At 38.0% G+C, this 72089-nt stretch overlaps 3 protein-coding genes across 4 annotated transcripts; 2 read left to right on the forward strand and 1 right to left on the reverse strand.

The window, feature by feature from the left end:
* Nucleotides 1-2582: 2582 nt before the first annotated feature.
* Nucleotides 2583-3404, reverse strand: LOC116264224 (uncharacterized). The gene has a single exon (XM_031644326.2). The coding sequence runs from the start codon at nucleotides 3320-3322 to the stop codon at nucleotides 2723-2725; it is 600 nt and encodes a 199-aa protein (XP_031500186.1). The 5' UTR covers nucleotides 3323-3404; the 3' UTR covers nucleotides 2583-2722.
* A 19250-nt stretch (nucleotides 3405-22654) lies between these two features.
* Nucleotides 22655-33034, forward strand: LOC116262318 (cystathionine beta-lyase, chloroplastic). Of its 2 annotated transcripts, none has more exons than XM_031641570.2 (13): nucleotides 22655-23009; nucleotides 23190-23361; nucleotides 23517-23629; nucleotides 24234-24304; nucleotides 24382-24473; nucleotides 24553-24640; nucleotides 24724-24835; nucleotides 27980-28076; nucleotides 28190-28271; nucleotides 30813-30930; nucleotides 32011-32118; nucleotides 32202-32304; nucleotides 32713-33034. In XM_031641570.2, exons 1-13 carry the CDS (start codon nucleotides 22956-22958, stop codon nucleotides 32886-32888), a joined length of 1386 nt encoding a protein of 461 aa, XP_031497430.1. In that variant the 5' UTR covers nucleotides 22655-22955; the 3' UTR covers nucleotides 32889-33034. The 2 variants fall into 2 exon arrangements, with proteins under 2 accessions (XP_031497430.1, XP_031497438.1); XM_031641578.2 differs by having other exon boundaries at nucleotides 22657-22812.
* Nucleotides 33035-44978: 11944 nt separating this feature from the next.
* LOC116250754 (AAA-ATPase At4g25835-like) lies at nucleotides 44979-46881 on the forward strand. Its single transcript, XM_031624674.2, has one exon. It carries the CDS (start codon nucleotides 45076-45078, stop codon nucleotides 46654-46656), a length of 1581 nt encoding a protein of 526 aa, XP_031480534.1. The 5' UTR covers nucleotides 44979-45075; the 3' UTR covers nucleotides 46657-46881.
* Nucleotides 46882-72089: the final 25208 nt, after the last annotated feature.

Below are 72089 nucleotides of genomic sequence, written 5' to 3' on the forward strand. Positions count from 1 at the left end.
AATTAAAAGAAATCAGTTAAATGACTTAAAAGAAACCATATAGACGACTCGAGCTCGAAAATGTTATATAGAGCTCAAGCTCGAGTCTTTTGACTTGAGTCAAGCTGGAGCTCAACTTCAGTTCAGTGTAGCTCTAGTTGGCGCAATAGAAATGGTAATGATTCATCGAGGGTCAGTCTCCATTTCGTGTTTTGAGGATGTCAACTCTCTGCACCGTAAAAAATAAGGCAGCCATAACTAGATATCAAAAACAAGCTTCATACCCTATGATGACGGGAAAAGACGAAAGGGACTTTGGCTTTTACTCATCACTCTGGCATTCGTTAGACATACGTCGATATACATCTATTGATATTATTCAAGGTTTAGATCTGGATCTGATGCACTTAATGCCCGACCCAGTTTTTAAACCAGTTCAAGTTGCAAAGGGGGGTAGCGCTGTCTTTTTCTCTAATAAGGTTACTGCTCCTGGCCCGTACAGTTGATCACAAGGCCTTGCCCGGACAAGTGACAATTTTCTATTTTGGCGTCACCCGAGTTGGAAGCTTGGCCTCTCCCTCCCGTGACACAACCTCCAAATCTCGCCACTGGGGCGATCCAATGCTTCAGCGAACCCACCGGGACTTGGTCCCCGAGACCAACCTATATGGGTCAGACGCGCCAAGCTCCAAAATAGATCTGCTTGTCAATAAAATAAAAGCACTATATATATATATATATATATATATATATATATATATATATATATATATATATATATATATATATATATATGAAGAGAGAGAGAGAGAGAGATGGGTCTGATAGAGACATGTGAGTTCGCCCAGCTGGATCTGTCAAGACTAGGCCCACCCGAGATGGGTTCAATCAAACCACCACCATACATATTGACTGAACCCAGGCAGGTCCCTTTCTAATAATCAAATTGGCTACCAACTCTTCCTTGTTGGAATGCACGTTTTTCACCTTCAAGTTATATGCCAAATGCTGCTGCTGATGTATTAAGAAAAACCAGCTGCATTGAGAAATGAGAAGCTTATGTTCTCATCCTTTTTCCTCGCTTTTAGGGTTTAGAGTTGGATTTAGGGGCGCTTTTAGGGTTTAGAGTTGTGTTTGAGGCTGAGTCAGAAATTTTTCACGAGAAAAATACTATTTTTCTTTTTTAAAATTTTTGTATAGATCAAATAAAAGTTTCTAAAATTTGGGGTCTCTGACAAAGAATTATGTCATTTCCCTCAAGCCAAAAACTATATGTAAAAGACGATCAACGACATTTACAAAATAAAATTAAGAGGTTTGTGGAATTGGAGAAGGAGTGGAGTTTAGTCAACTGCAGGTCAAACGTCATTGTGGTCTTTTCAGGGCGGGGCTATGAACTTTCCTACTTTCATTTTTTTTTTTTAAATTTTCGAATGAAACTGCACCTAAGTCGAAAAACTTTAATACCACACTTCTAGAACTTGTGTCGTTGTGGAAGGGGTGACACCCATGTCATTTGAACTAGTAACCTGTCCCTTACCAGCCACTTGTCCTATCCCGTGTGCCGAAGTTCCTCCAGGTAGTGGTGATGACTTAAGATCTAATGCACCTGAGATGGAGAAATGACCAAAAAGTCCCTGGTTTATTAGGAAAACCCTTTTTTTAACTGAGCAAAAAAAGAGACCAATAAAACTACTTTTTGCCAAATGTCTAAAATATTCATTTCTTTTCTATAAATGGCCAAAATACATGGCATCGAAGCATGTGAGACTAAAAGGTCCGAACATTTACTTGCGTAGTCGTCACCGAACATGCACGGCTCCCTAGTCCCCACTAGAGCAGTCTTAGCCTTTATCTATATATATATATATATATATATATATATATATATAATAGGTACGGTAGGTAAAACTAGTGCTACCCGAGTTTCACATTCCGAGAATAATTTCGCTGTTCTTTTTAAAAAAAGGAAATTAATTAAACTTCTCTTTCACTTTCAATTTTTTAATATAATTATGGCGCACAAAAAGTCAATGATTTATCAATAAGTTTTTAGAAAAATTCAAAAGTTCCAAACAAATCAGGCAAAGGACTTGCTTTCTTTCTCTAAATGGTTACAATTGCAAGACCCTTTCCTCATCAACTACAACTACAACATTTTCCTTTTTAACTTTCCAAGATTTTTTTGAGATTTTACTTCCAAACTCTTGATCTTCTTCAACTTAAATGTCCTAAGTCCGGCCGCCTCGCCAAGTCGGCGGAGCGGCGGTCATGATGGCGGCCACCGCATGCGGATCCATCACCAAAATGGACTGCCAATCAGTAAAAACAGAGACAAGTACCAGTAACTGCAGTTGCTGCTGTCAACGCCATCTTTGGTACAATCCCTTCACTCAAACAATGATACATCAGAGCAGTTGGGAAACTGAGTTTGTTGATGAGATTCTGGTGGCATCATTATTCAACAGTGATATACAACACACATCATGCCCACCTACCCCTCATGATAAGTGATGATATTTCATTAGTCTTCCCCCACAATGGCGAAAACTGAACATATACATATCCAGATTCTCTAATTTCTAGAAAAAGATGAATAATACTTCACTAAAGAGAAGTTATTTACTCGTGAACATTTACATATTCAACACCCAAATGTGCATTTTCCTTGATGCACATGAAAATTACATAGTAGATTCCAACACTTTTATGAAGAACACAATATGACATAATTCAGGGGGCTTCAAGCAGATTTGTTTGTCAACATATCATAAGAACCTCTATAGGGTCTTGGTAGCAAGACCTGAGACTCTAGCACTGCACAGTTGGTCTTGCATGAAGCATAGAGCCTGTCCAAGTTGAGCCTACCAGCCCAAGATTTGCAGGCCTTGGGCCCCTTCCAGCAGTTCTCCGCCACTTGGTCCTTGGAGCACGCCACCAGCGCGGCGAAAAACGGGTCGTGGACCGTTCCGGCCGGCTTCTTCCTCCGAGATGCGAAGACCGAGTCGAAATTGAACCGGTTCGACGAGCCTCTGGGCAATGAGAAGAGTGGGGGAGGGGGAAGGTGCTTGCTGATCACATACACATGCCTGGATCTAGAAGATGTCAAGGTGGTGCAGGTGCCTTGTAGGTGCTTGGGAACACCAGGCTGGTGCTCCCATGAGAAGGGGATGCCAGAGGACTCGAGGGGAGTTGTGGGGGAACCTTTTGAGGAGGAGAAGGAGCTCAAAGATGAAGAAGATGAGGACCTTGACCTGGTTTTCGACGACGGCGGCCGCGTCTTTTCCGCCGCCGGGAGCGGATTTCCGGGCTGCAAGTAGTCCTCCACCCTGCAGGAGTTCATTGAAAAGGAGACTGGAGACAGCAACAGAGGAGCACCAACAAAGGGGAGAGAAGATAAGTGGGGGATGAAGAATTAAATGTAAAGGAGAGCACATGGCTTTATAGACATATTGGAGAAAGGCATGGCAAGTTGGTGCTTGTAATTATGTGAATAAACTATAGAGAACAAGGGGACAGGGTCCCCCCTCCCCTCCTCCACTGCCATAATATATTTAAATATTTATTTTTCATATCCATAGTCAGTTTGAATTCACAATGCTTGTTTTGTGGAAATATTTTATGTATAAAAGAAAATTCTGAAACTGGTTCTTTGGATCTTGACCCGATGGAGGATTCGGATTCGAACAGGTCTTGTATGGACTGATAACTGGTTTGTCCGGGTTGTGGATCTGGTATGAACCGGTACTGGTTCCAGTCTTTTGGATAGAGCAGACCCTGCTCTCCTGTGGCAGCCATGGTAGTGCTGGGTCACATGGATCTGTTCTCTGTTTTTGTTTTTATTGAAGAAGGCATATACCCACTTGTTTGTCTTCACATGGATCTGGATATCTGATCTACCTGTTCCGAGATAAAACAAAAGAAGTCATTAACAAATTCTACCTAGTAATAATTCTTGACACAATACACTTGCCGATCCATGATCCAATTTAGTTTGGGACCATTTTTTATGTTACCGTGGTAGGTTTGCTAGGCATCCTGTTCAGTAGAAAACACCTTTATGCTTCCCAAGTATGTTATAGATAAAAGCATGCTTTCTAGAGCTGGGAAGCCCAAAAAAAAAGGAAAGTTCTAATTAGTATATCAATTTTTGGTAATAGAAGGTTTGAGTAGGTGAAAAATTCCGATAACATGAATCATTATGAAAAGATAGTTGTGCCCTTTTATTTTTCCATATTTAGGTTTATTATATGGGAAATAACACTTACATTGAGAGACTTAATCACTTGCTCGAGACATAAAACCCTATTAATTAGTGTCATACCTTGCACAGAAAGTTGATGCTCATAGAATTCGAACCAACCAAGGCTGCTTGTCTAATGGCGAGGCCTGGCTTCACTAGGGGTGGAGCCAAGGTAGTGCCCGCAAAGGCCCTGATCCCACCTCCAAAACAAAATTAAAAAATTTACATGTAAATTTTAAAAAATTTCACCTGTCCCATATAAAATTTGGAAAAATGATATTTCGGCCCATGTCAAAATTTAGAAATTTTAATTCGGCTTTCCTCATGAAAAATTTTTGGCCTTCACTAGGTCAACTCTTTTGGGGCTAAGTCAAGTCCCCTATTTAATTTTTGAATCATCAAATAATTTAAAGTCCTTTTAAAAGAAGTTTTACTTAGCTGGTGTGTGTAGTGTATCAAACTCGGAATGAACATCATAATACAATCATCATAATGTCCATTTTCTTTCTGTTCCATATAAGGAACAGATGAGGACATACTTTCCCATACCTCAACCGAAAACTACTTGCAACAGATTGGATTTCAATCAGAGGTACCCTTCATCAGATTTGATTTATCAGATATGCATATTTAAATATGAAAGCAGAAATACCTATCCCATGTCTGAAGCCAAATTTTGAAATTCAAAATCTGGATCTGATCCAAGTCTGACTTTTAAATTCACAGCCGGATTTTAATTTCACAACCGAGTCCATACTGCATCATAAAACTGACTTTAGATATAGAATATTTGCTTAAAACCAGATCCGATTTTGAATCGGATCAAATTCTGCTCAGATATCTTTTTGAAGCCAAATGCAATCCCAAACCCGATTGGATGTCGTTTTTAAGTCCAAACTCAATCGAATTGCTTAATTGGATGTTAATTTTTTTTCCCATATCCAACTTTGTTGAAGCAATTTGATCCAATCCATTGACATCCCCGGAAATCTTTCTTCCCATTTTTGTGAACTTCCCTTGCTCAATATGCAAATGATTTGTTTCTGCTTTAGTTGCGGAGCCACACATATTTGGCTGAAGAGCACTCACCATATATTTGAAAGGTATTATACGTATAAATATGCAAAAAAATTAAGGTAAACTAATAAATAAACAAGGGGTCTTTATTAGACCGTATGGGCAATTGCCCACACATGTCTCTGCCCCTGCGTGCTTTTCATATCCTTATGGTTAGGTCAGATCATTTAAGCAAGCAGGTTCATTTTAATGCGGCCGGGCCCGCGGGCTTAAACGGACCATAAAAGCTCCAGTATCGATCCAAACAAGAAAAGCCAATTTTGATAGATCCAAACACTAAGAACAAGCTTGTTGGTCCCTGAAAATGTTTCAGAACCATTTTTTATCAAATACAGCAAAAGTGGGCATAGTTAATTAAGCCTTTTCTTCTCTCAGAAGATGAAAGGGTTTTCTTAATGGCCAAAGGCACAATTTGCAATAAGCTTTTTCTGTGGTTTAACACTTTTCTTCACACCGTTTAGAAAAATGCCAAAATTACTTGTTTCTATTTTCTAATTTTCATTTATGAATTATCTACTTTTTTTTATGTTGTTTTATTAGTTTCTCATTTATTTTATTTTTTCTTAATTCTTAAGAATTTTATTTTTTTTTTCTTTTCCTTTTTTGTTCTGTGTTCTTCACGGTGTTATGCCCAAGAAAACCTCTCCTTTTAAAACATAAACATGAGTATGCTCCTTTATGCCCATCGTTTTCTCCTTTCCATTAATTTGGAAGCGTGGTTAGTAATCTTCGGACTTGGTATCCGTTCGGACAGGCATATATATTCGCTGTTTTGTTTTTATTTGTTGAAAACAAACGAGGCATACATGTTGCAAGAGCTTAGAAGTCATTCCATATATGTAGGTAATTAAATATGATGCTAATGTATATATATTAAAAGTGTATGAAATAAAATGTGCATATCTTATTGTAATAATTATAAAGACAAACATAAAAGCAACTATAAAATTTAGGAATTTTTATCATTTTGGGTTCCCTTTTTGGTGATTCTCAACTAAAGTCTCATTTTCATGCAAGTTGACCTACGAACAAAGAATGGTAGCTGAAATAATATATATATATATATATATAATCTCTTACCCTCTATCACCAAATTACATTCCTATCGTTCAAAGTAAAGTTTTCAATTTCTCAAATCCAGACTAGGCCTTTATTCGACAATTTTTTTTTTTTAAAGTTGTCTATATTGAAGAATTAAAAAGATGGCTCTTTTTTTTAAAGTACTTGAAAAAGTGAAAAAAAAAAAGAAATCTCCTTAAATTTCATCATGGTCAAGTTAATGATAAAAAAAACTTTGTTGGGAATCACTCAATTGATTTGGCTGTGCCTCCTCAAATTGCATGGTGTCAAACTAAGTTTTGGGCAAGTGAGAGGTTATTCTCTATCCAAACAAGAGCCAAAAGCTTTCCTACTTTCCTTTGTCCTCAGGGTCTAGAGATGTATTAGTACTAAGTTGTGAGACAACACCATGCTTCTGTTTGCATGTATATATATATATATATATATATATTTGAGCAAAATCTGTCACATTTTGGTTTTCGGATAAAATTTCTGTGATGCATAAGATTCATCAACCATACGGTGAAGATCATAGTTGCTACATAGAAAAATGAAGAAAAAAATTGAGGAAAAAACAGTAGGTGGGGGATGAGAAGAAGAAAGAAAATGGTCGAAACTAGTGGAAGCAATTCTTTTGTGTGCATATATATAACCCTTAGGTATGGGACAACAATTATGGCTACTTAAATTCTTGTCAGGAATGATTTTATATAAAATATCAAGGCGTCCATGACTACTTAAATTCTTGCCGTGAATTATTTTAAATAAAATACCAAAGTTTTTCCATGAGCTAATAATTTTTTATATATTAAGTGTATTTCAACCCGCAACATTGACATAATATATCATTCCAATCAAATAATTCCTAAAATCACAACATTACACAAAAAGTATGTTAGTTCTTGTTCCAGCCCAAGTGGTCTAACTTTTAATTTGGTTCTATGGGTGTGTGTATATGAGTAGATATATAACAGTTAGAGAACAAAAAAAAAGTAGAGAAAAACCATTTCGAGTTGTTTCATTTTGAAACTGGCTTTTCAAACTTTCCCTTTTCTCTTACTCTGCTACCTACCTTTCTCTCTGTCTGATATGTGTGTCTAATTCTTTATTTGCAATGTTTATTACGTAGTGATTATAAATATGCTAAAATTTGGAGATTTACCTAACCCAAGGTATGGGATAACTAAAAAAGGTGTGCTTTCCTAGAAGATGATTTAGGATGTGACTCTTTAAATTGCCTTTTTTTTTTTCTACGGCCTCTAAGAGAGGCCACGAGCGCCCCCTGGGTTTACATGACATGCTTTGGGACTTTTTATGGTTTAGAAATAAAACATACTGGGACGTAACAATGATCTCTTTAAGATTCAAACACGAGCACTTTGAGGAAAGGACCACCTTACCACCCCTATGTGAGTGGTTGAAATTCCCTTTTGACATGATTAAACTTGGTAGTGTTTTCAGAAATCTGAACAGTGTCATTAAATGATTACTTCCATACGTTTTGGGGTGAAATTTTTCGGTATAACTGAACCCATCAACTTATAACTAAAACTTCCTTCCTTCTCCTTGACTCCAGCTTCCAGTCTACTTTATAGGGCCTGTTTGAAGAGACTGTCTACTGCCAACTTGGTATCATGCTCCACCAAATATGGCCCAAGAGCATGGCGCTTACGGGAATCGAACTAAGGACACAAGGTCTTCGTGCCCACCAGTTCGATCAGCTTCACCATTCCCCTTGGGGCGAATGAGAGTTATAATTTGATAGACAATTGGTTTTGATGTGATACGCTTGCTTCGTCAAAATCAACACATTCATATTCATATTCTTATCTTTTTTTTTTCTTTTTCCTTTTTTGCACACACATATTTGATTACCAAAATCAGTCATATTGTAATAAAAAGATTGGGCCTCTTGGGATGATTCTAGGTACAGGATCAGAGAAATTTTGGTTTCTAACCAGACCATATCTCACCACAAGGCAAGTATCCAGAAATTGCTGGATCTTGGTATATGTAGCTGAAGAACCAAGTAACAAACATACTGAAAAGCTAGCTGGTCGGACTATGGTTTTTGTAAAGAAGCAGATCTCTAGTTCGATTTTTGTGGGTATTATACTTCTACATCTTCTATATCTTAAGTGATAGATGTTGTACCTAAATTAAAGGGTACACTGTTGCTATCGTTGATGTCAATACTGTCAAGGATCCCAAAAGAAAGCGGGAATGGAGGCCCTTCAGTAGTTTTTCCCGTCCATGAGTTATTAATCTATAGCTCACCGACACAAAGTAGTGGCTTGAAATAGAGCAAAGGTTGTATACCCATTGAGAGGAGTGTAGAAAAAGTCTGGCTTTGGTCATGCCCACTTCATCATCTGCTATTCAATTTGGGCGAGATGATAACGCTGTTGATACTTTTAGTATGAAATGGAGAGACTTTGCAGTGGATGGCACCTTGAGGTTGACTGGTAGAGAGGAAAAGGCAACAAGGGAAAGGGCAATGCTTCTTTTCCAAGCAAATATCTATGATGAATACCTTAGAGAGAGAGAGAGAGAGAGAGAGAGAGAGAGAAAGAGAGAGAGAGAGGGATCCCTTCATTGATGTCCATGAATGATTATAGATGTTCCAAAAAAGCAGATAACAAAAGTTTGATGAACTGGGTGATGATCAGAGCGGGATCTTATGTCTTCTTTAGGTAATCTAAAATGATTAATGAGATCACATTGCTTTCAATAATTAGAAAAAAGTATATCATGTGGGTACTGCTCTCAATTTTTCTCATTATTTCACATTGAAGTTACTCAAGAATTCAATACCCAGGTTGTGTGATTTCTTGGAATAACTTGGTAAATCTATTCCAATCAATCAAAAGGAAAGTAAAAAAAAAAAATTCTCCCAACAATATGATACTTTCTTCTAAAAAAATTATATCCGAGTGTCATTTTGGCGTGTCCATGTGATGAAAGCCCTATACACCTACTACTCCCCCAGCCTGCTCTCAATCTCACTTCCTCACTTTCCTCACTTTCCTCACTTAGTTTTCTATGTTTTATTATTTTAATTGAAAGGACCAATGCCCATGTCTACCATTAAGCTAGCTAGTGCTTAATTTAGAAGCATATATATAATAAAATAATCTAGTTTAACCATTGAAAATGATGCCATATTTGACATATAGGATAAACTAATTACTTGCTGTTTTTGGTTTAATTAGGATACTAGCTATTTGATTGCTTTCTTGTTGTTGGAATCTGCAACAAGCAGCAATTTTCTACTCTATCCTACTTTTTAATTGGGTCACTGCAACCACTTTTCTATTTCCAATGGCCAAAAAGTGTTCAATGAATTAAAGAGATCCGGATCCAAGTATCAATCAAATTTGGATTCTCTCTGTAGTTTCATAAACAACCAAATCATGATTTAGTGGTCGGCTAGATCTAACAACGATCTAACCTTATTACACATACTTAACACCGAATCTTATGTGAGATGCATGGGAATTCAGCATTGAGAAAATAAGTTTTGAATTAGAATTTGGATCCAACTACAAGGAGATTAAGCCAATTCGGATACGTGACCCGAGTCCTAAATCTTCACATGCTCTACTAATATAAAGTAGTAAGCTAGAGGCTATTATAAAAGCAGAGACTAATCCCATTAGGTTAAGAAGGAGCAATCATAAGATCACGTATAACTATCACATCAATCCAAATCCAAAACAGTAACGAGATAGGTTAAGGGTAGGAGGCAGGTGGTTAGGGTGGGTGAATTGTGATATGGCCGTATTGGACAATTAGGCTTGCATGGATACCTATATATATATATATATATATATATATATATATATATATATATATATATATATATATATATATATATATATATATATATATATATATATATATATATATATATATATATATATATATATATATATATATATATATATATATATATATATACGCGCGCACACACACACACCCAGTTAGGTTAAAGGCAACAGCTGATGCCTTCAAAACAGATTGTTGAAGTACTTTTTTTTGTACAATATTCAAACACTATGAAAATGATCCTTAGAGTGATTTGATAGAAAATATATACTAAATTAACTAAAGGTGCTTATTTGATCATTAAGAATTAATGCTGATGATAACATCAGAATGTTAAGTTCTTATGCAAATCTGTTACGAGCTCGGCCTCCAACTTTGAATACGAATTAGGAAAACGGAAAACGGAAAACGTTAATAGTTGATTAACATTGCTTTTTGTGAAAACAACTTGAATCGAAACATGTTTTATACTCTACTACTATTCAAAAATATCTTGGCATGTTTAGATATTGTTTAAAATGATTTTTAATAAGAATTTAAACGAACCATGTATGTACGTATTGAAATCAACAGGTTCCCTCTAGGGCCAGATGGTTACTTTTTATTTTGTGTCGCTAAAAACTGTCCAAAAGGTCAATTACTAAAAACCATAGCCAGGCAACTGAGTTTCATTTTGTGACGATCTTAGTGACAGAATTAAAAATAACCATCCGTCTGCAAAAGAAACCGACTTATTTCAATGCCTCTCTATACATGTATATACAGGTCCACAGAGAAAGCCGACTGATTATATATATATACACACGCACTAGAGAGATATGACATGTCCATGCATTATGTTGCATTATGTTGACATTCTTCACATCGATGATCCACTATTCTAGCAATACCAGTCCTACAGTGCACCATTCAACAGTAACTAATTCACATGACAGTATAATCATCAATTCATGGAATCTGAAAGTAGTGAACACAGCAGAACTCGTCTAAATTGAATGTTCCACTGCTTTATAGCGTTTATAAAGTAACAAGTAATAAAAAAGTAACTATAATTAAATAACTATGCGTTTATAAGAACCAAGTACATAACTACAAAATAATACTAACAAACAACATGCACTAGATTAGTCTAATTTTAGTAAACCACTTAAATTTATTTCTTAGTAGTACTGAGTAATAACTAAAACTGGTGTTGAATGAAACAGTCTAGATTTGGTTGCAGTACTTAACTCGTTGCCTCATTCATCGGTGATCCTAGTCAACTCAGGCAATCCCAAGTCGGTTGCCGATGTTAGAAATCTATATTATGGGCCTATATATATATAATTCTGGGCCTATATATATATATATATATATATATATATATATATATATATATATATATATTACGGGATATCTCCACAAGCCCAACTTATGGTAATCTAATTAGTCTGAGTCTATGTCATCAATATTAGTATGGATTATTTGTGTAGAAACCATAAAAAATCCATATCTAGTTTATGAAAGGCAAAACCGTCATTTGGACCTTCATAAATAGTCTAAGCATGGGCACCGAGCTGGTCCGCCGGTGGGTACCCAGTACCCGGCTCAACTCGTGCTCGGGCCCGCAAAAATGGGCACCGGGCCGGTCCAGGTAGGGCTGAGCCTGGGTGGGCCTGATAAAAAAATTTTAATATTTATTTTATTAATTTTTATACATAATTATAATACTTTATTACGATGAATTATATTTGAATATTACTTTATATCAAAAATATATTTTTTTAATTTAGTCGGGCCGAAACCAGTTTTGGGTGTTGGGCCGGCCCGATGCCCATGCTTATTGTAGCCCCTAAAGCACAAGGGTTAAGAAAATTTTCATTGTATGATGTCCTTTATTCCATCCTAGAGGGTTTCGTGTTGTACCCTTGCAGCTTCCGGAATATCCACTGGGCCTTTTTTCACTTGTGCGATGGACATAGTATGCTTTCGCCAACTTCTCAATGATCGACTCTTATGTTTTTGGTATGTGTACCCTTGTTTATGGTTTCAGCAGACAATGTAATATTGGTGCGATCAAGCTTAAAATCCTCAAAGCAGAGAACTTCCTGGTAGGCTGAATGTAGATTCCCTTACATGGAGAGCTACTTTCCCAAGAAAGAGAATACACAGACGTATCACTCTCGCCAAGGTTGAAGTTGTTCATTCTCTAAAAATGTTCCAAAATGAATAGCGAGTCACTCCTTTTTACTGAGTATATAGGCATGACGGGTCCATTATGAGATCAAGCTTTTTGTCAAGGAACAGTCTTCTTTCAAGTTTGGAGGGATTAAACAGAAAATGTATTCATTCTTGTCAGGTCGATGGTTTTGTGAAAGAATTAGAAATTTCTTGTTGAAGGATACTATTAGTCATGTCGCAAATATTGCTTTAGGTACAAAACGGCAAGTTTTTTTGTGGAGTATAATATGAGAGAGTTATTTTTTTTTTGAAAAAATCTTGATAAATTTTAAAAAAACTAAAAATCAAATGTGAAAAATGTTAAAAAATGGTAATTGAAAAATGTAAAATATGTAAGAGAAACATGAACAGACGCAAAAAACGAAAAAGAGGAAAACTGCAAAAAAAAAACATGAAAAAACGTAAACAAACTTAAGAAAGAGGGGAATAAAATGTGTTTTTTTCGAACAAACATTTTTTTTTTCGTTTTTAGCGGCTGACTCTTTTTTAATGTTTTCTCGCGTTTTTTTTCAAATAAAACATGTTTTTCAATGAGAGTGCTATTAATGAACCAAAATCTTTAAGGTTATGGTCATATAAATGATGAAATAATCATGAGCTATCAATATAGAAATATTTAAATTTATGTGTTCTTGTGCCCATATGTGCCTCTACCACTGCGAGTCTGCCACAGATGCTCCCATCTTATTGAAATATATGACAAGTCTTCGAATGCCTAATCTGCATTTCAGACAATATCTTGGTGTATAATGCTTCTAATGCAGTTCGAAGAACACGTGGATATAGTTGGGCTGCTTGCTGCTTGTAGATTAATTTATCTGTGAATTCAAAAAAATATACACATATTATAAAGGGACAGAAAAATCCTGTATAACCGATGCTTCAGCCTGTGTTAGAAAGGGAGGCAACCAGAAGTCAAAATTTTCACGTTTCTGTGATACAAAGACTAATATCCACCAACAAAAGAGATGAATGCCGATCAAAAGACCAACGTCGGAAGCATGTGAACCTTCAGTTTCTCTTTTTCTTTGCATTAAATAACTGCTGGCTTTGTTCTTTTTGTAGAAGATACACCTGGATGTGCAATTCGTTGTTCATGGATGTCATTATTCAGTAAGATCACATGCATATTTGTCTTCTAAAGAAATAATGTAAGCGCTTTGCAGCGATATCGAAGCACAAATGAAGTCAGCTGGAGATCGTACGCATTAAGCATCTTGATGGCTATTTTTAAATGACACTGAAGTAAAATGATCATTCTGGAAATTGTTGGATTTAATTCTCTTGTCCATTGAATTTATTTGGGCAACCAGAAGCAGAAAAGTGAAACGTCATATCACAAACTTGAGTTCTGTCAATTTCATTCTGCAGCAGAGGAAGAAGCTTTTGCTTCCTGTTGGTTTATTTCTTGCTATGTACCATTTCCATCACCATGACCACTTCGTGATTTGCCGTAGTTAGAAGGCAATGCATGAAATTCCTTCAATCTGAGAAGACCCAACTCAAAAGGTGGCAGTAAGTGGTAATCTGTTTTTACTTCTTAATTGCAGTAACAGCTTAAGAGAAATCTTAACCAAGTTGCTTAACCAAATTTAACAACATAATATATGATTGATGATTTTGATAATGGAACAGATGATGCATGTTTGCCTAAAGAGTTGCACGATTAGAAGACAATGCATGAAATTCCATACCTGCTTAAAAGACATCTAAGTGACTAAGTTGCTTAACCAAGTTTAATGACGTAATTCATGATTGATGATTCTGATCATGGAACAGATGATACGCATGCGCCATTTGAGTGAACCGTGAAAGGATGTAATACTTTGTTGTTTCAAGTGCAACAAATTATGGCATCATGCTATCTGCAATCACAATCAATGAGTTTCCAAGCCCAATCAATTGTCACAACGATAGAGAGAGAGAGAGTCACTGGCTGATGTTTGCTGTGGAGCATTCTCCAGTCTTACCTCCAGACTAAATGTGGGATTTAACTTCAGAATCTTCAGTAGCTGAGAGTGGATATTGCATCATCATACAAGTCTAAAGTTTAGATCCTTTTATTTTCAGTAATGAAGGGCTTCCACTTGTCCAAGGTTAATAAAGAATAGGAAGAATAATCCTTCAAGCACTCCATTTTGCTGAAGCCAGAGAATGAGCCAGCCAATGATCAAAGCGTACATTAGGAAATAAGGTTTCTTACAGCTTGGCATGGACAAATTCATTTCATCGAAAAATTATTCACAATGTGCACACAATCTAACGTGTTACTTCTACAGAGAAGGCATGCTTATAGCAGAAGATAAAAACAAATTAGATCCATTGTTTTGTTGAGTTTTGCAGGAGACAATATTTACTTTCATGCTTGATGTATGAAATAACAAATAAGTATAAGATAACAAAACATTTATGAGATAATGAACAGATGGATGTATGAGACAACGCCAAATGAGATAACACCAAACATAAGTATGAGATAACAAAAAAAATTGAGATAATGAGACAGTAGACTGGATGAATGTATGAAATGTATGAAATAACACTAAACATAGGTATGAAATAATGTTTAGGAGATAATAAAATATTTATGAGATAATAGATGGACGTATAGGATAACGCTAAACATAAACATAAAATAATGTTTATGAGATAATAAAATATTTACGAGATGATAAAATAATATTATAAGTGGGACACAAAAATAAAAGCGTTGTTTTGTTGCTTAAAGGAATGTATTGGTCATTACAATATGCATGTACCGACTGATAAATTTTACCTTTATCGAATCTCCAAATTGTATTTTGTGGTTCTCATTTTTATCCCTACAAAAGGTTTCTTTTTTATTAAACATAGTTTTTTTTTTTGTCATACTTAAAATGATGGATGAAATTACATACAAAAAAGTGACATATATAACCAGATTCAGAGGCAAACTGCTTGTTAGAGGAATCTACAGCAACGTACCTTGAACGAGAAGAGCTTGACCAAACTCCAGCACCAACTTTCAACTAAACCAGCAAGATGGTGTTCATCAGTTGCGTTCATGACAGTCTGTGTTTTGTCATATTTAGGATTGAATGTTCATCTCTCATGCTTGTCCAAAGGATTGGTGGTGCTCAGCCTGCGCCACCCTTAACTTTAGGAGACATCTGAAGTCGACAAAGCATGATGCGAGGGATGAATGGGCACATCGATTGACCTGACCAAGAGAGACTGCAGCGTTTGTGAAGGCAACGTGCCAATAACTCACTTGGGGGGAATCAGCTGACGAGAACAAACAACATCAGGATGAGAAACCCACTCAATCACACAACAAAGGCCAGATGTCTCCTAAAGTTAAGGGTGGCGCAGGCTGAGCACCACCAATCCTTTGGACGAGCATGAGAGATGAACATTCAATCCTAAATATGACAAAACACAGACTGTCATCAACTCAACTGATGAACACCATCTTGTGGTTTGAGACATTGGAAAAGTGGAGGAGACACAGTTGCAAAAAGCCTAAATTTGTGAAGAAAGCCGTAAAATCTCTCCTCCCTCTTGCCCTCTGCAATAATGCCACGAACAAGCTTTGAACATCTGCCAAGGAAAACAAGCCGCCATTGATGTTGTCCTTGAAAAAATGACCAACTCCAGCAGCTAATCGCCAGAAAGACGAGTGGCGCATCCTGTCCAAAATCTCAGTTTCGGAGGTAGTGGTTCATGCCTTGCGTATAGATGTCCAAAGACAAAATTTCCAAAGCCTGCTTGTTGACCATGTACTCTGCCTTATAAGAAAAGGCCCACGGATGGAACCAACAAAACTTGGGTTCCAGGAATAAGCCCGGGCATCACACCTAGTATGCATTGCCGAAGCAAAGAGAGAGATCCCGATTGTCATGTTTGACAAATAAGAAAGAGAGAAAGAGTGAGCAAGAATGTAATTCAGGGAGAGTCCACTAGGTGCCAGACGACAATTGAGGAAGAGGCCCTTGATGCTAGATGTTAGATGCAAGAGGGAGAGTACATGGGGCACCGAATGATGGTCAAGGGAGAAACTAGGGCATGTAGAAGCGACCTCCTTTGAGAGAGAGAGTAGCTCTTGGATAGGGGGGAGAGAGAGAGAGACTTAGAAATAGTCAGAATAAAAGAGTCGACAATGATGATGGTAGTTCACACGTGGTGACAATGGCTTTTCATGGACGGATCCTTGCAACAGGTACGGTAGGGTTTCTCGCAGTGGCATTTGGATGAGGTGAATGTCCGCACAACCTTGGGTGGAGACCAAGTTACGTGCACCACCCCATGGTAGCATATGCAGGGGGTCCCTACTATCTATATGTAAAGTTTCAGTATTGACCTCAGTGAACAAAAAAGAATATGTTCATATTTAATTGAATATCCTTATAAGATGGTGTGTACGTATAATGTTCGTTGTACAAAAAAAAGGCTCATTCACATATTTATTTGAATGCCCATGCATCGCAAGGACGCAACATATACGTACTTAACCTGCATTGCTTCACGCCGCATGCATTATTTTACACAAAAGAAGGAAGATGGTCAGGAAGCAGAAAAAACAAGAGAGAGAGGTTCATGCTAAAGGAAGGAATGAAGCAGAGATTGCAAGTAAAGAAAGCTTGATCTTGAAGCAGAAATAGCGTGATTGGTAACATAAACAAAAGATGGTGAGTTCACAACGATGTCAATGTGGTTTTTTGTTCGTGGACGTTAAATGAAAATTGTCATGGCTTCTATAGGGTTTGTTTTTTTCGATGGTTGGACATTCGAAAAAAATCGAAGGAGAACTTCTTGAGGAACCGAAGGAAAAGGTAATGGCAGAGCTTAAAATGGAAGAAAATGTTGATGCAACATGCAACAAGTGCATCCCAGTTCGTGGCAGATAATGTTACAGACGAAATAACGAGTGCATCACAATTCATATGGTAGATAATGTTACGATGTAGGTTTCAGATAGTTTGTTTGATATACTCAAATCATGGCATAACAAATGCATGAGATAACAACTTTAGGAGATATGTTTATACATCCCAGTTTATCTCATTATTTCGTAACTATTCCTCTCGTTATTGATTGATGGAATGAGAGAAGACACATGTACAAAGTAGGTGATAAGTAAACAGAGACAAGATTAATGTGATCACGTAACAAAAGTAATTGCTACGAAGTAATAAGATAAAAACGAGTCTACCATGAAAGCTACAAAAGGTAACGAGAGAAAGAGATAACAACCCTTCTACAAGGGATAGGGTTAATTAAATTACATGAAATAAAGTTCATAAGTAAACAGAGACAGGATTAATGTGATCACGTAACAAAAGTAATTGCTACGAAGTAATAAGATAACAACGAGTCTACCATGAAAGCTACAAATGGTAACGAGAGAAAGAGATAACAACGCTTCTACAAGGGATAGCGTTAATTAAATGACATGAAATAAAGCTCGATCGACGAACTTTATGGTGAGATAATTTTGAATGTTATTTGATGGAAGGTACTTATGAGTGAAACAAATAATTCGTGGGATAATGTTAAAATGTTATTTGATCAATTAACTTTTTGCATTGCGGACGGCACAATGCGTGAAATCTCTACACCATTGGATGGCGACAAACAAGAGATTAAGTTCCTTTATAAGGAAATGAAGTATCCCAAAGAACATGCTCTTTTTTATAGGGATGAAGTTTGATATGGAGAATACCGAAGAACGTGGTCACACTATAGGATTAAAATTTCTTATTGTAGGCATGGAGTTCGAGATAGAGGATCTAGAGGAACATGCTCCTATTGTAGGAGTGGAGTTTGATAAGGAGGACATAGCATACAGTTTCAACAATTATTATGCTTTTCACATAGGGCATGGTTATGTCAAGGTCATATGTTTGTTCAAAATAAGGATGAAAGTAACCAAGCACAAGATTGATACAAAGTGTGATTGTGTTTCTAATTTGGAACTAGGAAAGAGTTTGAATGGAAAATATTGTATTTGCACAGTGACGATTGAACACAACCATCTGTTCGAAGATTGCCGCACGAGCTGAATGTTGAGGTCGCATTGTAAATTGTCATCGTCACATGCTGAAATAAGTAAGTTGGTTGATGGTGCAGGTATTACACCAAGGTGGTCATAAGAATGTTTCATTTACATGCATGGATCATAGAAATCACTTGAGGAGAAAGAGGATAGAAACAATGAAAGGAGGAAAAATTATAGCATTGGTCGAATCTATTTAGAAAACGTTAAGCAAATGCACATGCTTCTACAACACCATTCAGATGGACGTGGATGGTTATGCTACAAATATCTTCTGGGCATATTTGATGTCGAGGTTAGATTATAGATGCTTCAGCGATGTGCTTATTTTTGACACAACCGTGAAGGTTAATACCCATGGGTGGCCTTTTCCTCAGTTTATGAGGGTGAAGCATCACTCGAAAAGTTGCATTTTCGATGGTGCAGACTACTGAGATATTTATGTGATTGTTCAATATCAAGGCCATGAATAGGAAGCACCCTAAAGTCGTACTAATGTTGATAATAGTGCAATAGCAGTTGTAGTGACCCTCGTATGGCTAGAACCACATCATCATTTTTTGTTTGTGACATATATTGCAAAATGCAATGAATAACATAAGATACGTAATGAATCTAAATAATGGCTTTAAGGAGAGTTTTACAACTTGTGACCTTAAGTGTGAAGATGGTGAACATTTGAATGTATGTGGAAACAAATGATTGAAGCATATAACTTACAAGAAAATACGTGGCTTCAAAAATTATATAAGGACAAAGAAAAGTGGGCATTGACATATAGAAGACAATACTTATGTGCATGCATGACAAGCACGCAGATAATAGAGATCATGCACGCTGCACTGAAAAGGGGATTGTACTCTTGCTTACAAATATCTTGATTCATGAAACACTACGACATATTTTTGAATGGTCTTAGGGACTATGAACTTGAATAAATGTCAAAGTATTTGTATGTCGGCCTCAAAGTCTAGGTATGAATATCCTTGACCGTGCTACAACTTTGTACACACCAACTGCATTTGAATGGTTTAAGAAAGAGACCATTTAAGCGACTAACTTTGACATAGAATTACATGTACAACAAATTTGCCGCATATATCTTGTGATGAAAAGGAGGAGAGATTTGACTAAGATCAATGATGCGTTCGTGACCTACAACATTGAAACCAGTGATATCAAATGTTATTGCAAGCAATTTGAATTTAAAGGTATTTTGTGTTACATGATTTAAAAGCTCTCAATCGAGAGAACATTCAGGAACTACTAAAGAGATACATCCTAGGTAGATGGACTAAACATTTAAAGATAGAGTTAATGAAGATTTCTCCAGAAATTCCTTCCTTTGATGGTAGTATATTGCAGACCTGGCAATAAGAAACAACCATACTTATGAATACATGATGCAGTTGGAGAACATAGTTGTAGACAATGTTTCAAATCTATGCTGTGATAGCAAGGCGACAATGAAAAGCCAGCTTGAAGCAGTAGGTCCCATCACCCTAGACCCTTCAAAGAAGAAGAAGAAGAAGAAGAAGAACCATGTTTCTACTAATATGGTGTTTGATGATTTCAAGAGGACGCTAGATCGGAGTTTGCATAGGATAAAAAGTGCTTTATATGACAGAGGTAGGAGTAGGAAAATCAAACAAAAAAATCATCCTCAAAAAGTTGATTATGTTTCACATACTAACGGTGCAATTAAGACCTGCATGTCGTCTACATTTATACATTTATGCAAGATGTATATGATCAAAACAGTTTTACAGAACTCTTGGTAAGTTTTATATATTATACATATTTTGTATGTTTGAACTTTAAGTAGATTTTGACAATCGATTTTGTTTAATTGTTGCAGTACCGTATGGATTCAATTCGTCTTTCTCAATAGTAGTCAGCACTCGCAATAATACACTAAACGATTTTGTAACAGCCATTCAGATAGAGACGAAATAATGTGATAACTAACAAAGAAACCTGGTTATATGCTAAGGGCAGGAATAGACACAACAATTCACACAATGACAAGAGTGAATGAGATAACAACGAGTCTACCATAACGAGATAATGCGATAATGACACGAAGGGCATGAATGAATACATGAGAATGAGATAGCAACGCATTAGCCAAAAAGACGATAAGTATACAAAGACAAATTAATGTGATAACGATAAGAATGGATGGAATGGATACGACAATGCACACAATGATGAGCGAATGAGATAACAACAAAAGGTGATAAGTAAATGGACACCCAAAAATATGAGAAATTAACATAACAAAATAATAAGATAATAACGAGTCTACCATAACGAGAGAATGCGATAACAACAAGAAGGACATAAATGAACCCGACAAGGCATACAATGATGAGAGAATGAGATAACATTAGAAGACGATAAGTAAATGGACACCAAAAAATGCAATAAATAAGATAATGACAGGAATGACAAGAATTAATGCATTAGACGAATTAATGTGATAATTAAATAAGAAAATGAGATAATCACATTTACAAATGCATTAATTAAAAGAAATGGTTACAAGGACGTGATATTAATAGAAATGGTTGCAAACATGATATTATTCAAATTTCAGTACATTTACTTATTTGAAGCAAGTTTCCAAAAGATCTTCTAATGCTATTGACAACATAAGCTTGGGTGAAGCTAGGTTTCTTTCTAGATGCTATTTCCTGCAATTATTTCATCACGACATACTACAATCATAGTTGTTTCTTTGTTATGGACATTTTATTGGTAAAAGTTTGTAGTTCTCCAACGTGTTGATGTAGAAGACACGTCATGGGAAATATTTCTACAAAAGCACCAAAATATCTTAAGGAAATAAAAAGAAGTTATCTTAACAACAATTTAGGTTAAATTACATATCAATCTATAGAGGTATTCTGCAACTTGGTAGTCATGGGACATTGTTTTTCAACAAAAGTTTTTTGTTCCCTGCATGTGAAACAATGGGAACACAGGCCCCATTATTAGGGCTGAGCATTGCCTAGTTAGGGCCGGGCTGGGGTTTGGCATTTAGTCCAGTCCAAGCTCATGATCTAAAATCTAAACTCTAAACGAAATCACATATTCAAGATCCTACTCAAGCTACCTAGTCATGTTTGTTCTTTGACTTCGACTTGAACCAATAGCAGAGACAAAAATTTTGGCCGTAGGGGTTCTAATCCAAAACTTTCATGCTTGGAGGGGCACAAATATTTATAAATAATCAAATATTTGAATGCAACAACATGAAAATACATGTACTTTGTAGGGCAGGTGTAGACAATTGCGAACATCAGACAACATGTGGCTCCACCATTGGCTTGAACCTTTCGACTAACCCAAATGAATGTAGATTCGTTATTTTTTTAAAAACTAATATAGTGATAATATTATTTTAATAAATAAAAATTATCATATGGACTAGGCTGGGTTGGGGAATCAAGGATATAGCATACCTGGTCAGTAGGTAGTTACTATGCTTATTCCAATGGATGTTATGCTCTTAAAGCTTTTTATATGTAAAGACACAATCCTGACATAGCCTTAAACCTTGGAGTCAAGGGGAAGGAGGCTTTTGGCCATAGTCTAGGCGGCCTATAGTTCAGGTGGCTTCAATGATCCATGATTCATTTTGTTCTTTTAAGACCAACTCTAGCTTTGGTCGAGTTTCGTTGGGCCCTATCAAGGTCAGTCCAAGTTCGGACAGGCCAAACTTGGGCTCGAACCCGAGCAGGTTTCAGCCCTAACTCCGTTTCAAAATTGCCTTGACAAGAGGTTGAAGCGAGAAAAGTGTGAGACTCACTTTTCATTTAAACAACTTTAATTAGGGCCGCACAACTATGGAGTATGGAGCCAGCTTGAGCTCCATTCCAATTCGTTCTTCAAAGCTCAACTCCAGCTCCATTCGTTTATGTCAAGTCCGTTCGACTATAAGAACTTGATTCTTTCAAACTTAACTCTGCTTAAATACATAATGAATGTTGAATTATAATGAAAGAATAGTTAAATGAGTAACAACTAAATGAGGTGAAACAAGATATGTTTAACAAAAACGAGTTAAAATGAGTTGAGTTTGAACTCGACGGTTTATTTATGAGTTGGGTTCAACTAGGATGATGTCTGCTTAATTTAGTGGTTGAAAACTTATGAAAACAATTATGTTGTTTGTTCCACTTGTAAAAGAAAATTTGCCACTTCGGTAGATGGGAACGCTAAATCCCTGGAAAAATGACGTTTCGAGGGGAGAGGGCCTGCTGAACAAGCAAGTTGGGAGCCTGCGAGATTCTCTCTCCAAGGAGGGGCAGCCGCAGCTTCAGCGTCATTCCGACCGAACGACTCCTCTTCCGCCAGAATCTGAGTTGTCCAAATTCATCTCTCTCTCTTTCCCCATTTTGAATACGCACGCACAGCCTCTCTCCTTTTCATGACTTTTTCTCTCTTCTGCTCCTCCTCCTTTCCTTCCTACCTTTCCCTTCTCGTCATCATCATCTGACTCCATCTCTGATGGCCTCCCTCTACAACTCTTCTCTTTCTGCTAATCACTCCGCCTTAAGAAGTGTGAGCCTCCCTCCCTCCCTCCCCCTCCCTCCCCCCCCCTCTCTCTCTCTCTCTCACACACACACATACACACACACACACACACACGCACGCACGCACACGCACACACACTGGCTCTGTCTCTCGCTGCGAATTGGGTTTGTCGTATATCGTGATTTTCCTATTGCATTTTGGGTTCAGGGTTGGAACTACTCTGGACGAGTCAAAGCTTTCAGGCGGAGCTCCAAGCTGCCGCTCTTTGGGTGGCGGAATCTCGAGAGTCAGAAACTGAGTAGAGGACGTGACATCGCCATGGAAGCGGTGGTCGATGGTGCCACAGAGTGCCTGGATGATTCGTTGAGGCCTCGAATTGGTTAGTATAAAAGATATGAAATTTCCGCACGGTTGCTTATTTTTTGGTCTGGCTTTTATTGTTAATGCTTTTCTTTTTTTTAATTTTATTCTTGTTACGTCCTGCCGTTGGGGGATGAGACGTTTATGGGCAGTCTGGTTTCGCGGTGATTTTAGGTTTGGAGGAGAAGGAGCCAAGTGTCTCGACGATCCTGACGAACTTCTCGTGTTCGTTTGATCCATATGATGCGCTTAGCACTCCTTTGTACCAGACCGCTACTTTTAAGCAAGTAATTCCCACTGCAGAATTCTGTATTTTCTTTTTGTAGAATTACATTTTTCTGGACATCGACCTTAGATTTTCGACCGTGAATCATTGAAAATGCTGATTACTTGGTTATGGTGCTAAACGATCAAAATGCCATTTTCCCTTGTTTGTCTATATTCTTGTTCTTGTATTTCTAATTCTTTGTTTATCAACATAGAAACTTGTTTCCTACTCTTCCCTTGTTTGACTTTAGTTCGCATCAACGTCATTGTTGGTAATTAAGTATACTTCTCGGTTAAGGGTCTGGCCTGGTGATATGATCCCTTTACTTTGTACCAAATATGAGCAAAATTCAAATGCACTGCAGCAAAACGAGCTGAAACTAGGGTGTGAATGAAAAGTGGGCTCAAGTATCCTGTATTCTGGTTCTATTGTTTGTGATTGCTGGTTGAAATCTTGGTGCTATGCCATGGAAATTGATCTCTATTTGGATAATGGTTCTTCCATGTTTTAAACTTGCTTCCATATAAATACAAACATGATGCCAACTTTTAAAAGCAGGGGGGGGTGGGGGGGTTTGACCATGAGCTGTTGGGTAAAGATCTTTTCATTTTTGTTCAACTCAGCCATCTGCAGTAGAGAATGGACCTTATGATTATACCAGAAGCGGTAACCCAACTCGAGACACACTGGAATCGTGAGTTTCATTAGCCACTGTTTTCTTGGTTGCAGATTTTTATCTTATTACTGTGACTAACGCTTTGTGACTATCAGGCTTTTGGCAAAGCTCGAGAAAGCTGATCGTGCATTTTGTTTCACAAGTGGGATGGCTGCTTTGGCTGCTGTCACACATCTTGTTGAAGCTGGTAGGCGCGCTCTGTTAGCATGGATTCCCTTTCATCCATGCCACATTTTTCTTACTGTTTATTTGCCTGCCAAATGTAGGTCAGGAGATTGTAACTGGATCTGATATGTATGGTGGCTCTGATAGGTTGCTTTCAAGAGTTATTCCTAAAAGAGGAATAATGGTTAGGTTAGTCTCATCTCTTTTTCTGTATTTCTGATAATGTATGCACATGCTTAAGCTGTACTACTTTCTAACACTATATGACACAGACGGATTGACACAAAGGATCTGGATGAGGTTGCTTCTGCAATTGGCCCAAAGACTAAGATTGTATGGCTGGAAAGCCCAACAAATCCACGTCAACAAATTTCTGATATAAGGGCAAGTTTTTGTCTTCTTAATGGTTTAGTAGTAAATGATAATGCCGTCTTGCTGCTTGTAATTTTTCCACAGTAGTGACTTATGTTGTGCCTGTAAAAAGTCTTGAGATTCATGCCAGACTTATGTTTTCATACTTCAACAATAATCAGTTGGAAGAACGGTGAGGATTGACTGCTCGGATCTAAATGTACGATCACCTCTCTTTCAAGTGACAAAATTGTGGTCCTTCTATTTTACGAGTTGGTCTAAATTTTCTATTTCTTCTAGTTAACTGTAGGAATTTGGAGTTGCATATATATTCTTTTATAAGTTGTTTTATTTCATAGTTGTGCATTGATTTTTATTGCTCTACAAGGGAATGTGTTCGTTTGTAGGTTGTGGCATTTTGATCGGCATAGTAAGCTTCCTGAGAGCAGTGAGTAGCCTCACCTTAGCCCTAGATATAACGTTTGTAGGTTGCTTTTAATACGTAGAGTCATACAATCATATCAACACAACTCAGTCTGATGGCTTTCATGTTACCATAAGAGGTCGTTTGATAATTGTCTCATTAGATAGAACGGATAGGACGTCTTGTCCACCACACCACTGTCCTGTCTGTCTTGTCAATAGTGTCTTCTGTCCACTGTTTGATAATTTTAAGAACATAAAACTATGTCCTTTGTGTCTAGTGTTTGAATTGCATCAATTTGTTTTTTTTTTTGTTCCACCCATTGTTTGTGCTTGAACCAATGCTAGTGAGCATGCACGCATGTGTTTGTGTATATATATATATATATATATAAATATATATATATATATATATATATATAGAGAGAGAGAGAGAGAGAGAGAGAGAGTTATTAAAAAAAAATAACACAAATTCTATATTGATAACTTGTTGATTACATGACTAAAAGAATTAACTTGTTACAAACATTCATCAAACATACAACAAAATTCATGATCCATCAAGTAATTATCTTCACCTCCATGTCCATCTTTTTTCTCTTTCATGACTTTCCACCTGCAAATAAAAAAAAATCATACTTAAAATGATAAATCATCAATGAAACATGTACTTTCACCAAACGTTTTCTGTGCAAACATTTCACCAAACATTTTCTGTGCAACAAATATTCATCCTTGAACAGTCGGTGCAAAATATAGAAAGGCCCCAAATCTATTTATTCTTATTGTAATTCATGTATAGTTGGTGCAAAGGTTAATGGTTTGAAGCAAAACCCCAAACTAGACAATGCAAAAGGAAAGAAAACAACTGGTGTTCGTTATAATGTTACCTGAAAAACTAGTCATAATTTGCTCCAAATTTAACAAATACAGATGAAATCAAGAGCTTTAAGAGCTTCACATTCCCGACACCCCTCTCTTGCCACTGATTTCCCTCTTTACTGAACCGATAAAGCTTCGCCTTCCTGAAAAAGACAATCATATCAGCATAAAACCCTTATGCTTGAAGAGACCTCAAGCCCAAACAAACGATCAGAAGGCTCCCTTCACTTACATATTGAGAAGAACTTCTTCGCCCTCCTCAAGCTTGACAATTGGCTGCACGACTGCTGCGGTGTCCTTGCAATCTCTCATGGCCTCTGATGTCACCTCCTCTAGCCCATTCCTCTCTGGATCCTCAGTGTCATGGATAATCGGTCAATCATGTGAGGCAAAGAGTTGAGGGCAAGAGTGACAGAGTGAGTGCCTCAGGAGGGATGAGAAAGAAGAAGCTGCAAAGATTAGGGATTCCAACCATTCCTAGCTCAAAACAGTGAGAGGGGGAGAGAGCGCAGCGGAAGAAGTTGAGGGAGGGAGAGAGGAGAGTAAGAAGAGTCGAGGGAGATCGAGTTGTGTACTGTCCTCTCCGTTCCTTGCTTACCATCGGAACACTCCAGGACACAGGCGAAATTTATACCCCCTGTCCCAATGTCCATCTTGTCCGCCCTGTCTTGCGGTCAGCGTTTGATGGTATTTTGAAAAAAAAGGAACTGATCGTTCTGTTCCTGCAGTTCCAGGCCTATCAAACGACCTCTAAGTTTGACTGAAAGTGAGAAGGATGTGTGATAAGCCTTAGGCTTCTCTCTCTCTCTTTCTCTTATATATATATATATATATATATATATATATATATATATATAAAAGATTTTGTCTGAAATTCATGCCATTCAATTCTCCGTAGGCTTAAGCTTAGAGAGGTCCTTACTTCTTTGTTATTGGAGGAAGGGTAGATGTTACTACGAAATGAACCAAAGGAAGAGCGGAATGAATGCTTCTCTAATGAGGGAGAGGGAGACCCTCAATCCGAGATGTAGAGAAGGGAATGATTTGAGATTTTGCTAAGTTCACCACCATTATATATATATATGTGTGTGTGTGTGTGTGTGTGTGTACTGGATGGTTAAAAATAAAAAAATTTTCATAAAAAAACAGTTGTCAAATGAGTATTAGTGACAGTTTATTATGCAACAATAGTTTATGGTGTTTTTAGCAACAATTCGTGCCGCTTTTAGTGACATTTTTAATTTTTAGCCCTCCAGAAATACCTGTCACACCACAGGACAGAATTCTCCTATATATATATATTTATTTACATATTGATGTACTTATTATACTGGCTTTTATGGCTAATCATCATTAGCCATGACTTTGTAACTTTATAATTTTCTTTCTGCTCTGTGTGTGTGTGTATTAAGACTTATTATATGCATAATTATCATTGTTAATTTGCGGAGCCTTGCATAACAAATGCACAAATGAATTATATCTCTAATGAGAGCGAATAAAACAGCATGGCAGTTTTTATGCATTAATTATTGGTTATATAATTCTATTGACACTTCAACAGACTTTCTGTATTTTCTCGGTGAAACTAAAAAAACAAATTATTCTTTGTTCTAAACTTGCTGAAATGCTGATAGACGTGAAAATCATGAAATAACCAGTTCATTTTGAAACTTCTTTAGATACTAATTCTGTGGCTGACATGCTCTTATTTGCGAGAAAGCAATAAAAAAATAATTGCTCATCTTGGTACCGTTATGCACTCCCAAATGTGCTAATCTTTTTTCTGGTGGGCACTGTTTCTGCATGGTCATGTATACTTGCACCAATTGAATTTTAAAATATGAAACTTGTTCACTTCTTATTTTTCAGAAAATATCGGAGCTGGCTCATGCTCATGGTGCTTTGGTGCTGGTGGATAATAGCATTATGTCACCAGTTCTTTCCCGGCCATTAGAACTTGGGGCAGGTCTAGTTAACAGCCTTCTGATTTGATAAACATTGATGCCACTCTACGAATCTTGCTGGCGCAGTCTCTGAGTTCTGCTGACATGTCATGCTTTTTTTCCTTCTCTGTTTCAGATATTGTCATGCACTCTGCTACAAAATTTATAGCTGGACATAGTGACTTAATGGCTGGAGTTCTTGCTGTAAAAGGTGAAAGGTTGGTTGATAGCAGAATTGGTTGAAGATCTTTGTTGCCATAATGGGGAAAACATTGTTTTACCTTGTTTTTTCTTTAAATTCATAACCACAAGGAAGAAGAGACTCAGCGCTTCTTTCCTCTAGGAAAAAAAATTCATGTTTTGATATCTACAACCATGCATTTGCTGTTTTTGGACGGCAAAGATTGATGATAATTGATAGGTGCCCTTGATTAACAGATCATGAAATTTAGGTTTAACAAGCAGTAGTAGCAGCAATCATGGTAGCAGAAATAAGTTCACCCTATTTGGCTATTTCAGATACACAATGTCTTCTTAAATGCAGCAGTGTTCATAATCTTGTTTTATTATAAATGTATGTTATAGTTATGAGAACCAAGAAACTCAGCAATGAAACAATTGATTCTGTGCTCTGTTTTTCCATACCTATTAATTTATGGATCTATGCTGTCAGCTAAGCACTAAACCCATTTCAACAAGTTACCTCCCATTATAATGATGAGCAGCTCTTTGGGTTTTCAATGCAACTTTTGGACTTCGTACATGTCACTATGTTTAGTAAATGGTATGGGATTCATGTGTGTCTTTTCTCTTAGGATATGAGCTTACTACATTAGTTTAATGCTGAAGTTAGGTTAGATAGAGATGGGGACGAAGAATTAAGTGATTCTGGAGAAGGAAAAACAACTAGACCATATGATCCTTTCAGCCTGTGCTAGGCTGTCTGCCCAGTTGTCAAATGGCACTGGCCTACCTGTGCAGTGTGTCTCTTAATTTCTAGAACAGGTCTAGCATACCCCTGTCAATATGAATGAGTTAGATGCTGCCTTGATTTATTATTATTACTGAATAAGAAGTAATTATTCACAGGAGTCAAGGATGCATGAAAAATAACTTGAAAAATATGACTAAGTTTATCCATGCAATTATATCAAGCAATTGTTCTGAATACTAATAGAAAAAACTAAGTTATGTTGATACAAATAATCATACATTGATATTTTTAGATATAGTTCAAAGAGCTAATACAAACTAATGAACTTACAATTTGTCTTCATTAACAGTATTTTGGCCTTTTTATCGTAGTAACCCATGCTTAAGTTAAGGTTCATTGGAGAATGTTTTTTGGCCTTTTTATCGTAGTAACCCATGCTTAAGTTAAGGTTCATTGGAGAATGTTTTTTATATTAATGGTGCAAAAATAATTATCTTGTTAAAAATATGAAAAGGTTAGGTGTATTTTTTATTCACATTAGTTCCGTCTTTTTGAATTGTACATAATACCGCCCTGTGGAGTCAAGTTACGAAGGCGTCAATTGTCTAGTTGGGTTGCGGATGAACTATAGTCAAAATTTCAGAAAAACAAAAAATTTAATATATTGCTATTTTTTCTGCATCAAATTTTCAATCAGTTTTATGTTGGTCTCACTAGTGTATCTAGTGTCAGAAGTCACAACCGACTTATATCTGCAAGAATGAGCTATTAAACTCTGGCGATTTTCATCTGGCTTGAGGAAATAAAAATTGGCAGAGAATGCCCAAACCTTTTTAGTCATAGTAGACGTTTAGTCTTGGCTAGCAAAACAAAAGGTGCTTGTGTGTAGTTGTAGTTTCAAGTTGCTCAATGCCTGATTGAGTATATAAAATGAGAGGAAGTGGAGGATTTTGAATGTTTACTTTCTGAAAGAGAGTTTGTTTGGTGCATGTTGCAGTAGAACATTGTTGTGCAGCTATATGTCGGACATTTCCCTAGACTGTGGTGCACTACTTGAGTTGTGTCTTCGACATCCATTTCCTTGGTTAAGATTTTCAATTTAGAACGAGGAAAATGAAACTATAGTGTTAATTAGGTTAGTTAGAAAAAAATTATGCACAATAATTGCTAAACCAACCCAAGAACACATATCTAAATTAAATTTTACTTTTATGCTTGTAAATCTTTATGGTTTTGCACTGTTAATTCTTAGAAGTTGGACCAATTGTTGAAAGGAAACTGGGCATAGACCTTGTTGCTTTTTCTTGTAAGAAAGATATCAGATAAATTAAATACAATACTCCAGAATGAATTCTTTGAGTTTATTACCTTTCAAATCAGTGCGAGGCTTACTAAGAAACTAGCTTATTTATGGAAAAGCTATATGATATTGAACTGATATGTGTTTTGTGTTGAATTAGAGCTGTTTTTTTTCCTCTTCTGCAACAAGCAGGTTCTTGTTATTATGTTTGTATGAATTACTAGATGAATTTATTTTACTACTAAGAATGCTTAAATCAAATGTAAATATGAGAAGTTTATATCTTGCTGCCAATTTCATATCAGGCTTGCAGTGGTTCTAGAAATCATGCTCAGCCCATTGCATGAAAAGCATCCTAGTATCCATGCTTCATTGATCTATTGAGTTGTTCCTTACAGATTATGGCACTTTCTTTATGTAGCTTCTAGATTTCATTTCTGCCCAAAAGCAGCAAGTTTATATGATTTTCTACATTATATGGTCTCTGGTATTTCACTAATGTAAAATGTTTTGCTGCTTCTGTAGTTTGGCAAAAGAGATTTACTTCTTACAAAATGCAGAGGGCTCTGGCTTAGCTCCATTTGATTGTTGGCTATGCTTGAGAGGCATCAAAACAATGGCCTTACGAGTTGAAAAACAGCAGGTATACCCTGCTAAGCTTTTTTAAGTTTTACCTTTGGCTTCTGGAAACTATATATTTGTTTGTATATTGATGTCTGCCACTTTGTACAGAATTTCACATGAGGTAATATGCCATTGACGTTATGCTTGGTTGCTAATTGTTATTTATAGTGGTTGAAATTTCTTTCCTGGATGTTCCATTGGTTAGCCTGATAGTACCATAGTATGATTTAGTATCTTGATGACTATGATATGGCAAAACTCATTGTTGAGACTTTTAGATTATTTCTTATTGTCCCTGTACCATATCACAGTCTATATTCAGACTTTGGTAAGGTACCTTTATCCTGCTGACAGCCTGTTTATGCAAAGTCAAATGAGATGGTCGTCATGCTTAATTTTTTGCTTTTTGGGGGCTGAGGGAGACAATGTCTATATATTGTTATGAACTGACTGATTGTTTTTATAAACTGCTTTTCTTTGGATGAATGAAGTTCCTTTAAAGGCAGAGCAGCTTGCATCCTTTCGCTGTAATACTCCCTTGACCTGAGGAAGGAATAATTACTTGAATTTGAAAGCGTTTTTGGTACTTGCGTGGGCAAAATATTTCAATATCCTGGGATGGTTAACTTCATAGTTCATAGTACCTCAATATACAGACACCACCAGTAGTTAAAAAGCTGTAAATTTTTCTGAGGGAGATGTAGGTTTGACTGCAAGGAGATCACCTGGTAGATCATGTATTGGAAGTTGTAGCTGGTCAAGTTATTCACAAGTTATGAAGCACTTCTCACCGGTAATGTCAGTAGTTTAACCATCAGCCCATCATTGGATAAACCCCGTGGGCTGAATAAGAAAGGAAAAGTGGCAGGACACATTTTACCTTTGCATTCGCTATAATACCATTTGGCTTTAATGGTTGAGCGAATCCCCTTTTTGTTTTTCCTAATAAATGATCTCGTTTGAACTTTGAATGTTAGTTATTTGAGATGCTAATCTTGTGCAATAAGCTTAGATAATTTTCAGGTATTATATTTGTAAAATCTTCCATTAGTGTTTTTTGATTTATTAATGAGTAGTTTTATTTCTTTTTTGTCGACAGGAAAATGCGCATAAGATTGCCGAATTTCTTTCTTCTCATCCTAGGGTGCAAAGAGTTTTCTATGCAGGTCTTCCTGATCACCCTGGGCGTTCATTGCACTATTCCCAGGTAGCTCAATTGACCACAAACTTGATAAAAAGATGGACTGGGAACATGAACAATAAAACTTTTCTTTTCTGTGAAAAATTCAGTCAAAAGGTGCTGGTTCTGTCCTGAGCTTTACAACAGGATCGTTGGCTCTTTCCAAGCACATTGTTGAATCCACAAATTACTTCAGTATTACTGTCAGCTTTGGTAATTCAGCTTCCATGTTCTCTTTTCTTAGCGACAACTGGCTTGCTTAAGTATTAACTCAATTTACTTATTTATTCTGAGCTATGCTATGCTGTATGTTCTAATAAATGACCATCATTAAGGTGCACTAGAAGCATGTTGTACGAGCACTACTATGAGCTGTTCTATTGTAGCTTATGTTTCTTCTAAAGCAGCCTTTTAGTACAATGTCCATGTCGAAAGTTCATATGGATATTACAGTCATCTGTATTGAAGTTTATTTTGGATATATGACAGTATCTGTCCTCTCCTGCTTCCATATGTGCCACAGAATCTAAACTGTAGTGATGATACAGTCTGGTTTGTTAACTTGATTGGAGTAATATCTGCCACAAACTTACAAGTTTCTTCGGTTATTATTTTCTACAGGTAGTGTTAAGTCTCTTATCAGCTTGCCTTGTTTTATGTCACATGCAAGCATACCAACTTCAGTACGGGAGTCTCGGGGATTAAGTGAGGATCTGATCCGCATATCAGTGGGCATTGAAGATGTAGATGACTTAATTGCTGATTTGGACAGTGCTATCAGATCTGGACCTTTATAAGCTGCATCATCCTATATTTAGGATATAATAGTGTTTTGCAGTTTCCAGTATGTTCAATAAAAAATTATGAGATTTTTCCAAGTAATTTTTTTCCTGGGTCATGTAGCTTCATCTATATCATGAATCAATAATTTAGCTATTTATGATGGCTTTTGTTTGCTGGCAGAGACTTGACCAAAACTGTGCCTATGATCATGAAAACGTATGCTTCTATCTAAATGACGCAATTTATGAGCTTTCATAGGGAATTCATTTTACTTAGAATGCTACTCCAACAGTCATCCTCTTTGCATTATCTCTATCCACCGAAGACAAAACTGCTGGAGGACAGAGCCTCCTCCTGATATTAAAAGAAAAAATGAACTGTATACAAAATGAATAACAGAAACAGGAAGATCCCCACAATCTCAGAGATCCAGCTTCGGAGGTTGCAAGCCAGAAGGTACTTCCGTTGAAGGATTCATTTACACAATTTGCAATCTATGCTTTTGTATATATTAACAAGATCTTTGTTAAATTGGTCTCTACCCTCCATGCGATTATGTGACATATTTAACCAAAGATGCTGATTGGAAAAAACCGTAATCGGACTACTGTCAGCAGGATGGAACTCCTCCGAAAGTCTACTCCATGTATCCCTCAGCATGATGATTCCAGAAACATGTTATGGTCTACGGCATTTGCTGATCCTATAAACAGCATTCTTCTTCTTCACACTTGTGTGCAATACCGAAGCCATCTGAATCCATGAATCTTCCATAACAGACCAATCTTCCACGTTATTCCCATATTGGCTCTCCCAGAGCTCTCTTTGGAGTAAACTCGAACCTTCCATTTTGTCGGTGTCTGTTTGTTGATCAGTGTCAAAGTGGTTGCAGTTTTTAGCTTGTGAAAGTGACCCATGAGATCAAGGGTGTAGTATGGTAAGTTGGCTGCTTGGATCATTACATCCCAACTCCTGCTTGCCAATGCAAACCAGAAGCGACCATTGATGAACTAAGCTCGAGATTTCCAAGTAGTTGCTAGATGCTGATCTTGGGCCTCATTTGTTGGATGGAACATGGACTATAGTGATTGAAAACTTGATCTTGCTTTCCTAAAAGAAGATTTCAGAAAAATGCGATCTCCACACTTCCTTCAGATAGCATCTCATAGTCATTCAAATAGCACTTTCTAGTGAGCAAGAGGTTAACAACCCACTGCCCAGAAAAGAGGCTTGAATGCCCTACATTCCCCCTGCCCTCCAGGGTCCTAAGTTACCTTGGTTTCAACGATGGCAGCATTATACTACAACTTAAGTACCACACCGGGCTATCTTAAATGCATAAACATGCGCCCTATGCTGACCAGCTATGCTATGCATTTTAAAGCACCTCCAGGTATCCTTTGAAAGCATGAAACTTTCACTGTGCAATTAACATTCAGAATTTAAATAATGGCCCCTGCCCTAACAAACAAGGAAACAAACTGTCGGGTTTTTTTGAATTGCGTGGAATTAATATATACCCATATTAGAATCCCACTGCGAGGGGCACGACTTTAACCAGAGAGTCGGAGGCTTGGACAAAATCATTTTTCATTTGTCGGAAGTAGGTTTCATTTAAGGGGAAACTCACTTCTCTAACAATTTATTTTGCTTCATAAGCAGGTTCCTTCAAGTTTTCTATTGTTTTATTCTTGTATTGAATTACAATTAAGCCTGGGCACCGGGCTGGGCCGCCGCCGGGTACCCGGTACCCGGCCCGACTCGGTCCCGGGCCCGAGCCTTGCTTTTATAGTAGTCAGCCCGGCCCGGCCCGGTAACTAACGGGCCGGGCGCGGGCCAGCCGCTTTGATCGGCGGCGGCCCGCGAAGCCCGTTGTTTTTTTTTTTTTAAAATGAACTTCGTTACTCGTTAGGGACCTAGGGTTAAATAAAAATGAACTTGAGCTTAGAGAGTTAGGGTTTACCTTTCGGCCTTCCGTCGTCACCGTCGCCCGTCGAGACTCGAGAGATTGCATTTGCGGCATTGCCTCCTCTTCGCCCATCGGCTGCTCCTCCGGTCGTCGCCGTCGCCATCGGCTGCCTTCTCCGGTGACCGTGTGCCGGCTGCCGTGAAGGTCTTCAGTATGTAAACTATCAATGTGCCTATAAAAGAACTTGATACTCCATGGTGTTTCATCATCTGAAGCTGTAAATTGTGTTGCCTCCTGCATTCGTTGTGTCTGAGTTTTTTCAATAACGGGCCGGGCCGAAGCCCATCTCAGCCCGCCCGGCCCGTTATTAATCGGGCCAGGCCGAGCCTCGGGCCTTGACCGAAGCCCGAGGCCCGATATGACTTGGGCCCGGCCCAGCCCATTTAGAAACGGGCCGGGCCTCGGGCCGGCCCGTTTAGGTTATTGGGCTTCATTTTTACATTTTTATCGGGCCCGGCCCGATGCCCAGCCTTAATTACAATTTAAGCTTTTCACAATGATACACAACAATATATTGGTTAGGTATAATTTAATGAATTTTTCATTGACCTTAACATATTTTTTTAATTATTTCCATATTTTTTATTTATTTATATGTGTTGCCGTTACTTTCTTCATTTATATTCTTCTTTGTTTTTGTGATTTTCCGCTGCTTTGTTTTGTTTTTGTTTTTTTGGCAAGCTATACATCACTTCCCGTATCAGCTCTTGTATCTATCGCGTAATTAACTATGGAGCAGATATTTTTTTCATGTATTTGTTACAGCTCTGGGAAGTCTATTTCTTCTTGCTTTCTGTTTGGTCGGAAGCCATTTTCCCATGAATAAAATGCCAATGTGAGAAAGCGCTTTCTAATGAGGGAGATAAAGCATGGCTTTCATGAAAAGAAAGCCTTTTTGAATTTATTGTATGGGGCCCCATGACATCATTTGATAAATTAACCTATCGGGGAAAGAGTTTCTTTCCTTTGATTATGTTGTCTTCTTTGGTAGGTTACAAACTGGTTGGCTCCCGAGATAGTTACCCTTTGTTGCCCGCCCAATACATAAAGCCCTAACCAGGGATATACAACGAGTGAGCCAAGCACGAGCTCAGCCAGCTTGAACTTGACTTGACTCACATATAGCTCGACTTGAGCTTTATGAGGTGCGCTCGAGCTCAACTCGTTTAAACTTGTCTTAACTCGAGCTGAGTTATATATGAGGTGAGCAAGCTCGAGTTGGCTCAACTCATTGAACATTCCTACCCCTGACATTTAGGGGGGTGTGAATGCTACCAGTCTAAAATCCTTAGAATTTGAGAACTGATCAGACCTTCCGGCGTCAGATTTTAAATCAAACATTTTCTCAATACAAAAAAGGCAAAACAAAGAATTCAAGGATGAATCATGTTTGGTATCTTTAGTTTGATGACTACAAATTTTACCAACAGAACTTTTACCCCATCAGCAAATGCATGCTACATCAGATCTATGGATTTAAAATATGAAGTAATCAAACACCCACCTATGGTCTTAACATGCACTGACTTTCATAAGAGGCCAGCAACATTAGGTTCTATAGCCGCTTACTAGTCAATAGCCCAACCAAGCGCACCGGACCAGTTGAGGGCGACCCAGTTTCTAACATGAAACATCCAATCTCATATTGATTTTCATTTTTTAGATCGCAGAGAAATGGACCGAATGCAGATCCAGTTCATGTGCTCACAACCGTGAATAAAGTGGACACACAAAGATGGGTGGAAAGAAAAGGTGGAGCTGTGGGACTTGAATCCATATAGATATCTGCGTGGGCCTAACATGGCAACAAAGGTTAAAAGAAAAAGGAAACAAAGAAAGGAAAAAGAAAAAGAAAAGCAAAAAGAAGAACCTCAACAATCAGTGGCAGAGCTAAGTTTTGGCTGTCGTGGGCAATTGCCCACACAAGGTCTGCAGAATTTGCTTTATTAATACATAAAAACTTTATTAATTTTCAACTTTTTACATATGAGTGGTTCTTAAAGTTTAAAATTTGAAGCAACAGTACGTACCTCTTAGCTAAAAATTGTTAGCTCTGCCACCGACATACATTGCCCAAGCATGCGAACACACTTTAGTCTGAGTCGACGATTGAATTCCAATGAGGAACAAGAAGTCGAGAAAGTTAAAAATATCTAGCTCTGCCACCGACATAAGTCGCCCAACCATGGGAACACACTTTCAAAATTTCTAGCTCTGCCACCGACATACGTCGCATGCTTGCGAACACACTTTGGTCTGAGTCGACGCTTAAATTCCGATGAGGAACAATAAGTCCAGAACGCCAGAGTTTGGAACTGCCTGCATCGGTTGGTGTAAAAAATAACCACGAGCCAACCTTCTACAAGTCACTGTTCTAATTGACGTACCTAAGTTTCGGAAGGTTGGTATGAAGAGTGAACAACAAGAAACGAACAAATTTCTACAAATTTTATATAGCTTGAATGAGCATTTGATTTTTGAATCCAATTAGCCATGGTTGAATTATTATTATATATATCCAATCTGTTACATTCTTTATACTTAACTTTCCCCACGTTGTTTCCGATTCCTTTTTACACATGGTATCAATCTCCAAAATAGAAAAATTATAATAAAGAAATTAAAGAGGCAAAACGCAGGAAATTTCACGACTGAAAAATTAGGATTTTGTTGAAAGCTTTTCAGTTTATAAAAGTGTTGAGTTTTATTTCTTTTACTTTTTTTTTTGAGTAAAAGAAAAGAATGAGCGAATCTTTTGCCTTAACTTTTTTTTTTTTCAACCGTGTACTTAAATAAAGCAGCACGAATGAGATAACGTCACTTTGGATGACAGAGAATTTCACTTTTCATGACTTATAGAGAGGAGATTTTACATAATAAACGGTCACCAAGCAGGAAAGTACCAATATTGCCTTCAACGCTCACACGTGTGCATGCGTGCACGCACACACACACACACACAAACAGAATGTACTGCAATTAAGTAGGGCGGAGCCAAAAATATTTTAAACACTCAATATATAGTTAATAAATTTTAACTTGACTCGTGGGGCTACTACATATAATGAAACGAAGTTTACTCAAATTACACTAAATTAAAGCTTCAAAGAATGGGCTTTGTGGAGCATACGCCCCAAAGAAAGAACACCTGCCTTCACCCCCACAACTGAGTATAACAAGCAGCTTACACAAAAAATGGAGTTGAAACCAAATTGTTATATATACAAATTAACACAGAGAAAACATAAATTCAGTTTAATTTGTCCAAAACCCCGGTGACAAATAATCTTGATCAGTTGATCTTAAGATTATTACTTCTCATGACAAATTATGTGTGTGCGCGAGAGAGAGAGAGTCAGTAAAATAAGAAAGCATGCAAGTTTCAGAAATGCTTTAGAAGCTAATGTGTATGAATGGAGGTTAGGAGCGCATGATGGTGCTGATTATTTTGACATCTTTTCTCATGCAGTAATATGGCAATGCCTTTTAGAGGTTTTTTGATTTTGCAAGAACACTCTCTTAGTAGGGTCTGAGGGACAAGTAACAAATTTTATTTTTTTAAGGGTCATCGACATCTAAATAAAGAAGTTGCTCTGAGGTGTGAAGGAAAAAATAAGTATTTTTTTGGGCACTTGCCCACACAGTACCCACGCTTGTTTCTTAGAAGCTCGGGCAAATCAGTTTCCTGTTTCCATGTTGGTTCTTTGCAGTAATGATTCTAATGAAGGAAAAAGTTCGCCAAGATCATGATCATGATCATGATCTCAGCATGAGATGGGACCAGATTACGATCATCAAATTGCATCCCACTGCTACTATGAACTGCAACTCTGAAAAAGACAAGAAAAGAAAAAGGATGCAGCTCATTTTTTTTAGTTATTCTCTTTTTATATTTCATAAAAAGTGGGGCATTGTCTTTAAGTAAAGGGTGGACCTAAAAGGAATAATGTTCATAATTTCGAGAAAGTTGAAACAAGGGCATGGGCCTCATTTGTCAGCGCAAAGTATGCGGGCAAAGTCGACCTTCGCACACCTCTTCAAATTATTCCAGTTTTCCTTTTTATATAGATCAACTTTTAGTCGTTTGGGATGAACTTGGTGTTTGGATGTTACAAATTTAAGCACTAGGATCAAGTCACTAGTGAACCAAATACTGAATCTTTACCTTTTTAAATCTCAAGTTTGTCTCATATCACCACCCAACTGGAGAAGTTAGTTACATCATTATGCAACATATATAAGGCTGTGCATACATATATATATATATATATATAGGAAAATTGGTATATCGCAGACCACTGAAGTTAGGGAGAAAAACCACACTTCTTAAATATAAAAAATATTTTAAACAATATAGTAACATTCTAATGTGTTTATAAATATTAATTCAGCAAAGACCATGTCTTAGCTCAAATTGTTTTTAAAGAAATCATTAATTTTTACACTATTAAAAATCTGAAGCGATAAGAACCACTCATTGTTTGACAGTCAGAGGAACATGTTAAAATCAACAAATGATTTAGTGTATGCTTCTCATCAACACATTTGAAAGACCATAATAGTTAGATTATACAGAAAAGTACTCCAATATTCATTTTTGAGTGGTCAGGTTTTCATCCTTGGCCTAATGATATGGCATTTACCAATCTCTCTCTCTTTCTCCGCCCTCTTACCAGGGGCCTCCTCGTGATCAGGATTCCTCTTACCAGAAGGGAACCCCTCTCATCAAGGCAACGCAATTGACAATCTTTACTCATGCATGTGCCCCAATGCACACATTGGGCATGTTTGTGAGAGGCTGTTTATATATATATATAGATAGAGGGGGGCGGGGGGAGGGGGAGAGAGAGAGAGAGTTGGTAAATACTATACCATTTACCTAACAGACAAAAAATTAGGCCCATCAAAATTAATTATTAAAGCATTTTTTTTTGTAATTTAACCTTATAAAATATGATCTTAAGAGTAATTTAGTAAGAAACGTAGATTAAATTAATCATTTTTAGTTTAATAATATTTTTTTAATAATAAAAAAGTGAACTTCTCTTATTACATCAAAATTTTGATAGTAGAAAAACTTTTTTTTTTTTTTTTGCAAAAGGAACTTGAACTAAAACATGATTCATATTTTCGTGTTTATAAATACATTTGTTCAAAATACTTTTTAACACAAATTAAAGAGGTCTGGTTTTTATCCCTTACCCATCTCTCTTTTTGATCTCCCTCTCTTTCTCTCTCTCTCTTTTATATATGTGAGAAAAAATCTAATGAATATTGTCTCATGACTAATCATTTAAGAACCGTTACTAGAAAAATCATATACTATTGCAAGTATATTAAGTTGTCACTGTTATAGCATAAATCATTGCTAATACCATGTGGTTATCAATTTTTTAACCATCCAATAACATCCAAAGTGGGTTAGGCATGAAATTTTTGTATGCCAATATAGTCATGACGAAAAATACCGCTGGTTAATAGAAAAATAAAAGTTTTTGTAGGGATGAAAAGGAAATTGAAAAAAGTATGGCTTTGGGATTCAATAAAGCTCAGAACGAATAATTATGTGATCAGTCCATATATATGGATATCGGTATCATCAATAGACCCTCTAAGCAACAAAGAAGTGTCCTTGTTTTTGACCTGCTCATGTGATTATCTTATATTCCTGTCATTATGTCATACCTCTATCGTTATCTCATACACATTATCTCATAATCTATCATGATTTCATACCATTTCATTAGCTTATACTCTCTGTCATTATCTGATACCACCCCTATCATTATTTTAGATGTTATGTGTATGAGACAATAACAGATGTATGAGATAATGACAAAGTTAAGAATGGTCGTTGTATACATGCAATGTTAAGACATCGAAGTAAATATGCATACTGGTAGTAGGGTCCATCATTGGCATGCACAGTGTTGTTCTGATTCAAAGACTAAGTTTGGGCTGCTGAATCAATATTGCAACTCATTTCATAGAAGAGTTAGTTTGAACTTGACTATAACTCAATTCACTCACTAGGTTAAAGGCTCCTATTCCCATGAAGTCTATGGTAAAAGAAGAGTAAAGATGACCAATACGACATCACCAAAAAAGAGTTCCAACATCCTGCTTCATGCTGAGAATCTAAGCCCCTATTTTTCGAGATTGAGTTGCATGCACACTTTTATGCATGCAACAAATATACACGGAAAAAGGAAAGAAGTGAGATGGGGATATCTCAGATTTTTTTTTATAAAGGTATGTACATTTTAGTCTGTTAATATTTTTATAATTTCTTTTTTTGTTTAGGGGTGTGCACCTAACCAGTTTCGTTACCATTCTTTTCATCTTAAGGTATAAGGAATGCTTTCAATGTTTCTAGTAATGCCTCTACCATGATTCAACTTGCATATCAATGTCTTTTTGTTTAAACAAACTACCTCATACAGGTATGCTACTGCATGAGCTGCTCGCCACGTTGAAGCATTAGCTAGTTTGCCATGAATCTCATTTTATCTTATGAACATATTATGCTGCTAAGATGAAAGACTCCCGATTGCTTTCATGCTTTATTTTTATTTCAGAAAACCATTTTTTTATTTTCTTTTTACTTAATCAAAACCACCTCAAGCTGAAATATCAAATCCTCCATGCTATTTTCATTCCTCTTAGTCGGAAACGAGTCAACTTTCACCTGGACATGCACCATTGAGATTTGAACCAACGATCGATCGCCTACCAGCCGTTGACCAAACAGCTGAGCCAAATTCCTCAGTCTGGCCTGCTTTCGTCCGCAAAACTGCGGACTGTGAACTGGGAGTTTGACAAGCCATTTGCCATGTTGGACAAGCCATTGTTTAAATTAAATACATCAAGCATGCAAATCTACATTGCCGCTTGCTCACGTCGACACCCATACAAAATACTTTTTCTTTGGATTCTTTTGCACGCCGTGGTGCAGAAAGCAAGCTCAAAACGCCAACTTTTTTTATATGTAGTAATTTATCTGGAAAGACGCACCTGTACATGTTTGTGTACTACAGAATCAGCGCCATGAAAAATTCCAAAGCCTCCAGAAGGAAAAGAAAACTAGCTAAAGCTACATGTGGCATCAGGAGTACATGAACAGTAGTTCCTGAATATATATACTAAAAGAATAGAGGTTGTTTTATTTAGTTTTGATTTTTTGCTTAATGTTTTCCTTATAATAATGCTGCAATATGAACTTCTTCCACGCGTCAAACCAATCTGATATCTATTCCAATTAGGATGTGTATGATAACTCAGGATCTCACATCGAAGGCTAATCTCAAATACCTTTCATACTGTGAGACACAAGGCAAAAAAATATTAGATTTTTACCATTATAAAAAAAAAGAAGATTTGAGATCTCCAGTGTGTGTTATCCACACACACACACACACACACTAAAGATCTAAATTCTTATAAAAGTTCAGATTTCCGGTCGAATGAGAGGGGATACTCCCAACTTCAAATCTTCGAATAGGCAATCCCCAGACCTGAGGTAAACAAACGCCCGTTAAGGTCTCCAAATTTTTAAATAAGAAATGTGGAAATAGATGTCATTTTGCAGCGGAAACCGGTTCCAGTTTCTGAATTTTTGTAATTTTTCTTACGGTGGGTCCATGTATTAGACCCTCAAACTGGCTGACTCATTTATAAATCCAACATCGACTGTTCTAGCATCAAATTTGTATAGCCCTTCTCTATTCTATGACATGATACTTGCTTGAATTAAGTAAGGCTATGCAATAAGTGGATTCAACTTGAGCTCGTCAACCCATTTGTTAAACAAGTCGAGCTCATGCTTAAACTAGAGCTTATAAATGAATCGAGTTTGAGTTATATGCACTTGACTCAATTAAACTCGAGTAAGCTAGTTTAGTTTAGCCTATGTTTTCTTTTTTGTAATTTCCAATCAAAGGAAAGAGTCGAGTTGAAACTCAGTCTTATTGAGTACAGTTCTAGCTGACCTTGGACAACTAGTTTCGAGCTTTGAATAGAGTTCAGGGTGACCGAGCTTAAATTCAACTTGAGCTCGCCGACTTATTTGTTAAACAAGTCGAGCTCATGCTTAAACTAGAGCTTATAAATGAGTCGAGTTTGAGTTATATGCACTTGACTCGATTAAACTCTAGTAAGCTAGTTTAATTTAGGCTATGTTTTCTTTTTTGTACTTTCCAATCAAAGGAAAGAGATCCGGTCAAATGGTAGGTTCGTAATATCTCTTAAACAAGTCAAACTCGAGTTGAAACTCAGTCTTATCGAGTACAGCTCTAGCTGACCTTGGACAGCTAGTTTCGAGCTTGAGCTGATCAAGATATGAGTTGAATAGAGCTCAGGGTGACCGGCCTTAAATTCAACTTGAGCTCGCCGACTTATTTGTTAAACAAGTCGAGCTCATGCTTAAACTAGAGCTTATAAATGAGTCGAGATTGAGTTATATGCACTTAACTCGATTAAACTCGAGTAAGCTAGTTTAATTTAGGCTATGTTTTCTTTTTTGTACTTTCCAATCGAAGGAAAGAGATCCAGTCAAATGGTGGGTTCGTAATATCTCTTAAAGAAGTCAAACTCGAGTTGAAACTCAGTCTTATCGAGTACAGCTCTAGCTGACCTTGGTCAGCTAGTTTCGAGCTTGAGCTGATCAAGATATGAGTTGAATAGAGCTCTGGGTGACCGAGCTTAAATTCAACTTGGCTGGTGTACAGCCTTAAATGTAGTGTCATACAAGGGGCTAGATACTGGTTGACACCTAATTGCAAGAATTCTCACCTCTTTTAGAATTGAGATACCTTCCCTTCAAGCCTCTGCCAACTCATATAAATAATTGGTTGTGAATAAACACTTATTTTCCACTTTTTTAGCGTACTTGATTTCAACTCCTTAGTGTTGCACCAAGAAGTCCGTCGCTGGTGCTTTGGTTGGTGGATCTGTCCAATACTTCATTTTCATTCTCTGATCTTTGTCAGAGACAGATAGAGAGAGCTTAAAATGCAGAGAAGTTTTCATGGAGCTTCCTGGTAGACAATGATGTAAGAAGAACCTATTCTTCAGTTTCCACCTGATCTGAGTGATACCCAATTGTTTTCTTGTGATTGGTAGCCTTTCCATAAGGCTGACATCCATTTCCCTCCTCACCCGGCCCCCCACTCCTTGCTTGTGTTTTCTTTTCAATAGAAAAAGATCTCAGGAAAAAGAAGGCCATTAAAGTTCAGCCCATAACCAAACAGAAGATTGCTGTGTAGCACTGTGAAAAACTCTCAACTTTTTCTCTCGAACAGTGTGGCTCGTGCAGTAGCCCAACCTTTCAAAAAAGTGAGGCAAATCTGCTCAAGGATATTGAGCCTTTTCAGAAGAAGGAATGCGAGGAAAACAGAACTCCGTGGCTCCATCTTTTCACTTAGGCAGTGAAGTTGTTCGGTAGAAACTAGAAGCACGCTGAAGAGGAGCCACAACGAGGCCGTAAGCGTCTTGCGGAAAAGAAAATAGATGATGCAAAGGTGGTAGAGTCTTGTACTCGAGGATGTTGACCCTGGGTAGCAAAAATGAATGCTAAAGGCAATGACTATGAAAAATGAACATGACTATGTTCCAAAGAGACGTGGCATAGCTGGCCAGGCAAGTGTTGTTGGTGAATACTATTCCTAAAGCAGAAAAGATAAAGATCACGACCCTTAGTTGACCGGTGTACATTACATACCTCAACAAGATCCCAAAGCAACCCAAGACTTTGAGGCAGAAGGAATGAGAAGTCTTTGGGCCTCTTTTGAGAATGGTACATGGATTGTTAACCTAGCTCACCTAAAAAAAACTAACAAGTTTATAAGAAGTTCTATATATAAAAGCAAAATTTACAAGAAGATGCTTAAATCATTTGGGCAAATACTGTTTATTCATATTCATGTGAGCAACTGATGTTTAATTCTTTTGTTTCATACAAGATCTAGAAAGATCTATCCTTGTAATTTATGGGCAGCCTGAGGTTATTTAGGTAATTTCACTGAAACAAGACAAAGGAAGCTTCTAAGAAAGTTCTTCAACGGTGGCAGTTTTGCAATATAAGACACATGACAGGGGTTCTTTGTGAAGCCATGGCAAGATAAAAAGGACAAGAGAGTCCCAAGAGCAGGGAATGACAGTGTTAAGGAACACTGGAACAGCCAAAAGTCATAGAGAAAGAGAAACAGAAAAGGAAAGAGAGAAGGTGGCCAGCCATGGAGATTTTAGCTCAGCTGTGGTCGTTCCTGGGACTGCTCACAGTCCTACAGAACGTCCTCCCCTCACAGCTCCTCACTCTCCTCCAGTCATGGTGGGAGTCGCTGCAGGACCTCCTCAACCCTTACTCCTACTTTGAGATACCAGAGTTTAATGGCTACTACGGCGTCGACGTCAATGAGCTCTACCGGGTGGTGCACCTCTACCTCAGCACCCTCGACGGCGCCGCCTCCCGCCGGCTGACCCTCACCCGCCCCAAGAACTCAGGCCACATCTCCTTCATTGTCTCCCCCAATCACACCGTCGAGGACTCCTTCCGCGGCCACCGCCTCTGGTGGACTCACCACGTCGAGACCGTGCAGGACTCCCTGGAAGAGAAGCGCAGCTTCTGCCTCAAGCTCGCCAAGGCCCACCGCAAGACCATCCTCTCCGACTACCTCGCCGAGATGTCGGCCCGCGCCGAGGAGTTCGAGCGCGTCTCCCGCGACCGCCGCCTCTACACCAACGGGGGCAACGCCTCCTGCGAGCTCGCCTGGGCCTCCGTCCCCTTCCGCCACCCTGCCACCTTCGACACGCTCGCTCTGGAGCCCGAGCTCAAGCGCTCGTTGATCGATGACCTCACGGCCTTCGCAAACAGCAGGGAGTTTTACAAGAGGATAGGCCGGCCGTGGAAGCGGGGATACCTGCTTTACGGTCCGCCGGGCACCGGGAAATCGAGCTTGATTGCCGCAATGGCGAACTTTCTCCACTACGACGTCTATGACCTCGAGCTCACCAAGGTCGCCGACAACTCCGAACTCAGGGCGCTGCTCATCCAGACGACCAACAAGTCGATCATCGTCATCGAAGACATCGACTGCTCGCTCGACCTGACGGAAAGAATGGCGATGAACTCGAAGAAACCGTTGGGAGGGGGAAGTGGGAGCCGGAGGTCTGGTCGGTCGAGCTCGCTGGACTCAGGCGCCGGGGATCAGGACAGCCGGGTGACGCTCTCCGGGCTGCTCAACTTCACCGACGGCCTGTGGTCGTGCTGCGGCGAGGAGCGGATCGTGGTGTTCACGACGAACCACAAGGACAACATCGACGCCGCGCTGGTGCGGTGCGGCCGTATGGACATGCACGTCATGCTCCCGACCTGCGGCACCCAAGCGTTCAGGTCGCTGGCCTTCAACTACTTGGGAGTGACCGAGCACGACCTTTTTCAGGCGGTCGACCGCTGCATGCAGGCCGGCGGCGCGCTGACGCCGGCGGAGGTCGGGGAGATCATGATTAAGAATAAGGACGATGCGGACGCCGCCATCAGGGCGGTACTCGTGGCGCTGCAGATGACCATCCTTCGCGGCCGCCGGGAGTGCCATGAAGCCGACGAGGAGGAATTGGTGGCGAGGATGGAAAAGAAAATGAGCAGCTTCTTCTTGGATCAGGCGACCACTGGAGGTGGCCACTCGGAAGTGTATGAGAAGCTGCGGAGTCCGGCGGACGGCGTGAAGGAGAAGGTCGGGGGAAGATGGCAGAGGAAGGTGAGGTGCTTTGTGAGGATGAAGATGCTGATGCGCTCGCCTTCTGTAAATGGCATCTAACAAAGAGTCGACCGCCATGATTTTTGAAGTTCTGCTTCTTGTGTAACAGTTGTCTCCTTTGTTAATTTGTACTAAATGAAGGGGAAGCATTAGATGGAAGGCAGTGTGTGATTTTCTTCTGTTTTTTTCATTTTCTTCCTTTACTTCTCTGGCTGTGTAATTACTTACTAAGATAGCATGTAGTGATCCAGTAACAACTGAAAACCTGTGATCTCAATTTGTTTCTTTCCTGGTTTTGCGTTACACAGATCATCTAGTCTTTCTGACCAGCGGCGCATTCTATTTGTCACATTCTGAAATCATTGGTCGAACAAAATCTGGTCTTGTGAAGTCGTGTTTTTTTTTACAGAAAAATTTATGTCTTCTCTGTTCCAAGCTGAAACAAAGAAAACCTTTCTGTGTGTGAAAGTATTAGATTATACACGGAAAATTAGTAATAAGGTTCCATTTGCTTCTAAGGATCTGTATGTTTGGGCAGAAAATTTTCTCAGCAAATAGATAAGAACATAGTATTTGAGAACTGAGAAGGAAATATGGACCAATGCGATACTGCTCATGGTGACATTTATACGAGCAACTTCTAATGACCATTAATATTTGATGAAGTTGGATCGTGAATCCTGTTCGTCATCACTATGGTGCTTCTGATGTATTATATATAGCCTTTATATCTGATTTGGGCCCCCTTTATGTGTGACCCACAAAGATAAACAAACTACTGGTCGAACCTCAAATCTGAGGTAAATAAAGTTTAAAGAGGCAAAAGGCAACAAATTTCCATGACTGAAACATTAGAATTTTAGTAAGAGCTTTTCAGTTTAAAGTGTTGAGTTTTCTTCCTTTTTCTTTTAAAGTAAAAGAAATGAATTAGCGAACGGCTTCTCTAACTTTTTTCCCCCACCCTTAAATAAGGCAGTAAGATTGGGATAACATGATTTGTGATGAGAAAATTGCACTTTTCATGGCTTGATAAAAGAGATTTTACGTGGCAAAGAGAATAAGCGGTCATACATGCTCCAGCTCGTGCATACTCTCTCCCTCGTTCCGCAAAAGGCATCTAGCATAACTCGTCGGGCAAGAGGCATGAGGAAGGGATATCTGGTTCCATTCTTGTGGGAGCTACTCTCATGATAGCATTGAGAGTTGGGCTGAGGGGTGCCACATGGGCACATACAGACAGAAATCAAGTAAGTATAACAACATATACAACATATTCTTTAAGTTCCAAGAAGGGTTTTCATAATATAAAAGGTGTTATGGAAGAATGGCTGCAAAAAAGGGAAAACATTGTAACATTAAACGAAGAAAGATTAAAATGTTGGTAGACCCCTGTACTGCATGGTTGACAAAGATAGGTAAAAAGAAAGATTTCATAAGGAAAAAATAAGGAAAAGAAGCGCTGCGGAGACAAAGAGGGGAAAGAGATAACTGTGCATGAGCGTGCGGGTGGGACACGGGTTAACCTCCTTGTAAAGCTCGGTATTTACTTTACTGTAACCCCAGTGGGAAAAAAGAGAAAAGAGGGGAAAGCCCTTCCTTTCTTGCTTTACCTTTTACTTTAGCCTGATAAGTGATGGGCGCCACTCATCACCTCCTAAACCATACCACTTTAGTTGCACAAAAAGCATATCCTACAAAGTCACTCCCCTCATGACTCTCCCTTCCTAAGAAAGGGTTGCCCTCGGTCAGTGGCTCACTGCTCATTCCTATCTGAAAAGGTTTCCCAACATTAGGCGTCTAAGCATATAGAAATTTAGAATTAAAGGTGCATTTTTAATCTCTTATAGAGCTGAAACTTTTGAAGCTTCTACTTGTGCCAGAGGCGATTGCTAATATTGTACTTCCCAACTTGGACCAATATGAAATCCATTTGGATGGCATGAAAGATCAGGTAGGAACTTTATTTTGGTGTCTAAGCGTGTGTTTGAATTGCACGGACGGCACACCGTCAGGAGTGGAGCTAAGGGGGCCCACATCAGTCCGGCCCCACTTCAACTGCAATTCAGACTTCCTCATGTAAAATTTCTGACTTCATCCCTATGTGCAGCATGCTATTGCACGTGGAAGATACCTCGAGGATGAAACCAGAAAATCATGGACCCATATCCATGATTTTTTGTTCGACCTAAACAGGTCGGACATGTATCTGGGGACAAAAACTCTTGTCTATTAGGGCATTTTTTCTATCTGTGCAGATCACCACGCGTTGTGACATCATCTCTCTCACACCGCTTGCATTCGTCGGTCACCGCCTTTCGCATCGGTTGCCTCTCGCTGGTCGCTGTTCACAACTCACCTCTTCCAGGTTGCCGCTCGCAACTCACCTGTCGCTGTTCACAACTCGCCTCTTCCAGGTCGCCGCTCGCAACTCACCTGTCGCCACTCACCATTCTCTGCTCACTGCTCGCCGCCGGGACCATGCAAGAATACGTCTCTCCCTCTCTAGATTGAGGGGCAGCAACTGGAAATGACATTGTAGCACTCACCCCCTCTCTGTGATATTCCAGTTTTGGAAAAGGAATCAGAACTCAATTTCGAAGATCTTTCTACTTTGCAGAAGCTCTGTAGCCCCTTTTTCTCGCATAATACATCAACTAGTAAGCACCAGAAGAAGCGAGGGTTTTGGAAAGATCTAACAGAGGTAAGCTTTCCATAACAAAATTCTGGTAGCAACATTTTTGGTTTATCTTTATCTAAGCAATAGTTTGATCCGATCCCTACATAATCTCTATTATCTCATTTAGAGATTTACCCAAAACTGTGTGACGCTCATTATAAATATGTAGATCTGTCCTGAATACAAGTAAGTAAAAATTTCTCTTCTCTACATCACTTCATCTTGTCCTTTGCCATTACAAATTTATCATGGTATCAGAGTACTCATTTTTGTTAAGGCTAATTGTCCAGCCGTTGACACCAACTATGTCAAGAATTGCTGTCCAGCCGTTGCAAATAAAATGGCAGATCCAAATCGACAGCCAGCCACATCAACACGCAATCACAGGGATACAACATCCGCGGTTACGTGATAATCCTTCCAGATTGAATCATTTCCATATCAGTATTCTTAAATGTTTATCATTATTACCATAACTTACAATTGTAACATACAAATGAATGTCAATATAAAATGAGTCGAACCTCACACGTTCAAGTCATTATCTTGTTTTCTGATATGGTATCAGAGCCATTGCTCTAAATGAGCTTGAGAAACAATCGTTGGTTTCAACCTTCTGTCTAGTTCATGTTTGAATTCTGGCGTATGCCTGAGAAGTGTCCAAAATCGCTGAACAGAGGAAATACCGACTGTCCAGCGGCTCTTTAATCCACCGGCGTGATCAGATCCGGCCACAGGAGACGTCGAGCAAGAGGTAATCAGATTTCCAGGTGTTTGTAAATCATTCTTGCCCATTTTCAAAATTTTTGAAGGTTGCTCGAGTGAGCGCCTGAAATTTGAAGGTCTGACTTAGTGTTCTAGAGGTTCTGCAACAAACAACAGGGGATCTCCATCACATCCTCTTTCCTGCCACAAGAGCCATCAAGCAAGAGCTCATCCGATTTCCAGGTGCCTGGAAATCATTCTTCTGCTAACTTGATTTTTTGGACCTTGCGTTGAGGAGATACAGATTTTTCTTTAGCAACCAGTTTTCTGGCCTTATTTGCAATCCAGCCTTCATTATCTGAAACAAAGGAGTTCGACTGAGAACTTGCTCCTTGCTGTGTATTATCTTCCTCTTTCTATTACTTATCTATGGCGTCTGCCTCCAGCTTAGTGTCTATCAAGCTGAACAAAGACAATTATCTTCTCTGGCATGGTCAAATTCAAACGGTAATGCGCTCCCAAGGACTCATGAAATACGTCGATGGATCACTGCTTGCCCCATCACAATCCATAGAAGCAGCAAATCGAATCGAAGAAAATCCAGCGTACGAATCTTGGCATCGCTCCGATCAGCTAGCTTTGAGTTGGATAATGGCGACGGTTTCGGAACAGGTGCTCGGCCAAATTCTTCATGTTGAAACTGCTCACGAAGCTTGGGTCGAATTGGAAAGATCTTATGGTACGCATACTCCTCTCCGTATCATGATGCTGAAGAAGGAGTTAAACTTTATCAAAAAGGACGGTGGTGACATGGTTTCCTACTTGGATCATGTGAAATCTCTTGCCAATACCCTTGCCACTGCTGGTCATCCGATCTCGACACCAGATTTAATTCAGATTACGTTGAATGGGCTTCCTGAAGAATATGAGAGCCTAGTCACATCTGTAACCACCAGTGCCACCATTGAAAAGCTCACTTTCAATGGTTTATACGACTTGCTGCTCAACCAAGAAAAGAGAATCCAGATTCTCAAGTCAAAAAGGTCTGTATCTACTACATCTGAAAATACACATGTTGCGTTTATGGCCTACAGGGGACGAGGGAGAAATACTTATCGTGGAAGAAGAGGAGGTCGTTTTCAAAATCAAGGACGATTGGTACATCCTCTGAATGCTGATCGCTTTCAAAATCTAGGACGATCAGTCCAATTTTATCCTCCTAATGCTGATAACAATGGTGGACAAAACAAAACAAAGTCAAGCGTTGAATGTCAATATTGTGGAAGGAAAGGACACATTGCAAGGAACTGTTGGGATGTCCCTAAAGCGTTCTCTGCCATGATGCTTGAAGAAGCCAATGACGAAACATGGTATCCCGACACTGGAGCAACAAATCATGTCACCATGGATGACTCCCAGATGACCGAAAAACAAGTCTTCCAAGGAGGCGAAGGTATAATTGTAGGCAATGGTTCTTCTATTCCAATTTCTTATGTTGGGAATATGGTGATCCAATCTAACGGTAGAGATCTTAAGCTTCGCCGAGTTCTTCATGCACCTCATATTACCAAAAACTTACTATCAGTAAGTCAATTTACATTAGACAACAACTGTACTTTTGAGTTTACTCCTTTTGGATTCTGTGTGAAGGATCTTCGGACAAGCAAAGTACTGGTTCAAGGATCGAGGACACGAGTAGGCCTGTATGAGATTAAGCCACCAAGAAAGGAAGTGTTACTAGCAGATAAAAGCCAGCGTCCTACATCGTTTGACACATGGCACCAACGGCTAGGACACACAAATAAAAGAACAATAGGAATTCTTCGTTCTAAAGGTTTTATTCAGTTCTCAAATAAAGAAGATGGAGTCTGTGAAGGATGTCTTATTGGAAAAGCTCACAAACTACCTTTCAAACCAGCCCTGCACAAAACGACTCGTCCTCTAGAGCTCCTTCATGCTGATGTCTGGGGTCCATCTCCATGTGAGTCAAGAGAAAATTTCAGTTACTATTTACTTTTAGTAGATGATTACTCTCGTTTTGACTGGTTGTTTCCCCTCAAGCACAAGTCAGATGTGTTCAAAATGTTTGTTGATTTCAAATCTATTGTTGAGAATCAGCTGCAAGAAAAAATTAAGATTCTCCAATCAGATAATGGAGGAGAATTCATTAGCACTCAACTTGAAACTTTTCTAACCGAGCATGGCATCTTCCATCAGTTTTCCTGCCCATACACACCCGAACAAAATGGGTTAGTTGAAAGAAAGCACAGACATGTTGTAGAAATGAGACTTTGTATGCTTAATTGGTCCAAGATGCCATCTCGTTTTTGGGTAGGTGCTTTTCAAACAGCAGTATTTATTATAAATAGGCTCCCTAGAAAACATGGCAGCCAACAGACACCATATGAGATCTTGTTCAAACATAGACCGGACTACTCGCTGTTTCAAATTTTTGGTGCAAGATGTTACCCTGTGTTAATAGCCTATACTCAAGACAAGTTGGAGCCGAAGACTAAGGCATGTGTTTTAATTGGATATGGCGTCAAACACAAGGGTTATATGTGCTTTGAACCCAAAGAGAAGAAGATTTATATTAGTCGACATGTTTTCTTTAACGAGAGAAAACTTGGCTTCCAAGGATTAGAAATGGACAGCAGTCATAATCCTACCAACATCAATGTATGGCAGCCTTTTCTCATGAACCTAAACCATCAAAACCAAATGACCAACTCGACTACCATCAACCCACGACCAAACCAACAGCCTGAGCAATCACCCATTCCCACACTCACTCCCTCACCACCCTCCACTGCTCCCACCACAACAACTGAGTTGTTTAATCCCTGCAATCTCCCACTTCCAAGTGTCACTACCCACCCTTTAGAACTCCCTTCCCCTCCTACACATTCCTCACCACCATCATTCCCTACTCTCACTGACATAGCCACCATCCCTTCACCCACCACCACCGCACACTCATCCTTAAGCCCTCCACACTTACCGCTCACCATACCATCCGTCTCCATACCCTCTCACACACATCCCATGATCACAAGATCCATGACCGGTCATCTCAAACCTAAAACTTGTATCACCATTCAGTCCCAAACATCTGCCAATACCCATGAACCTGTTACTTACAAGGAAGCCTCTCAATCTGCCACTTGGCGACATGCCATGGATGCCGAGTATCGAGCTTTGCAGGAAAATCACACATGGGACTTAGTTCCTCATCTAGATCATCTTCATGTTATTGGATCCAAGTGGGTCTCCAAGCTGAAATACAATTCTGATGGCACAATTGCTAGACATAAAGCTCACCTCATGGCCAAAGGTTATCTCCAAGAAGCTGGTGTTGATTTCAGTGAAACGTTCAGTCCTGTCATAAAACCAACTTCTATACGCATGCTTATCTCCTTGGCCGCTCAGTTCAAATGGGATATTCGCCAGCTCGATTTTGATAATGCTTTCTTAAATGGCATTCTCACCGAGGAAGTTTATATGGTGCAGCCTCCCGGTTATGAAGACCCCAACAAACCAAATCATGTGTGTCATCTTATCAAGGCCCTATATGGCCTGAAGCAAGCACCACATGCCTGGTACCTGCGCCTCAGTAACTTCCTCCAACACTTGGGATTTAATGTCTCCACCTCGGATCCCTCTTTATTTATCTCTCAAGGATGCCAAGCCTTTGTTCTTGTCTATGTTGATGACATCTTGGTAACTGGGCCATCTAACGAGGTAATATCAAAGGTTATTCAAGAACTCAAACAACATTTTTCCATCAAAGATATGGGTCGGTTGTCGTATTTTTTAGGAATTGAGGTTATTTATCAAAATGACTGTATTTATCTAAGTCAAAGGAATTATCTCCTCAATATCCTTAAACAAACACACATGGAAAAGGCCAAACCATCACCTACACCCATGAGCACCACCCACAAGCTACATAAGGATGGTATTCCATATAACAACGATACCTTCTACCGAAGCGTCGTTGGTGCGCTTCAATATGCCTGCTTCACCAGACCAGATCTCTCCTTTTCAGTCAACAAAGTATGTCAATACATGCATCAGCCTACAGTTGATCACTGGAAAGCAGTCAAAAGAATTATGCGATATGTTTAAGGTACTCTTCACTATGGTTTGTGCTTCAAATCGACCACGTTTCCTCTCACTCTTCAAGCCTACGCTGATGCTGATTGGGGAGGTTGTTTGGACGACAGGAAGTCGACAGGCGGATGTGTGATATTTCTTGGAGGAAATGCCATTTCATGGTTTTCAAGAAAACAATGAACTGTAGCTTTATCTAGCACCGAAGCTGAATATAAATCTCTAGCCGGAGGCGTTGCAGAATTACTTTGGAATCAGTCCTTACTACAAGAATTTGGCTTAAAACCAACCACGGCTCCCATACTTTGGTGCGATAACATTGGAGCACTTTATTTGGCTACCAATCCAGTCTTTCATGCTCGGACCAAACATGTGGAAATCGACTTCCACTTTGTTCGAGACCATGTCAACAAAGGACATACCAAGGTTCAATTCCTAAGATCAAATGAACAGGTTGCTGATGGTTTAACAAAACCATTGAATATTATTCTACATCACCAATTCATGAACAATTTGAACGTGCTTGATTACACGCTCAAATTGAGGGGGCATGTTAAGGCTAATTGTCCAGCCGTTGACACCAACTATGTCAAGAATTGCTGTCCAGCCGTTGCAAATAAAATGGCAGATCCAAATCGACAGCCAGCCTCATCAACACGCAATCACAGGGATACAACATCCGCGGTTACGTGATAATCCTTCCAGATTGAATCATTTCCATATCAGTATTCTTAAATGTTTATCATTATTACCATAACTTACAATTGTAACATACAAATGAATGTCAATATAAAATGAGTCGAACCTCACACGTTCAAGTGTGAAAGGAGATATTATATTCTTCATTATCTTGTTTTCTGATAATTTTATCCAACCTATTCTCATCAGTGAGCTTCTCTTCCTCTATATCGTCTGCTTCTGTGTGTACATACTGTAAACCCCTCACTCTCGGTTCCAACCTAAAGATTTTCCAACCTAAAGATCTTGTTTCCGGCGATGGTGAGGATCTTAAGGGAGCTGTTGTTCTTGTCGAGAATGCCGAGGGCGTAAGTGCGGGGCTGGAATAGAGCACCTTCACTGGAGTAGTTGTTGCCTACGAAATCGACGCCGGAACCAATGTCGAATCCGGAAGGGAAGTAAGCGACGAAGGGGGCGACCTGAACCTCCACCTCGGGGACGACGTCCACCTTCAATTCCACGGTCTCCCGCCATCTCCTCCTGCCAATTAAAAAGGAGCAGGAAACAGAGGTGTTGAATTACAAAGCTGATATTATGGATTGCGATTCAATGAAGAATTGAGCTGAACTTGCTGTCGTTCGGGTCTTCATAAATCCCCCTAATCATAAGCATCTTTAATCAAAGGAGAACGGTAGAAAGAAGCGATGCAACAAGTTATGCCAACAAGTTTAATATCTTAAGTCCATATTATATCCATCATTCAGATGGACCAGATCTCCGTCAACAGGTCCATCTTATGTAATTTTTAATGGGACTCAACGATAGTTATGCAGGTATTAGAAGTCATCTCTTATTAATGGATCCTCTTCCAACCATGGCCAAGGTGTACTCTTTTCTCATCCAAGAAGAAAAACAAAGAGACGTCAATATTATTCAAAATGATGGAAAGACTTCTATTCTTGCTGTTCAATCCCATGATGGAGACAAACGCAATCAAATCAAGGAGAAGGGAAGACTTCGACTAAAATGCGAGCATTTCGGGAACTCGGTCACATCAAGGCAAAGTGTTATTTCCTCGTTGGTTTTCCTAACAAGTCAAGTTCTTCCAATGCACCAACAAGGCCGAATGTGAACGCCACAAGGTCCCCTGCTATCGATCAGTCCCAAACTCAGCTATTTCAAAAATTTCTTGAGTTCATGGAAAACTCAAGTCGAGGTACCAATGACCCCAAAATAAATTTTTTAGGTAAGCTCCCACCACTCATTTCATGTGCCACAACCAGCCAATCATGGAGACTTGACACTAGAGCAAAGCACCACATCACCAAGGCTTTATCTAACCTTGACCAACCCGTAACCATAAATCATCCACCAATTAGTCTACCCAATGGCTTTAAAACTTCCGTCTCACATATAGAGGATGTGATTATTTCTCCCACCATTACTCTAAAAAATGTTTTATATGTCCCAACATTTAATTTCAATGTCATTTCCATGCCTAGGCTTTGTAGTGACTCAAAATTGGATGCAAAGTTTAATGAGAACTTTTGTCTGGACCATCACTCGACGACTACAATTGGAATGGGTAGACTGAAAATGGGTTGTACGTCCTCAATGAAGAAAGAGTTGCTGTTAGCACAACCACAACCAAACCTATAAATTGGCATCTCAGACTTGGGCATGCTTCCAATCCCAAACTTCTGACGTTATCTCACTTGGAACTCATTGAATCCTATATGCCATTTGATAATTGTGATACTTGTTTTGCTACAAAAAGTACAAGAAATCATTTTCCAATTAGTTTCATCTCTACTCATGCACCTTTTGAATTGATTCACTGTGATGTTTAGGGAGGCTACTAGATAGCTTCATTAAGTGGCACACATTATATCTTAACAATAGTAGATGATTTCTCTCGATCTACGTGGGTCTCTCTTATGAGACACAAATCTGAAGTTTTTTGCATGATTAACACCCTTATAGAAAATCAATTTCAAACAGGAATTAAAATTATTAGGAGTAATAATGGGACTGAATTTTTTTCTCAAGATATGCAAAATTTTCTTCATGAAAAGGGCATTAATCGTCAACATAGTTGCATTGCTATACCACAACAAAATGGAGTAGTTGAACGCTAGCATCAAGATCTTTTTAACATGGCTCAATCACTTCATTTCCAAGCAAATTTGCCCATCAAATTTTGGGGAGAATACATTACTACAACAACTTATTTTCTGAATAAGTTGCCCACCGATGCACTTCACAATAAAATGCCCTATGAAATCTTGTTCAAAAAAGCCCCCAATTACAAACACTTCTGCGTGTTTGGATGTCTATGTTATGCTCATAATGTTTACAAAAAGCATAAATTTGATATGTGTGCAAGAAGATGTATCTTTCTTGGATACCCATATGGACAAGCGGCATATCAAGTTTATGATCTTTAAAACAATGTTTTGTTCACCAGTAGGGATGTTCATTTTTGTGAAGACCATTTTCCTTACAAAAATGAAAATATTACTAATGGAGATGGAATGGTAGTGCTTCCCTTACCATTCAGTGATCAAATTTTAGGCGAGCATGAGATCTTCTCAAATCTGGCCCAACACCAAAATCTCTCTATTCCTAATTTGCAAACAAACCATGACCACCACAATATTCAACCTAGTGATGAACTAGACAACCAAATCCAAGATACTAGTAATGTCAACACAAACACCACCAATGATTCTATTCAGCTCTGTAGGTCTTCCCGCCCAAGACATATGCCCAATCACCTTAAAGACTACAAGTGTTTTTCTACTCTACCCATTTCTAACAAGTTGTTACTGAGTGATGGTTCAACAATAACAAAAGGTACACGTTATCCAATTGCTTCATATATTGATCATTCCAATTTCACCTCCCATTATCAATGTTTCATGACTACCCTACTTGAGCAACTTGAGCCTTCATCTTTTTCCCAAGCTATGCAGGACCCAAAGTGGCGAGAAGCCATGCGTGTTGAAATCAATGCATTGCAAGAAAACCAAACTTGGACCGTCACCAAGCTACCTCTCGGCAAAACCCCCATCGGTTGCAAATGGGTATTCAAGATCAAATACCAATTTGATGGATCAGCTGAAAAATACAAGGCCTGCCTTGTTGCCAAAGGATACTCTTAGACTAAAGGTGTTGATTATAATGAAACCTTCGCTCTTTTTGCCAAAATTTCTACCATCCGCTGTTTGCTTGCCCTTGCAGCCATTTAAAAGTGGCATCTATTTCAGGTCTATGTTAATAACGCATTTCTTCATGGCGACTTGGTAGAAGAAGTGCATATGCAGTTGCCACCTTGTTTCATTCGACAAGGGGAGAAAGATATGGTATGTCGATTGAAGAAATTAATTTATGAACTTAAACAATCGTCATGAAATTGGTTCTTTAAATTGACAACATTTTTCAAAAGTTTGGGTTTTTCTCAATCAAAGGCAGATTACTCATTGTTTTCCAAAACTACGACTAGAGGAAGCATATTTCTAGTGATCTATATTGATGATATAATTATTGCAGGCAACGACTTATTGGGAATCAAGAATATCAAATATTTGATGAATGAGAAATTCAAGTTAAAAGACTTGGGGAAGCCTAGATGCATGCTCAACATTGAAGCTGCAAGATCTGAAAAAGGTATATTTTTATCTCAAAGTAATATCTCCACAATATTTTACATGAAATAGGCTATATGGGAGCAAAACCATATGACTCTCCTATGGAACAACACTTGAAGCTTGATAATGAAGAAGGAGAGGTATTCAAAGATGCCAGTCAATATAGAAAAATCATTAGTAAGCTCATATATTTGACTATAATTAGACCCGATATCGTACATACGGTACATATATTAAGACAATTTATGAGCAAACCCTGCATCCCGCACAGAGAAGCGATGAATCACCTTCTAAAGTACCTAAAGGGAACTGTAGGTTATGGGGTATTATTGTGTTCAGAAAGTGCCATCCAACTTAAGGCATATTGTGATTCAGATTGGGTATCATGTCCCATGACTCGAAGATCAACAAGTGGATATTCCACTATGATCAACAACAGTCCCATTACATGAAAAACTAAGAAGCAAACAACAGTTTCTAGGTCTTCTGCTGAAGCTTAGTACTGATCCATGGCACTTGCAACATGTGAATTCACATGGCTTAAAGCTCTCCTACAAGATTTTGGGATATCTCACATGCAACCGATCACTTTATTTTGCAATAATCAAACTGCAATGCACATAGCAAACAATCCTGTATTTCACAAGTAGACCAAGCATATTGAAATTGGCTGCCACATTGTTAGAGACAAAATTCTAAGTGGAGAGATTCAAACTCAGTTTGTGCCCTCCTCTCGGCAAGTTGCAGACGTATTCACTAAGTCACTAGGACGGGAAGTGTTCCAAACATTCAGAAGCAAGTTGGCACTCTTCAATCCAGGAGCGCCAACTTGAAGGGGAGTGTTGGAAAGATCTAACAGAGATAAGCTTTCCATAACAAAATTCTGGTAGTAACATTTTTGGTTTATCTTTATCTAAGCAATAGTTTGATCTGATCCCTACATAATCTTTGTTATCTCATTTAGAGGCTTACCCAAAACTGTGTAACACCCATTATAAATATGTAGATCTGTCGTGAATACAAGTAAGTAAAAATTCCTCTTCTCTATGTTACTTCATCTTGTCCTTTGCCATTACAAATTTATCAGAGGGGAACTTTCAGAATGCATACGTATAAGTCTATATATGTATGCTTCAGTTTTTTTTTTTGTTTTACTTTTCTGCTAGGTTGTTGCAGTTTTAAACTTCTTTTTAGTTGACTATGCATGGATGTTATATGAATATCGTTATAATGTGTTTTTTTTTTTTGGAACATGGTTACTTTTGTAGTGTGGTGTTGAAGTTTTATTTTTTCCTCTTAAACAGGTTTTGGTTTGACAAGGCTACGTTTATTTACTATGTGTATGTTTTCAATGGGTTGTAAAAATTTCTTGATGTAACAGGTTTTAAACATTCAATGGCAACATTTTTGTCTCTTCATTTTTGTGTCCATGCTACAGTCACACACAGTTAGGCATGTCTATGGAAGTTTGTCTGTGCGGTGGACAAATTTCTAAGCTGATTTTCTGCCATGATCAAGTGCCTATGTGCACATTTAAAATGAGATAGGTTACCTATGTTATCAATTTTTGGTGCATTGTATACGGGAAGTCAATCATTGGTGTATCGGAAAGAAACACACCTGTTGGAGGTTAGGCGGCCTCCATCCCTTTATTTATTTTTTATCATATACTTGAATCCCCCATACTTGGAGTCGGCTCAAGTTCTTCTTAACCCCATTCTTATTTCAATGAACATACCGAACAATGTGCCATTTCTTGGAGCCTAACCGGATCTAATTTTTCAGTCATATAAAATCCGGTGAGTCCAAGTTTTTATTCGGTGTATCTATTTTCTTACATCCGAACCAAGTTTGTTCCATTGGGGACTAGATCAAAACCCATTTTTGACCAATTTTTTTCTTGATCGGCTGGTTTAATTTGAGAAGCAATTAAAATATGATAACCAAATTAAAGTTTGAGAAATTCAATCATTAAGTCAGCTTTGCCTTTTGGCAAGTCAAAATGAAAGTCCTTCTCATTCAACAACGTGTCAAGAAGGGTTTATGATAGCTGATACTAAGCAAGATATGGATGCCAAATCTCTTGCAACAATACAACCATCCTTGTCCAATAAAGTTTTACAAGAAGTGGTCCATGACAAGATGGTAAGAGCTCTATGGCAAAAGTTGAAGCCTCTTTACATGAATATGCTAACCAATAAGCTTCATTTAAAGCAAAAGTTCTACACCATACAAAATGAATGAAGTTGTGTCACCAAGGGCACATTTAGATGAGTTTAATTTCATCGTCATGGATCTAGAAAATTATGATGTTAAGATTGAAGAAGAAGATCAGACTGTCATACTGTATGCTTACTACCACCATCTTACAAGAATTTTAAGGAGACCATGAATGTTGGAAGAGAAACGATCTCCATGGAAGAGGTGAAAACAACTCTATGCTCCAAAGAGTTGATGGATAAAGTTCTTACCAAAACAATATCAATATCAAATCCTAATCGAGATCCAAATCGAAAGGATAATTCATATTGCAAATATTGCAAAAAGATGTGATACAATAGAAGAGTGCTGCAAACTAATAAAGAAAAGAAGCACCAAAATGAAAATAAGCAACATGCTGAAGCCAGCAGTGCATAGGAAGACAAATTTGTCATACTAGTCACCATGTCCAGATATTGATTGATAGTTGGATCCTTGACTCGGGCAGTTCCTACCACATGATGCCCCACAAGGAATGGTGCTAATGTATAAAACTATTGAAGGTGGAATTGTTCTCACAAAAAATTATTCATCATGCAAAATAGTTGGGACACAAACTGTTAGAATTAGAATGCATGATGGTATAATCAGAATATGCTCACATATGTTTGGTATGTTGTAGGACTTACCAAAAATTCATATCTCTTGGTGCTCTAGAGTCAAAAGGTGTTACATCAGTAAAGGTGGAGTTTTTAAAGTCAATAAATATACCTTAGACCTCACAAAAGCCAGATCTAGAAAATGGGCTGGATCTATAGTCATTGTTGCAGCCATGATATACATAACAAGTCAAGATAATACCAAGTTGTAGCATATGAGGCTCGGGAACATGAGTGAAAGGGAACTGACCATATTCTCCAAACAGGGATTACTTGATGATCCAAGTATCGGGAAGCTAAAATTCTAGCAGTACTATGTTCTTGGTAAGCAACGGAGAGTAATTTTTTACACTACCATCCACCACATGAAAGTTATGCTAGATTATATACACTCTTATTTATGTGGTCACTTTCAAGTACCATTTAAAGGTGATGCAAGGTATGCACCCACCTTTATAGATGACTTCTCAAAAAAAGTCTGGGCCTATGTTCTAACATTGAAGTAAAAAACCTTAATTTATTTGAGGCAGTGGAAGACCCTTATTAAAAATCAGATATGCGGAAGGATGAAGCGACTGGGGACAAATGATGGTCCTGATTTTTGCTCGATCACATTTGAAGCCTTTTGCAAGAAGGCAATAATTACCCGACAAAGAACTGTGAAGGAAACTCTACAACAAAATGGAGTTGCTGAACATGAATTGAACTCTTATAGAAAAAGCTCGATGTATATTGCTGAATGCCAACATTTGTAGAGTTTTGGGTAGAAGCCATATCTCCGGCAACATGTCTAATAAACCACTCTCTCCATTTGCTGTAAGACCTTGCTTATTTTTACTTGTGTGCAGTCATATATATAGTAATAAATATGTTATATGGTAAAGGCTATATATATTCATTTAGTTGTTTATTTATTTTCAACCTTAGAACCAATCAACCCATTTATTATCATAATTATGGTGTAGAAAACTGAAATTAATCAATAAGGTGGTTGAGGGCTGAGAAATGTGGCTTATGGGACAAACTAAATACAACTAGTTTATTAAAAGATGACGGCGGAATCTGAAGAGTCACTTCCTTTATTTGAAAGAAAAGGAAAAAATCGGATGGAAGCTACAGCGCCCTACTAAAAAACTTATTTAAACTAGTGTGAAAACACTCTACCCTCTTATTTGCCACAGTAGTAGTAAGAAGGGACTTGGCACTAAGAATGAAGAGCAAGGTGTCGTGGGCTCTGTTCTGCTACATTAATGGTGTAGGTCAAAGTTAGTAGAAACTCATTGTGGCACTTCCATCTTTCTAGCCTTGGGTTGTGGTGGAAGACCAGGACATGGGTGAAGGTGTTGCTGGGAGCAAAATGTCATGTTGTTGGCTGAACTTGGTAAGTGGTCGGCTTACCTAAAATGGGTTATACAGTTATATGTGGAGAGATGTGGATATATAGAGATATATACTTCTGTTCAAAGGTACATATTGTTATATGCAAATGGATATGGTTGCAAGGGAAGAGAGTGATCTGAGGATCCGTCTGAGTGAATCAAGCTATGCAGAGTGAAGTTAGAATGAAGAAGTTACAGGCAAACTAAACTTTACAAATTTCAGAATTTTTGGTAAGGGATTATTCAAGTATTGCACATGAAATTTCTTATATAATTAAGCAAACATAAGAAAATCAACTTGTATAGATATATGTACATACATACTTCGATGTAGGATACACGTTATAATCTAAATTATACATGTGGATGTGTTGCAAGGTCTTCAATGAGGGATGTTTGCTCTTGAGTAGTGGGTTGTAAACTTCATCTAATGTAACGAGTATGAGGGTATACAACTGTAGGCATGTAGCTCATATATATTGTGGTGCTTTCATCATTGTTGGGCGAATCACGATCCATACCATAATGAAAGTCATAATTGTGAAGATTCTATGAATTGTGGGGATGTAAAGGTTTGATGAAGGCACCATGCTTGAAGCAAGAGAACACGACTCAAAGAGAAACACCTAACAATCATGAAAGCACAAAACTAAATAGCAAAAGAAATCCGACAAACCCATTATCAGAAAATTCTCCTTTAGGAAAAGAGCTTTGATACCATGTTAAGGTAAGAGCAAAGAAATAAAAGGTAAGAAGAACACACTATGTAAGAGGTTTAGTGATTTGATCACCTATGTCCTCTAAAGATTGCTCTTTTTTCTCTGTCTCTATTACAAATCAGAGCGATAAGGTTCTTTTAAATATGGATCTTGATTACATAAATGGTGGACATCTGATTTAATACAACTGTCAAAAATTTCAAATTTATTTCACTATTATGGCCATAAATGTCTCTTTGATTCTGCACTCCTTTCTCATGCGCTATTTTTGAATTTTTGCTATTCTTAACATCATTAATGTTCTTGTCTATTTCCTTTGGTTGTTGCTAGATACGATTTGTAGAATCTCCACAATTATGACTTTTGTTATGGTCTGAATAATTATGTGCCTGATCTGGATCTGAGATTTTCTTTACATGATGCACCAAAAATTGATGACCAGGTAACTTATCTCATTTGAAGTGTGCACATAAGCACTTGACCTCCAAAAAATCAGCTTAGAAATTTGTTTTTCCATAAAAATGAGTTTTTTAGGCACCAAAACAAAGTTCCTATCTGATCTTTCATGTCTTCCAAATGGATTTCACATTGCCCCAAGTTGGGAGGTACCATATTAACAATCTTTTCTCCCACAAGTAGAAGCTTCAAAGATTCACCTCTCTAAAAGATTAAAAACATGCTTCTTTTTTTCTAAGCTTTTATATGCTTAGGTGCCTAATGTTGGGTGACCCAATATCAACATCTAGATATCTACTTAAACTATAACAATGAGCAGTGAGGTTATGAGAAGGCCAAATCTAGATGGGTCATAGTAAGATATTGAAGGGTGCCTACCATACTGCAATACTCTGTTGGATCTTGATAGGAGTTCATGGATCCTTGAGAAAGAGCCTTTGATGTCCCCTTGGGCGTAAACATGGGTTTTGATCCAAGCATTTTGCCTTGATGTAATAAATCAAGGGCATACTTTTGCTAAGGCAATATAAGCCCTTGTGATGTCTAATGAACTTCCATGCTGAGAAAATAACTTAGATGTTGAAGATCTTTGAGAGCAAATGTGGAGTTTAAGTGCATGATAAGAGAGGTAATGAACATTGTATTATTGCTAGTCAGTAATATATCATCCACATAAACTAAAACATAGCACAAAATGTATTTCTTTTTAGCACAAAATGTGACTTGTCTATTTTAGAGGAAGCAAATTCAAATGATGCAAGAGCATATGCAAGTTTCTGGTACCAAGCTCTTGGAGCTTGTTTTAAACCATATATGGCCTTGCAGATTAAATTAGATCCTTTTTCGAATCATTGATATTGTGCCATGTATACAGTTTCTTGAAGATCCCCATTTAAGAGGACATTATGAACATCTAATTGCCGGATAGGCCATTTGAAGCTAACTGCAATAGAGATGGGAAAATAGAAGGTAGTTGGCTTAACCATAGGATTGAATGTCTCAAAATAATCTATTTTAGCATGTTGAGTGTACCCTTGAGCTACCAATCGTGCTTTACTACATTCAATAGATTCATTTACCTTTCTCTTAATCTTTTACATCCATTTGCATTCAATAATATTATGCCCTGCATGCTTGAGAACTGGAATCCATGTGTGATTTTGAATCAATGCATTATATTCTTAGGTCATAGCATCATTCCACTGACTATATTTTCAGGCATACTTGTAGAAGCACAGTTCATTTAGGGTCATATTGTATGTTATAAAAACACATGGTAGAAGATGGACTGATGACATGTAGATTTTGGCTAGACGAATCTCATTCATGGATCAATAATGCTTAGGCATAAGACCAATAATGCTTAGGCATACAAGAGTGACTCATAAGACTAAGTTCTGTCTCAACAATATGTGGATGCTTTCTTTCTGCAGCATTGTTTTTGCTCATGTGTGTGTATGCAAGATATGCAGTGAGTAATGCCTTGAGCTTCTATATGTGTTTTGAGTCCAATACATTCTTCACCACCATCCATTTGCAATATTTGATTTTCTTTTCACATACATTTTCAACTTTTTGTTTGAAAATTTTGAATACATCAAGGACTTTTGATTTGCATGATATGAAATAAATCTATGAATACTTTGAGAAGGCATCAATGAAATGCACATAATATTTTTGCTTGTTTAGGCTTAATATGGGCAAAGGCCCCTGCATGTCAGAGAACACTAACTCAAGAGGTGTAGAAACAGAATGAATGGAAGAGCATATGCTTTTCCTCTTTGACAATCAACACAAATATTGTTCTCAAATGCTCCATAATGTGGTAAACTAAAATGCTGAAATATCCGTCGCAGAACTTTATAGGCGAGATGGCCAAGGCATTGATGCCATTTGTCCAAGGAGACCTTCTGCCCAGTGTATGCTGCCTTATTGCCTGTGTGCAACTTATTCAAAGTTCTATCTTCATCAAACTTCAGAACATAGAGTGCATCATGAACATGCCCTTGCATGAGTTCTTTCTTGGTTGTTTGATCCTTCACAATACAAGTATTCAGGTAAAACTCAATGAAAGCATCATTATCAATAGTAAATTTTTGGACATAAAGTAAATTCTCATAGTTGACACATGAAGAATGTCCTTAATAAAAAACTTAGTATTACAAATCTGAAAATATGAAAAGCCAACAGTATGAATAGCCAAATCTGACCCATCACCAATGCAGATAGATTCATTGCCATCATAGGTTCTGTGAACGCTCATGGAGTTAAGGTCATTTGCTATGTGGTGTGATGCATTAGAGTTTGGGCACCAATAAGCATCGCCCATAGAGGAAGTCATCACGTGGTAAGCACAAAGAAGCGAAGAATTTGAAGATGAAGAAGATGCTTGATGCCTAGCCTGCTTGTTCGGAGGCTTGATCTTGAAACAAGTTTTTATTGAATTACTTGTTTGATCATAATATTGACATATAATTTTACCTTGATGCCCCTAGTTTTTCTTCCCACCTTCGCCTATAGAAATTTGTGGCTTTGAAAGGATTGAAACTTTTTGTACCATTCTTATTGGCATTGTTCATGGTAGGACCAGTAAGAGATTCCTCATTTTCCATATCAACTAACTGAGATTCTTACGTAAGAAGTAAAACATGCAACTCTGTCAAAGAAATAGGATCTACTCTACTAGTAATAGAGGTCTTAAAGGCTGCATATTCATGAGGTAATGCTCTAAGAATGTGAAAGGCAATATCTTCTTCACTAACCATCTTTGACGCCATTGACAATTGGTTATTTATTGTCTTAACTCTATGAAAAAGTTCATCGATTGTTCATGGGTGATTCTTGAGAGTAGACAATTGTTCTTTTAACTGGAGAACTTTGCTTGAGAGTGGACAACATAAATGTTTCTCAAAGCACTCCATACTTCATGAGAAGTTTTCAACCCAACTATTTGAGCATGAATAGGTTCTGACAAAGATGAAATAAGCCAACTAAGCAATAGATAATCTAGTCAAACCCAATTGAAAAATTCAGGATGAATTGTCTGAGAGTTATTCTATCTAATAAATTTTGAAGGACAAAGTTTATTTCCATCAATAAGACCATATAAATTATAAGAGACGAGCAGTGGTATAAAACTGGCTCTCCCATAAGAGATAGGTGAGCATAACATTAAGAAATAATTTAAGGTAGTTGGAGCTGGCAGTAAGGGAAACAAAGAACTTAAGTCAGTGGTTTGACTGTTGCTGTTAGTAGGGGATGATGGGTTTGAGGGAGGACGTAAAGGAAATCTCAGATCTAGATCACACGTGTCATGATCCAGACCATAACAGAAGTCAGAATTGTGGATATCCTGTGAACCATGTCTAAAAACAATCAAAGGAAATAGACAAGAACTTTAATGACATTAAGAATAGCAAGAATTCAAAAATAGCACATGAGAAAGGAAGACAGCAGAATCAACGAGAGGTTCATGAACATAATAATGGAAATAAATTTGAAATTTTTAATTGTTGTATTAAATTAGATGTCCACCGTTTATGTAATCAAGATATATATTTAAAGGAAGCTTCTCTCTCTCATTTGTAATAGAGAGAAAAAGAGAGAGCAATCTTTAGAGAACATAGGTGATTAAATCACCGAACCTCTTACAACATGTGTTTTTGTTACTTTTTATTTCTTTGCTCTTACTTTAACATATCGTATATGGGATTCAATTGTTGGTGTATCGGAAAGAAACAAACCTACTGGAGGTTAGGCCTCCATCCCTTCATTTATTTTTTTTCATATACTTGAATCTGATATGCCATACTTGGACCCGGTTCAAGTTCTTCTTAACCAAATTCTTATTTCAATCAAACATACCCAACATTGTGGGATTTCTTGGAGCCTAACCAGATCAAAATTTTCTGTCATACCAGATCGAGTTAGTCCAAGTTTTTTGGCATGTCTATTTTCTTAAATCAGAACCAAGTTTGTTCCATTGAGAACTAGATCAAAACGCATTTTGACTGATTTTTTCTTGATCAGCTGGTTTAGTTTGAGGAGAAGTAATTAAAAAATGGAAACAAAATTTAAGTTTGATAAATTTGATCATTATGTCAGCTTTGTGCTTTGGCAAGTTAAAAAATGAAAGTCCTTCTCGTTCAACAAGGAGCCGAGATGGCACTCTTAGGCATTGAGAACATACTAGGGTTTATGATAGCTGATAGTAAGCAAGATAGGGATGCCAATGCTAGCTCCTGCAACAACAAAATTCTGCTTGTCCACTAAAGTTTTAAAAGAAGTGGTCCATAAAAAGATCGTGACAGCTCTATGGTGAAAGTTGGAGTCCCTCTACCTGAACATGCTCATCAGTAAGCTTCATTTAAAGCAAAAGTTATACTTCATACAAATAAATGAAGTTGTGTCACTAAATGCCTATTTAGATGAGTTTAATTTCATCATTATGGTTACAGAACATTGCAATGTTAAGATAGAAGAAGAAGATTAGGTTGTCATATTATATGCTTACTACTACCCTCTCCTACAAAATTTAGAGAGATTGTCTTTTGGAAGATACACAATTTCCATAAAAGAAGTGAAAACAACTTTTTTGTCCAAAGAGTTGATGGATAAAATGTTTATTGAAGCATCATCTCGATGCCAACTTGAAGCTCAACGATAAGGAGAAGTTTCAAGGAGTGAGCAAACAATATAAAATCCAAATCGAAAAAAAAAGTTCTACAATAGGACAGTGCTACAAACTAATAAATAAAAGAAGCATCGGAATGAAAAAAGCAACATGTTGAAGCCAACATTGCATAGAAAGATGAATTTGTCCTACTAGCCACCAAATCCAAGCAGTTGATTGACAATTGGATCTTTGATGCAAGCAGTTCCTACCACATAATGCCCCATAGAGAATCATTCTTTGTGTTCAAGATTATTGAAGATGGAGCTGTTATCACAGAAAATGATTAATCATTCAAGATAGTTAGGGAACAAACTGTCAAAATGATTCATCATTCAAGATATCATCTCTCTTGGTGCTCCAGAATCAAAAGGATTATATGATACTGGTGAAGGTGGAGTTCTTAAAGCTAGAAGATCTACCTTGGATCTCATTAAATAGCTAGATCTAGAAATCCATATACATTGCTCTGATCTACAGTCATTGGAGCAGCCACAATATCTCTAACAAGTCAAGATAGTACCAAGTTGAAGCATATGATGCTTGGGCACATGAGTAAAAGGGAGCCGAGAATACTCTCCAAACAAGAATTACTTGACGGTCAAAGTACTGGAAAGCTAGAGTTACATGAGTATTACATTCTCCACAAGCAATGGAAAGTAAATTTTGACACTATCATCCACCGCATGAAAGGTATGTTGGATTATATACACTCTAACTTGCGAGGTCACTCTCGAGTACCATTTAAAGGTGATGCAAGGTATGGACTCACATTTTTATGACTCGTCAGAGAAAGTCTATGTCTACGTTCTAACATTGTGGTAAAAAACTTTTACTGATTTTAAGCAGTAGAAGACCCTTACTGAAAATTACACACGCACATGAGTGAAGCCATTGAGAACAAATGATGGTCCTGAGTGTTGCTCAAGCGAATTTCAAACCTTTTGCAAGAAGACAGTAATCACTCCACAAAAAATAGAGTTGTTGAGCATGAATTGAACTCTTTTAAAGATGGCAAAGAGTTTTGGGTAGACATCATATATATATACAACAAGGTATCTAGTAAACTGTCTTTCTTATGCACCATTAAATTTTAGAACTCCAAAAGAAGTATGGTCTGATAAACCTGTTGACTATTTTCATTTAAGAGTTTTAGATGCACAATATACATATACTTTAATGAAAGAAAACTTAATCCTTAGACCAAAAAATGTATATTTCTTGGGTATACATTAGAAACAAAAGGACATAGCTTATGGTGCCTTTATTCTAAAAGCCCTAGAATTATCATTGAAAGAAATGTACTTTTAATGAATCTGAGAAGTATTACCTCAAAAAAAATAGTTGCATCTAAAATTGAAAATGTGGAGGGTGACAAAGAGTAGATAGAGTGGCAAATTGGTCTATGGCTTGTCAGCTACATGTCAAATCATTCTCCTCAAGATGGTAAAACTAGCCCTTCTATTGGAAATCAATCTAGAGGTGATGATCAAGCAGAATTTTCTCCAAAGAAAAATCCATATTCCAATGCCCAAGATAGGCAAAAGAGAACGGTTCAACCACCATCAAGGTATTCCAAATGTAGTCTTGCTTATGCCCTATTGTCTATAGAAGTGACAAGTGAGGGTAATCAACCTACATAGTAGGTTGATGCCAACTCAAGTTCAGATTCTAACAAATGGGTGTTGACTATTTATGAATAGTTACGATCTCTTCCTAACAACAAAACATATGTCTTAGTGTCTCAGTCAAAAAAAAAAAAGAGAATAGTTGGTTGTAAATATGTCATCAACATAAAAGAAACAAGAAAAAAAAAGTTAATTATAGAACACCTCCAGTTGCCAAAAACTATAGCCAAATATAAGGTACTGATTGTAGTGACATTTTATCTTCTATTGTTAAATAAGCCTCCATTTGTTTAATTTTGGTTGTAATAGCTAACCTTGATTTGGATTAGTGTAACTAGATGTATTTATGCAGGGAAACCTAGATGAGCAGGTATAGGCGCAGTAGCTTGAAGGTTTTGTAATTAAAAGAGAATATGATCATGTTTGGTTATTAAAAAAAATTCTATGCCCATTAAAGCAATTTCTAAGATTGTGTTACTTGAGATTTGACTCCATTCTTAGCTATGACTTTGTGAGAAGCAAATATGACTTTTTGTGTACTTTAAGATATCACCCAATAACTCCTTAATCTATCTATTGTTGTTTGTAGATGACATGTTTATAACTACAAAGGAAATGTTTGAAATTTACAAACTAAAGTAGTTGTTTAACAAAGAATTCAAAATAAAAAACTTGAGTAAGATATTGAGAATCAAAGTACATAGAGACAAACAAGAAGGAAAAGTCTATCTCAGCCAATCAATCTAAAGGTAGTGGGCTTCTCGAGTCTCTTTGTCTTTAAATGTCTAGTTTAGACAATTGTGTGCCCAAGGCTTCTCCACAAACCAGTGAAGAAAAATAGCACATGTCATGTGTTCCTTATGCAATGCTATTAGAAGCATCATGTATGCTATGCTATGCACTTGACTAGACATTTCACATGCTCTTAGTGTTGTGAGCAGACACGCATAATCTAGGAGTAGAGCATTAGCAAACCATAAAATGGATTCTATTGTTCGTAAGCAGAGTCTCAAATTGTTACTTGGAATTTGGAGGAAAGAAATACACGTTAGTTAGTTATTGAAACTTAGATCTTGCAAGTGAGCAAAACAAAAGGAATTCTCTTACAAGCTATTTGTTCACCTCTGGAGGTTATGTAATCAGCTGAAAAGTTTCTTTGCAATCCATAATATTATTCTTAACTATAAAAGCAGAGTATATGGCAATAATTGAAGCAATAAAGGAAGCCATTTGCCTAAAAGGGTTGTGTGTAGAATTTGACATGAAGCATGAGCATACTACAGTCTTTTGCGACAAAGTGCTATATATCTATCCAAGGACAAATTATTTCATGACAGAATGAAGTACTTGTAGTTAGCTTAACATTGGAGAAAGTATTGTTAACTTTCTTCCTTGTTTTTTTATTGTGGCCAACAGAAATGTTGCCTTCCTTGTTTGTGTATGTTCATCTATAGACACCATATCACCTAGAGTACAAATAGGTTGATTCCAAAGTCGAGGATTTGCCTTTTGGCTGCTACATGGCTGACTTCCCAATCCCATTCATTTAGCTATTTTGAAACCAACACAATTTAAATTCCTAGATATGACAATAAAAGCAGACTGCTCAAAGAACAATATTTCACTGGAAAAAGCAAAAGCACGAACTCCTTAATTGATATGATTACCAAAATTCTGGTCTAAATGTAAATGAGTTGGATTAATTATTCACCAATGTCGGTAGGCAATTCTATGGTTCTACCAGCTTGTGTCACCCATGTTAGACCATGTGCACCCACAATGGTACTAAGGTATGAAGTACTTCTAACATGGTTAGTTGGGATTTCAAACTTAAAATGAGAAATAATGTTGCCTTCATTGTTTGTGTATGTTCATCTACAGACACCTTATCACCTAGGATATAAATTGGTTGAATCCAAAGTCGAGGATTTGCCTTTTGGCTGCTAAATGGCTGACTG

The sequence above is a fragment of the Nymphaea colorata genome, chromosome 1, assembly GCF_008831285.2.
Source record: "Nymphaea colorata isolate Beijing-Zhang1983 chromosome 1, ASM883128v2, whole genome shotgun sequence".
Lineage (NCBI taxonomy): Eukaryota > Viridiplantae > Streptophyta > Magnoliopsida > Nymphaeales > Nymphaeaceae > Nymphaea > Nymphaea colorata.

What these genes read in the sequence shown, in the direction of transcription:
- LOC116250754 (XM_031624674.2), top strand. Translation starts at nt 45,076, where the DNA reads ATGGAGATTTTAGCTCAGCTGTGGTCGTTCCTGGGACTGCTCACAGTC.
- LOC116264224 (XM_031644326.2), bottom strand. Translation starts at nt 3,322, where the DNA reads ATGAACTCCTGCAGGGTGGAGGACTACTTGCAGCCCGGAAATCCGCTC.
- LOC116262318 (XM_031641570.2), top strand. Translation starts at nt 22,956, where the DNA reads ATGGCCTCCCTCTACAACTCTTCTCTTTCTGCTAATCACTCCGCCTTA. An exon ending in ATCACTCCGCCTTAAGAAGT is followed by an intron (nt 23,010 to 23,189) that starts GTGAGCCTCCCT and finishes TTTTGGGTTCAG; the next exon opens with GGTTGGAACTACTCTGGACG. An exon ending in TACGAGTTGAAAAACAGCAG is followed by an intron (nt 30,931 to 32,010) that starts GTATACCCTGCT and finishes TTTTGTCGACAG; the next exon opens with GAAAATGCGCATAAGATTGC.